This window comes from Lygodium microphyllum, chromosome 22 (genome assembly GCF_053477565.2).
Source record: "Lygodium microphyllum isolate KBCC chromosome 22, Lygodium_microphyllum_v1.1.10, whole genome shotgun sequence".
Classification (NCBI taxonomy): Eukaryota; Viridiplantae; Streptophyta; class Polypodiopsida; order Schizaeales; family Lygodiaceae; genus Lygodium; species Lygodium microphyllum.
This window is the reverse complement of record NC_141156.1, coordinates 47,355,443-47,427,531: the sequence shown is the minus strand read 5'-3', so window position 1 is coordinate 47,427,531 and position 72,089 is coordinate 47,355,443. Positions and strand designations below refer to the sequence as shown.

At 41.2% G+C, this 72,089-nt stretch overlaps 1 protein-coding gene across 5 annotated transcripts; it reads left to right on the top strand.

Annotated features, from left to right (window-relative positions):
- Window positions 1–18,221: 18,221 nt before the first annotated feature.
- Window positions 18,222–48,202, top strand: UCP3 (Mitochondrial substrate carrier family protein). Of its 5 annotated transcripts, none has more exons than XM_087662961.1 (4): window positions 18,223–18,412; window positions 18,684–18,936; window positions 46,814–47,251; window positions 47,380–48,201. In XM_087662961.1, the coding sequence occupies exons 3-4, from the start codon at window positions 46,880–46,882 to the stop codon at window positions 47,923–47,925; spliced, it is 918 nt and encodes a 305-aa protein (XP_087519087.1). In that variant the 5' UTR covers window positions 18,223–18,412; window positions 18,684–18,936; window positions 46,814–46,879; the 3' UTR covers window positions 47,926–48,201. The 5 variants fall into 5 exon arrangements, with proteins under 5 accessions (XP_087519089.1, XP_087519090.1, XP_087519087.1 ...); XM_087662962.1 differs by having other exon boundaries at window positions 18,223–18,478; XM_087662963.1 differs by lacking the exon at window positions 18,684–18,936 and having other exon boundaries at window positions 18,222–18,412; window positions 47,380–48,202.
- Window positions 48,203–72,089: the final 23,887 nt, after the last annotated feature.

The following is a 72,089-nucleotide window of genomic DNA, read 5'->3' as shown; positions in this document are numbered from 1 at the left end:
CAGATCATCCTTGAACTCTCAAAGGTTACATGAAAGGATCATTGGCTTGATGGCTTTACGGATCACATTTGAGGCTCCAAGGGTAGAGATAGTGTCTGTAGTGGATGAGCTAATTGCTTGTGGCAAAGGGACACCCCAAACACGTGGCTAAAGCCATTAAGAAGTTACCTCTTTGAAGCAACTAATGTACTTGAAAATGATTGTGTTATACATAGTATAGTTCTACATTAGTGTTTAGCTCAAAAGTTGTTTGATGTAAGATAAAACAATATATTAATGTAATTTTATTTTCACATAATGTGTTTGAAAGTATGGTGTCTCAATCTTGTTCCTATTCAATTCATGTAGACGATTACAACTATGTGATGCTATTTGATAAATTGTAGTTACGAATGTCTATAATGTCAAATTGGTAGTAGAATCTAGCCTAAGATATGTGATTCGGTAGAAATTCGTATTTGAAGTTAATGTTTGCCACTCAAATCACTTTCCAAGGCTTGCGCAGGACTGTTGATGGGTTGCAAGGGTGTTAGGAGTAGCACAAGTAGAAAACCCCACCATGGTGCATGGAATATGCATACATCATCGCTTGCTCTACGTACCATGGTGGGCTTTCAATGCCATTTGCTTGTTCCATGCACCATGATAGGGTTTTTTTCTTATGGTGCTCTTAACACCCCTTTAACCCACTAGCAAACCTATTTAACCATTTTGGGTGTAATAATAACTTTGATCAAGGTGTAAAAAAAATATTTGCTCATATGCAACATTGTAGTGATTATCTTGGGTACCGTATGACAAGCATCAAGAACATAGGATCCACATAGTGATTATCATGGTTCCATACGACAAGCATTGAGAACATTTGATCGACATAAGAAAAAACAAATAAATTATTGAAAACATTCCAAAAAAGATGCTAAAGTACATGGACAAACAAATATAACTCCATTTCATTGATGTAGAAATGGATGGCTCCACAAAAGCATTACAAAGTTGGCTTGATTGCAAAAATTTACAACTATAGGGACTTTAGTCCCATTTCCCTCTAATCCTCCTAGCTAAATATAAATCTTTATGAGTGGATCATGCAAAGGTATGCATCCTTAAACAAGCTTACTAATAAGTAAGCCTCTACTGTGTGTTGCACAGATTGTAGCACCACTGTTTACACTTGTTTGTCATCTCCATAGCTCTATAGTAATTCTTTTACTATTTGAGAAAACAATTCTTTGTGGATCAACAACTCTATGCTCTTCTAGTACTTCCTGATCTCTCTTAGGGTTTTCCGATCTCTCTTAGGGTTTTCCGTTGGTAGTTCTTCCTCCATTACCCTAGCACTCATGCCATGGGAGGTTATCTTTGGTCCCATTGGCAAGATTGCGGCCCTTGTGTGGCCATTGGGATGGGTTGTGGTTGTGGTGCAAGAAGGGGACGGGGTTATTGCATAGGAGGGGGGCCTTCAATGGTGAGTATCTCTCCCATGAGGCCTTTGCCTAGGCCATGGTGTGGCCTTTCTTCTCCTTCCTACAATTAAAGTACGTTTGCTTGGTTGAGGACCCGTGCTCCTCAACTCGTTGCGGCTCATCTCACACTCCTCATCTCCACCTTGAGCAGATGTCACATACATTTCATTCTCGGTAGAGGTGTCCTTATCACCATCCTCCTACTACATGGTCTTCTCTATACTTGATAGGTGACCTTGGCCAGAGGTAGAAGATGAACCTCTTTGGCACAATACATTTGGGAATTTTTGTTTGTGCCATAGTGGGTGCTTTGACTTTTGCCCAAGAAGCTGATGGAAACGCATGGTTTGCTTCGTATGAGCCATTTCTTTGGAGAAAGAAAATTCAAAGGCCTAGAGATGAATAAGAGTGAAGTAAAAAAAATAACCTTTGTACTTTCTATTTAAAGGGTAAGCTAGTTAAGGGGGGCTTCACACAGGGAGGGGATTACATGGTTTAGATACAAGATCATTTGAAGCCTTGGGATCTATGTTGTATGTGTATTTGCTACATTACTCATCCCCATCTTTGACTATTGTGAGCTCGTATTTCATTTCTAATTGATTGTGTTAGAGTAGTGTCCCTCATATTTTCTAATGTGATTGAATGATCAAAAGGTGCATCTATAAAACCAATCGAACATCTTAATGAAGTAGCTCATTTGATGACCTCCTCCATGACAAGAATTTATTAAAATATGCACCATGAGCATGGTAATGCCACTTCTCCATGTTGTGTGTGCTCTATATCTGATTACTATTCTAGTTTTGAGTTTCAACTTTAGTGCTTGTTTCTAGAATTTCTTTGTTATGAAACAAAATCCATCATAGCCAAGGAATTTAATAAAAGAGTCATTGATAGAAAGGGTGGATTTGTGTTGTTAATGTAAGAACTAGATGTTAACCATGTATGAATCAATAGATTGGAAAACCAAAGAAAAATAAATATAAGAAAGAAAAGCTAATCTTGCATAATAGTACATCTAATTTTCAATTTTGAATCCTTTTCAGTGTAAGACACTTTATTAAGGGATATGCTTTAAGAATTGTTGGATGATTCCACAGAATTTGCTCAATTCTTGCCTAATTGTGGTAGAAAAGATGAAATATTTGGAAAGTGCTCCTCTGTAGTTGCACCTTTATTGGTGGTTTTCAATCTTGTTTACATCATCTTGAGCTTTGGTGTTTGTAAGACCATTTCTTCTCTTGTATCTTTGTTTTGTTTATAAGACTAGTCATGTTTAAGCACTCTTCTAGCAATAGCAAGATGCTAAAATTTATGGCAAACACAATTAGGCAATGGCTTGGCATGGACATTTTCTTGAAGCAATAAAAATCCCTACATAGATGGATAAATGTGATCCTAATGTATCCTAGTAGTTGAATTGTATTTTCCCATAGTTTGTAAGAAGCAAAGGGAATGAACCTTTACAATTGTGGCTACACACACCTAGAATAGTGATATAATGTGAAACCAATGATCTGTAGAAACAACCTAAAATCAACAACAAGATCAACAAAAACACTCATAAAATGAGAAAAATAAAAGTATTTGTATAAGTGAATTGTCACATGAAAATCTCTGTCAAAGATAGAGTTTGGCCTTTCTCATCTTAAGGCACTACCAAAAAATCACATGCAATTTACAAACTTGTGCTTTTATGAATTACTAAAGAAATAGGAGAAGGTGGTGATGGATGGGGCATCCATTCGTTTCTTATCTTTAGAAGAGCTATAAAATGGTACTTAAAGAGCAAGGTCTAAATTTTTGTCAAGATGATATCAAACAAAAATATGTGCATAAAATAGTTGTGCATAGGATTACTAAATACATGCAAGTTTTGGAGCTATCTCCAATCCATTTTATGACTTTTCTAGGAGGTCATAGGCATCTAATATACCTTTACGACCTCTATCTTTCTCAATGGAAGGGTTGAAGTTGGTAGCATAGCTTATGTATTTCATGGAACACTATAGGCTACTAGAAGAACTTGTAATAGGGCTTCTTCATGCCATGGACAACATCTACTAGGACATTGTGGTCAATATTTGTGAATAATACACATCAATAAGTGTATCATACATGCATGTATCTACCTTTTGCAAAGACGAGGCTGATCGAACATATGTAAAGTGGTTTTGTATTGCTATGAACGTAGATAAACTTTTCTCAAAACCAACGTGTTGTTAAGGTTGATCATCATATGTAGGGTTCTTCTCTATTGTTATGAATTTAGGTGAGATTTGATTAAAGGCATATGAATATTAAAAATCATGAATATTACTTGGAAGAATCCCCATTTTTTGGTTTGCAAAGGTGATGGATTGTAGGATTAGATGAGGGAAGGTTTGGGGTTTATGATGGGGATATTATTATAAGAATAGCAAAGGACTTGAGAGAGAAAAGGCCTATTATGGGGTAAGTGAATGAAAGGAAGATACACTAGCTCAATTCTACAATCGATGACTTCTTTAATGCTTAGGGGAAGACTAGGAATAGTTGCACATGTGCGTGCACACACTGCATGTGTGCATGCACTGGTGTACACAAAGGTGACCAAAAGATGAAGATAGTTGAGAATGAAGATTCTACAAGGAATAACAAGAAATGCCATGATACATTTTTAATATTTTTAACCATAAACCACATTTCTACTTTATAAAAAAGAAAATTATCATCCAAACAAGGTCACCATAGCATGGGGTAGGCCAAAGAATTGCACCATTGTTTTGGGGGGTTTCAAAAACATCCAACCTTTCATTACATTTGGACCAACCAATCATTTTAGAGAAAATCTATGAATGCCATTCACACACATTTGAACATTGTGTTGATATGGTTGCTTATATGTGTCCAAAACTAAACAATGTTTAGGTGGCTTATTTTCATCACCCAACACTTCCATTTCTCTCTCTCTCTCTCTCTCTCTCTCTCTCTCTCTCTCCATGTAATCTTCTTTGTCCTACTCTCGCTTTATGCAATCTTCTTTCCCCTCCTCCCCATCTCACAATCTAATTTAACTTTGCACCTTCGCATGGAGATTTGTGTTCCTTAACCTCTTCTTTGGGAGGTTATTTATGCAACTCATGCAACAATTTGATCATCCTTAAATCTATTAATCTTTGTGATGGTTTCTATCACTAATCAAGTCATCTTTATGATGGGTTTCATACCAGGTTTCATATTCCTTTCTCTATGTTTGCTAACAGCAATCATTTCCTCTCTTGCACACAATTATAATTTTTTACATGTACTTTGATCTAGACACTAATCTTGTCTTCTTTGGCCACAAAACCCCCTCATTGCCACAACAAAAATTTCTACAATCAAGGTATTAGGTAGTGTTAATAAACTTTTTTTGCCATATCACCCACCTGTGCCATAAATAAAAAAGGTATTAGTAGTGCCAATTAATCCAATTCTAGGTTCTACAACATCATCTTTTCTAATATGTTTGATTTTAATCTAGTATGACTCTAGCCTCTACAAAGTAGAAATATCAAATTTTATATGCATGAAGGAACATTTATTGTGTTTGTCTGTGCAAGTGTAGGACTATGTTGGGGGAATTTCTTACATTGTTTGAGCACTGCCACTATTGAACCTACTTTTGTAGTAGCATCTATTCAAGTAGCTTTCAAAATATATTCCAACTTTTAATTGTAATCTAAAAATTTGTTTTATGTCATGATTGATTTGTAGCATGTGGTGAGATTTCATTATTGCATCTAATGTGTTGTTCTTTGGGGTATAAATGTATATGATTATTTTATTTTTTGAGTTCCAAAAGCAAGAGCAAAGCAAGAACTATGGTAGATGGAGTAAGAGAGCAAGAGAGAGAGACATCGTATGTGGGAACTCCAATAGTCACAATGTGTGATTAGCCTCCCCTTATTCAAATGTCACAAAAAGAATAAGAAATGAAGTGATAGTGATAGGTGCTCGCCACCTGTAATGTATTAGTGTGCAGGTATTGTCAGTGTAATGAATACACATGCGATTAGGCAAAGGCACCTTTACCCCAACAACCTTCCACTTAAAGGCGAATGTACCCCTAGTGAGGAGAGATCGAGAAAAAAGTGACAAAATACAAATGTATATAATGTACAAAGGATGAGGAATAGACGCCATCTCATCCTATGCCTATCATCTTTCTAAGAAAAGAAAAATGCTGCACTAAGAGACTTTTAGTGAGCAGATCTAAAGGATTCTCATTAGTCGAGATCTTGACAAGCTCAACAAATTTATCCTCTACTACCTCCCTAATGAAGTGATAGTGCATCTCAATGTGCCTTGTCTTTGTATATGGAAGACTGAATTCCTAGCCATGTGAATGGTACTCATAGAATCCGAATGCAATTTAGGGACCACATCAGTAATACCAAGGTCTACAACTAGATGGCCTAACCATAGAGTCTCCTTGTAAGCCTAAGTGGCTGCAACATACTCTTCCTTTGTAGTAGATACACAGTAGATAGGGCTGTGCATTTCTACACCTTGGACATCCAAGAAACAACACCTCCAACAAAGGTAAAGACATAGCTATAGATGGACTTCCTACTATCTGCATGTCCTACATAATCAAAGTCAGTGTACTCTATGACTCCTATATCTTGGCCACCATAACATATGTACATATCTATAGTGCCCTTAAGGTGCCTCATGATACCCTTTACGACATCCACTGTCGCCCTAGGTGTAACCATATTGACTGCCACAACTCCCACTACAAATGTTATGTTAAGACAAGTAGCTATCATGGCATATATCAAACTGTCAGTTGCAGATGCATAAGGGATCTTGGCCATCTCAACCTTCTACTCATTATACTATGGACCGTCGGCCTACTAACCTTCACATAATGAGAAGATAAAGGATAGCCAATAGGTTTAACATGCCGTATATAAAACTACTACTAAAGAACCTTTTGGATTTAGTCCTTTTGTCACATGTAAAGGAGACCCTTAGAGTGATCACATGTGATGTGTATCCCAAGAATATGTGAGGCATGTCCCATGTCCTTTATCTCAAAGCTATTCTTGATTTGATTATTCAAGTCATCGAGCTCATCACGAGTGCTCTCCTAGCAATAAACATATCATTAACATAGAGTACCAAAAGCATAAGGCTGCCATCACAAGCCTTCTTCATGTATAAACATGGATCCATATCACTATGGGCATATCCCCGGGAATGCATGAAAGTGTTGAGCTTGTGATACCATTCACTAGGTGCTTGCTTAAGGCCATAAAGGCTCTTTCTCAACTTGCAAACCAAGTGTTCCCTGCCCTTTTCCTCAAAGTGCTTAAGCTGTTGCATATAAGTCTCATCACGTAAGTCCCTATGTAAAAAAGTCATCTTGACATCCATTTGACATAGATCGAGATTGAGCTGTGCAACTAAAGCCAAAACCAAGCATAGATTAGTTATCTTGATGACAAGAGAGAAGACTTCATCAAAGTCAACACCATGCTCTTGCTTAAAACCCCTAGCAACCAATCAAGTCTTATAGGCTAGCTTGGGGCATACAGGGTCACTCTTCAACTTGTATATCCACTTTCATAGCAAAGCACATTTTTCACCTGTCAAAGGAACCAAATCCCACATATGATTTTTCTATAGTGAGGCATATTCTAACTACATGGCCCTCTACATAGAGTGACTATCACATCTACACATGACCTCATCATGGGTAAGAGGCTCACCAACATTTATCACCATAACATAATACATAGAAGGCACAAGCTGATTAGGATGATGTCTATCTCTAGTAGACTATTGCAAAATAGGATGTGGGGCATGTACCTCTTGTCTAACATCATGGTCTTGGGCCACTAGAGCATCGGTTTTTGTGTAGTCTATCTAGTTGGCTGTACAATAATAGGAGGCTCCTGATGAAATATTACCCTGCGTACCTCAATGACCTACTCATGATGCTTATGCATTTTCTCCTAAAATAGAAAACAAAATCATGGTCACAAATGACCTTCCGAGGCTATGGATCCCATAGGTGATAGCCCATCTCACTTGCATCCTCATAACTAAGAAATATGCATTTTGTGGACTTAGGATCTAGCTTATTACACTTGTCCCTAGGTACATGCCAGAAACCCTCGCAACCAAAGACACACAAATGAGCATGTGATGAAGGTTTTAAAGACCATATCTCCTTTGCAACCTAATAGTCGAGGGCCCTGCATGGGGATCGATTAATTGAATGTATGGTAGTAGTAACTGCATTAACCCAAAATTGTTGTGGTAAGCATGCCTAACTCAGCATACTACAAACTTGCTCTTGAATTGTCCTATTCATGCACTCAGCCATACCATTCTAGGGTGGGGTGTATGGGATAGCTAACCAATGCTTAATACCTCTCTCATCACAAAATTGTTCAAAGGCTTTAGATATATACTCACCCCCATTTTCATATCATAGGCATTTCAACCTATACCCAACAACAAAAGCAATCCAACATTGAAAGGTAGAAAATACTTTCAAATTTTACTTTATCTAGTATGCTTAGACCTTATGTAAGTAATCATCAATGAAAGTAATGAAATACTTTGCACCACCTAATAACTTTCAGGGCATAGGTCCACAAATGTTGGAATGAAAAAGAGCCAAAGACTCACCCATGTGCATAATGCCAAACTTCTTATGCAAGTTACTGGTCTGCCTACCCTAAAGACAACAATCACAAAAATCAAAACACTTATAGTCAAGGGATGGAAGATAGTACAAATGGGTAAGAATTTCCATTCCCTTTAATGCCGTATGCCCAAGGTGACAATGCCATAATGATACATGTGATAGGGCAGCCACTACCAAAACATGGTCGGTAGACCCAAGTACAAGGAAAGAATAAAGAGTGCCAAACTTGGCACCTCGTGCCAAGACAAGATTCCCATGGGTAAGCTTCCATGAGGAATCACCAAAAGATACAATATAACTTGCATCATCCAACTGTCCAGACGAAAGCAGAGACAAGCCAAAACATGGTGTATATTATGCAAAGTAAACATATTGCCGAAAGGAAACTACAACTAGACATCTCCAATACCTACAATATCCAAGGCTAGGTCATTCTGATAGATATTGTCACGTTGCAATAGGAGTGGAATCACTCTCAATGATGGGTGACATGAAATGAAGACATCTCAATCCTCAATCAAGTAGTCAATACTGAGCATAGGTAGACAAGGTATTAGTCAATTGTGAAGCATCAAGAGAAGAAGCTATAAGTATGTAGTCATCATCAAAATGAGTCTATACAACATTAATCTCTTCAATCTTGACATTGGACTTGCTAGGGACAATGCTACAATTATCATTCTTTTCCTACACTTATTTTCCTTTTCTTTGCGCTATCATCATGCATTTTATGGCACTATAGTTGAATATGAATCTACTTTCCACAATAGTGATGATAAGCCAATACGAACTTACAACCACAAGACTTATTACAAGACTAAGAAATGAGACTTCTAAGAGTCTCTCCCATGGTGGTCATTACCGCTCCTAAAATTATTACCTCTGACTATCAAAGCATGAGAGGTGTGGCAAGCATCAATATTCTTTCTATTAACCTCTTCATTTAGGAGCACACCCTCTATATCTTACAGAATTTCAATCCATTTTTAGGCATATTTGAATGCATAGTAGTACAGAATGTGTCCCATGACTCAAACGATGTAAGCTGTAAGAATAAAGGAGGAAGACTATCTTTAAATTCAATGATAATTCAATTCCCTACAACGAAGACAAGTGGCTAAAAATAGAATGAAACTCATTTTAAGTGGGTGGACATAGAAGTCCCTCCTTCATATGAAGGTCAATGAGTTACTTCAGCCAATCGATTTGAGAAGCAGGGTTCTGCTTATCATATGGACATTATGAATCTTGTCCCATAACTCCCATGCAATTTGCCCATCAGAGATAACATTATAGTAGACCTTCTTAGAGAGTGACAAAATAATTGTACATTTACATAACTCATCCAATTCAACCCAATCCTCTGCATTAAAGCATTTAGGCTTTACACCTCATGTTTCAATGGCTTGATCTACAATTTCTGCACTAGAACCTACCATATTTGTGTCTTTCAATGGTTGTAAATTATACCACCAACTTCTTAATGTTAAAGATAGCACTATCATTCAGTCGATTAGCCATAATGTAAGAGATGAAAGCACAATCCAAGACAAAAAGACTGCTATAATGACAGCAAAACAACCCCAAAGGCATAGCCAAATCAAGGGCTAAGCAAGAGAAACTACCAAAATGGTGAGCTATCCACAAACTATAATCAAGTAACTGTCAAATCCAAGTGGTTGCCCTCAAATAGAATGCATAAAACTAAAATGATAGTTTGCTGTAATAAACTACAATAGTACAACAACCAACTATGAGCAACCAACAAAGAAAGACTAGGAACAACCATCATTAAAAGTTGTCACAACTACAATGTGTCACTAACCATACATGTGATAGCATAGACATCATGCACATAAGAGATCTCAAGGTAAAGAGAAGAGAATTGCCAAATGCGTAACCCACTGAGCAAAGCTCAATACATAAGCCAAAAGTAGATAAATATAATTGATAACACACTGATAGACATAAGTGCCAGGTCCAAAATAAGTGATCAAATCAACCCATTGTAGAATAACTATATCCAATACATATCAAGAGAGCATGTACATGAAGTAAGTGTCCCATTGTCTCAAAGACCCAAGCTTTACCAAGTAAGTACAAGTGTCTCCCACTAGAAGCAAATCTAGAATGCAAAGTGTGCAAGCAAATCTTAAGACATATACATCAAAGCATTTGAGAAGCCCAAAGACATCACAAATACATCCGAGAGCATAAGTGTCAAATGAAGCTTCAATACCTGTAAGTAAGTATGAAATCTTAAAGCAACTGACCAAAGCCTAAGTATATCAAATTGAGATACAATCCAATTTCCAAATCATGTCATAACCATATACAAGCTCATATATTAATGCTAGATATCACTATAGACATGTAATATACTCAAAATACCATGTAGGCACAATAGGCATTCAAAGCATGAATCTCACTATTGTATGCTTGCTATCCAAACTATTATAATAGCAATGAAGCTCTACAAAATTGAGCTAATTAAGCTCTAAACAATCCAAGTAACATCCCAAAAGCATAATCATACCATCCACGTACCAAAGTAGCATCCTTAAAGCATCAAACATGCATTACAGAATTTATTATTTGCTATCTAAACCAAACTTGTTCTATTCTGTATTGAATAGTGAACAAAAAATGTGAGGTGTCCACAGGTCTCAATCCATGGCACACCTTTTAGTAGTCCATCAGTAGGTTTTCCAAAAATGATGAGTCCGGCACTTCCTTGGAACATCATGGGGTATGTCACTTAGGCCCTACTGAGTCTACTTCGCAACAAGAGAGTTTCAGCTGAGAACCCACTAGGATCGACCTGAATTTTTGAGTTCCTAAAATCAGATGGGTCTCCTAGCAGCTAGCTAGCATCAGTAATTTTGAGTTTCCACTTTTACATGTTTGCTCGATCTGAAGCGGACTTGCCATTGCACTTGGTTCAAAGAGAATGGGAGACAGAGGGGAGTGCGATACGTCAACCCTCCTGTCCATAAGGCAAAATCCCATTCCGGCCTCCTAAAACAATGCAAGTCGGTTCTACCTAATGACTAGTTGGTCAATTTATTGTCTTTCTATTTCTATTGCAGATTTAGAAAAGCTCCCAGCTAACCGGGACCACCCTACCATTGGACGAACCTGTCGAGGGTTACGCCCACCCGCTTTCCTTTGATGATGGGATCATCTTTAGTTTTTTAATTACCTACATCACATTTATTGGAACATATACAACTAGCTTCCTTAATTAGTCCGTTAAATCACATATTCTTTCACATAATTTATCTCACAGACACGCATAAAATTCAAACAATCCTTAAATAAAGCAAAATTCTTTATTATATTAGAAGCTTATTACAATTTCCATCTTTTCGAACCTGCAGAAGATACACATAATTCCATGAGGGTATTCTACCCACCAACATTCCACCCTTGTAACTATTATTTAGGGTTCCAGGATCCCATCCTGGGTCATGAAGAGGCTCGTCAGATTCTAGGAACAATGTAGGATTTATAGCTAGAGCGCCCCCCCCCCCCCCCCCCCCCCCCCCCCCCTTGACACCCACATTTTCTACTACCGAGACTATCCCTACTGACAAACCTTTTGGTAATAGAGCCGGTCTAAGCCTCTCGAAGCAATAACCATGACCCCCTTGGAGTAGGGTCTTGTCACTAGCTTGGGGGTAGCCTAGCATGATCCTTCCTTTTATTTTGTTTGTCAAAATTTCAATCAGAGATCTAGATTCATCAAGCAAACACAAACAGGCCTTTCAAACGTATATCAAATGATGCAATGACAGTCACACCATCGTGTAGCTCACAGCTTCACATAGCCAAGGTAGACCTTATCCTAAGGTAACCTTACATTCTAATGAGGATTCTCCTCACCATGAAGAAGTGTTGAGTACATCTCTTACAACATGTTAAGCAAGGCATGAATTTCCCATTTGGGCTATCTTACCCAACATAAGAAAAATTCCTTAAAGAAATATATTGTGCCAATAACTCAATGAGATGACTTTTAGGACTCTTAAATAGACATTCAGTTTTCATAACAAGCATTAGTCAATACTTAACCTTGTCGCATTTGACCATAACTATATCGAAGGCGCATAAAGACATATGTACAATAACCTTCAACAATTATTTCCAACATGATTCTACAATTTAGAATCTTAGTTAATCTAGCTGCAATTCATAGCAATTAATCGTTTATGCTTGTACTAGTATGCTTTCTAGATAAAGTTATCAATTCGTGTAAGTGAAAAATATGGAAGCTAATATTTTATGTAATTATTTTACGTGGCAAAATAATAACCTAGGAATGAATAACCTGGTTTGGTAGCATGACACCATTGGGAATTTCGTCTTTGCTCACGCTTGCTTTAGCCACACCCGATGTTCTGTTGTGGTAGTGGCAACTTCGGCAACCTCGAGCACTCCCATGTCTCTGGCAATATCTGTTGCTTGACCGATTGTGGTGGTTCCCATAGTCTTTCCACTTCATCGCTTTGGAGCCATTGTCCACAAGCGGTTTAAGAGATAGGAAAGGTAGAATAGATTCAAGATGAGAGAGTGTAAGAGAATATGGCTTAGTCGAAGGTCGAGACAAGGGAATTGAGCTAACTCCCTTCCTCACAGTCCCTCGAGGTAATTCCTCTCTCTCTCTCTCTCTCTCTCTCTCTCTCTCTCTCTCTCTCTCTCTCTCTCAAGCTCCTTCTCGTTGCCACTTGGAGGGGTGCCCCTCTATCTCTCTCTCGCAACCTCTCAGGGTCTCCTTGTGTCTCCCTAACTGCTCCCCATGCCTCTTACTTATAGTGAATTAGAGAATAAGTGTTGTGACGGAGAAGAAGAGCTCTTTGTGGAGGGGATCTTGGAAAAATCAATTATCTGATGTTCAAATCATAAATCTGATGGTTCCATTGGCTCCAAAAGGGGAGTTAAACCCTAAGACACTTGAATAGACATCTTTCAAATCACTCCTTCTTCTCCTTGTTTGAAGTGTTATTTTCTATCTATAGACTGCGATCACGACATGCATGATTTTGCCAATCCTTTCTTTTTCTTTAAATCTCCAAAACAGGTGGAAAAAAAAACCTTGCTTTTTTTACATGATATCCTATTTTAGAATATATCTTTTTAGGATATTTACAATAAATAATATCTAAAATGTACTACTCTTGTCTAAAAATCTAATATTTTTAGACCTTCCATACTATACACATTGACATTAATGACTAATATGGCTTATAACTCTCATTCACATGGTAACTTCCATGATGGGTGGCTAGATTCCTTATTAATTCAGAAAAAATATCAGGTTATGATCCTCGGTTTTATTTATTTATTTATTTTTAATGTTAGTTAATTATTAACGTTAGTTAATTGGTTTACTTTAGTTAGTAATCTTACTAACTTATTAATTGACTATTTAACTTTTGAACTAACCACCTAACTTTTATTGCATGGAAATATTGCATCCTTCTCCCCTTAGAGAAATCGAGATGTTCTCATCTCGAGAGAAACCGTGGGTATTATTGATGAAGAGCATCCTCATCTATCCATGTAGCATCTTCTTTAGCATAATCCTTCTATTGGACAAGGTATTCTCTAAGGGTTCTACTCCTCAATTTTTTCTCCCTTACATCAATTACTCTTTCAGGTTGTTGTAGCTCAAGGACTCTTTGGCTAGGTATTACAACTTGTTGATCATCAAGGATATGGTTAGGGTTAGCTACATATGCTTTCAATAAGCTAATATGAAATAAATTGTGGATTTTTATATTCTCAAGGAGTTGTATCTTGTAAGTGCTTGGTCCTAAGCACTTGAGAACCTTATAGGGTCCATAATATCTAGGACTTAGCTTCTTAAATTCTCCTAAAGATAAATAACTCTTCTTTGGATGGACACGGATGAAGACCATGTCTCCTTCTTTGAAAATTTGTTCTTGCCTTTTCAGATCAGCATATGCCTTTTGTTGGTCCTCAGGAGCTTGAATATCCTGTCTGATAATCTTGATTTGATCATCCATTTCTTCTAACATCTTTCTCGAAGCTTCTATCCTTAGAGTAGGATTGGAAAAATTAAGTGGTATACGAAAATCTTGACCATATAGTGCCTGAAATGGAGTCATTTGAATACTTTGATGATAGGAGGCATTATAAGCAAATTCCACTAAGGATACATATTGAATCCACCTTTTAGGTTCCTTGATGTAATATGTGTGTAGAACATCCTCAACTACTTGATTAACTTGTTCTATTTGCCCATCAATTTGTGGATGATAAGCGGCACTGAAACAAAGTTGGGTTCCAATGGCTTCAAATAAACTCCTCTAAAAGTGTGATGTGAAAAGAGAATCATGATCACTAATGATCCTTTTAGGTAACCCATGTAACCTAAAAATAAACTCTTCCAAAAGTGTGATGTGAAAAGAGAATCACGATCACTGATGATCCTTTTAGGTAACCCATGTAACCTAAAAATCTCTTTTACAAAAATTCTAACAATATTTGAAGCTTTGTAATTGGTTTTTGTTGGAATAAGATGAGCGATATTTGTTAGCATATCTACTATTACCATTATTAAGTTATATCCTCCTTGTACAGAAGATAACCCAACTACAAAGTCCATGCTAATAAATTCCCATTTCATATGGGGAATGTCAAGTGGCTGGAGTTTTCTTGGTAACTTGACATGTTCAGATTTTACCCTTTGGCAATTTAGATATTCAGTGACATGCTTAAGTACATCACCCTTGAGTTTTTGCTAATAATAGCTTTTCCTGATAACATTAAGGGTTTTTGTGTACCCCAGGTGTCTTGAAAAAGGAGAATAATGTGCTTTCCAAAGTATCCTTCTCTTGAGAGTCTGACTTGAAGGAATGCATAGTCTCATTTTGAAATAAACAAGTTCTTCGTCTTCATCTGTAGAGAGTTCTTGATACTTAGTCTTGAGTTTGGGATCTTGTTCCTTATCTTGAACTTCTCAAAACAATTGTTGATCGCCTGGATCCTTATTTGCTTCATCCTTGGTCAACTCGATGATAGGATTAGTTGGCATTGATACCGTTGAAGCTAGAGTTTCTACCCTAGATGGTTCTTCAGTGATAAGAGCATTAAGGAGGCTTTATGGCTAAGGGCATTTGCTACTACATTTTCTTTACTAGGTTTGAACTTAATTTCAAAGTCATATTCCTGTAGAATTTCAACCCACTGTCGTTGCCTCATATTAAGATCAGGCTAAGTAAAAATCCACTTAAGACTTTCATGATCTGTGACTAGGGAAAACTTATTTCCAAGCAAGTAATGTCTTTATAATTTGAGAACATGAATCATAGTTAACAACTCCAAGTTGTGTGAGTAGCATATCTCTTCTCATGGGTTTTCAATTTTCTTGAAGAGTAAGCTACAGGATGTCCTTCTTACATTAGTACGCATCCCAATCCAAGAGAGCTAGCATCTGTGATAACTTCAAATTCCTTGCTTAAGTCAGGTAGCCTTAAAATAGGAGCATTTACAAAACTATGCTTTAGTTGCTACAAGCTAGAGTGTTCAATTGGCATCTAATTAATGGCAACTTGCTTTTTGAGTAGGCCTGTAGTAAGAGGTGCTGCAATTTGGACATAGTTTCTTATGAATACCCTATACCATCCTATTACACCTAGAAAATTTCTCACTTCCTTGATAGTGGTTGGGGATGGCCAATCTTGAACATCTTTGACCTTGGCAAGATCAACTGATATACCTTCAGTAGACACTATGAATCCCAAGTACTTAATCTTCCTTTTGAAGAAGGCACACTTCTTCTTCTTTGCATACAAATAATGTGCTCTTGTTATAAGATCTGAGATACATACTCGACTTTAATATATACTTGAAAGATATATGACAAATATTATGCTGGCATAGAGAGAGAACATATGATAGAAAAGAAAGATGTAGATAGATAGAGAGAGAGAGAGAGAGAGAGAGAGAGAGAGAGAGAGAGAGAGAGAGATATTGACAACACACTAGGGACTGGAAGATGGTCCAGTCCCGCCCCTTATGGAGTTATATTATTGACAAGGAGCAAGCTCCTCCATTACATATAAAACAGTTCTTAACTTGTAGATCTTGGGAAGAATAAGATCACGGTTTCTTACATTGTATACAATCGGCTAACACTTGCACAACTTGGAAGTTGGCACGTTTTGATCCTTTTTGAGTCTCTCATTCTCTTCTACACAATATATGTAGGGTTTTTCTCTTGGAGCTTAATTTCAGCAGAGCTTCCATAGCACTTGCACATTCTCTTCTCCTCTTGGAGCTTGATTTCAACAGAGCTTCCGTAACACTTGCACCTTCTCTCCTTCTCTTGGAACTTGATTTCAACAGGGCTTCCGTAGCACTTGCACCTTTTCTCCTCCTCTTGGATGCATGCAAAGTGATGCTTCCTTCACCTCCTCCACACTCAAGGAGAGCCTCCTCTTTTATAGGCTTTTAAGAGTTTCACTTCTTGGAGAGAGACTTGAGTTGATCTTCATGCAAGATGTGGCTGTTCCAAGACCTACTTTGTAATACCAATTTCGAGATATCTCTCTGTGTGTTGCTCGGATGAAAAAATGTCAAGCATGAAAGTTGTAGATCTCGATGTTTTCAATAACTTAACATGAGCCATTTTTAGAGATCGTCTTTCTATTGCGAGATATTTAAAAAATGGATCTACCATGTCTTTAAAAAAAAAAGCTTCTCAAACTGTACTCTTAACTTGTGGTCCATGCAACCACCTTAAGGAGAGTTCATTAAATTGCCTTGGGCCTCAACCTTAAGATTGAATTCCACACAAAAGCTTGTGTCATTTTAGACCTTAGAAAGAGAAAATGATTTCTCTCCTCACTTCGAGAGGATCATGTCTCTTATCTTTCTTAGTGAGAGAATTACCTCTCTTGTCTTTCTTAATGAAAGAAAAGACCTTAAACCTTGACTTGTAAGGGAGAGGATGACCCCAAATGAATACAATGCTCATTACACACAAGTAAACATTCCCAAGCGTCCCCGGATGTACACATAGATACATGTACACAATGCTAATGCACTCATCTTCTTAGAACTCAATCCATCTTCATTTATGTATAACTCCTTGGTTCTTGTGTACACTCTTACACTTGACATACACTTCTTTCCCCCTTCATAACTTATAGTGGCTATACCAAATATCCCCATCACAGTGCTCTCATCACCCCATTAAGTGATGCACTAGGAATATTGGCCTCTAAATGTTCTCATGGCCATGCTAGATCATTATCAACACTTAAAGAAAAGTGAGTCATTAATTTATTGACATAAATTTATTAGATAGAGAATGCGTAATAAGCAATCAATTTAGTGACATGGTCAAATATTACAAACAAGCTAGCGGCAACTTACTTTGACTTTGATAGAGATAACGATGCATGTGGTAAGAAATGGGGTCAAGTGTATGATGCATGCAAAGTTGATAGGTTGCACAAGTCTATCGCTAGCAATGATGCTCAATGAACTTGAAAATGGTAAGATATAATAGATGAGTGCATACATGGTTGAGCTCATGTACGTCTATACAATCATGCTCCAACAACAAGAGACAATGTGATATTCTAAGAGACAATTGCTATAGAAGGGAGTCCAAATGAAGGCCAACCTTTGCCATCTATCACCACAAGCAAGCCAACTTACAACAAAGAAAGTTGGACCAATAAGAGGGATGCACGATTTGATAAATTGATTTCTCAATTTGCTGACACAACATTGCTTGCTTGCCCACTTAAAGCATGCAAGTGAGGAGATAGATGAAGTTGAAGCATGGAGGGAGATACTTGAGAATAGAAGGCTTAAAATCTTAGAGAACTTGGGACTAGCAAAATCGAGTTGGAAACGCGAGGTTCTGGAGAGATTTATCATGCTATTCCAAACAATATTAATGGTCTTGTTGTCAAGGGGCTTAGACAGACAGCCTTTAAAAAATCTATATTTTTATTTTATGCATGAAAGCGTAAAGGAAATTATGGCCCTCACTTCACTATGGCAAGCAAAGAACTGCATGTTAGTAATAATATTAATAACTTGGCTAGGCCTTACGATTGGGAATCAGTTCTCCGGGACACACATTTTCAAGCTGGCGGTTCGGCTGAAAAACAGTCATAATGGAGGATTGTTGCTTGCCTTCGCGCATTTCTCAGGACTGACGACGATGCGAGCCTCCATGGCAGTCCGATTCCCCTCCTGAATGTCTCACATCGTACGTGCCAGATGATTCTGAACCTCTTACGTTTTGGCTTGTGCTTAATGCGACAGACAATTCCTGGTTGGTTAAATGAACATCTTGATGTACATTTGTCTGATCTTTTCATCATACTTGAAGCACTCTGCTTGTATTGAGCTTATTTATGAGATTTTGTGTAGTTAGTTCCATGATTGCTCATTTCCGGTTTCACTTATTTCAAGTTGCCCCTGTTAGTGGCTGCTTTATTACAGATTCCGTGCTAAGCCTTGTGCTTTTGCTTGTGCAGACTTCGCACTCATCTTCAGACAGTTTACAGCAGTATGGTTTCCATGTGCACTTGCAAAGGCTTGCCTCTAGCAAATCAATGTCCTCCAGAATCCTAGATCCTTGGAGTTGCAGTGTCAGATGGCTGAGAACACATGTTATAGGGTCTCGACAACTCCTTGTTGAGATCTATTGTGAACATCCCGCCAAGATTGGAGCAGATTAGTGTCGTTTGCCAGAAACAAGACATGGGACACCCTCTCCTCTTGGAACAGGTATGAGATATACAGTTCCAGATGGATGAGAACACATGTTACAGCCTCTGGAAAACTCCTGGATGAAATCTATTGGAACATTCAGCCTAGAATGGAGCAGATTAGTGTTGCTTGTCAAAAACAAGAAATCTGCTCACCTAATTCCTGGTAGAGGTCCCCAAAGAGTAGTTGGAGGTATTGCTAACCTGCTGCCCGTAACAAAACCAGCCTTCCTTCTTGAATAGAGTGGTTTATGACCTAATTGACCAGTAATTACAACAGATAGTAAATTCAAAGACAATGAAATAAACACTTCATGAACTAGCAATGGATAGCCAACAGCAGATTGACCCCAAAGTTGGCACTTCTTCTTGTGGTATTCTTTTAGATTTTATTCCTCAAATCTTGTGTTACACAACTGCAATTGAGCTCCAATTTTCGAGAGGACTTGGGCCATACCTTAGATTCAAGAGGATCGCTCTCCAAGAATTCCCTCTTCCTTTATCAATTGGCCAATCTCTCGACAAATTCAGGAATGTAGGGCTATCACAAATGACCAGCAGCATGAATTCCCAAATTGCCCCTTGATTTGATGCAAATTCAGGCATACATTGGATCTTCAACACTTGCATGCAGGTCCCTTCCAACCATAGACGAGCAATCCACTTTAGATGTGGTGTTCTCAGATTTGCAACAATCTTTCAATCGCAGGGCTGCAATTTGAGTACATAACTTCCCAAGATGGTGGAGAAACTCTAATCACATGTATTAGGTAGAGATAGCCACAAAAGGTATATGGGGATGCTTAAGGTGGCCCTTGGTGTCTCATGAAGAAAGATTGAAATTAGCTAGAATGTGAGTAGGGGTAGGCGAGCTCTCCTACTCAGCCTATTCCAATCCTTCACAAAAACTTGGTAATAGGGACTATCAAGTAGTGCTAGCCCTCTCGGTGCCAGGTGGCCTAGAGTTGAGATGAGTGCTTGTTGCATGGAAACCTTGTCGTTTGAATCTGTTAGCAATCATGTTTGTCATGTATGGTCATCTCTTGCTTGAAGAGTCCAAGAGTGATGATCACAAAATAGTATGCACAATAGGGTCTTGAGTCCTATAAATAGGGCTCGGTTGCCCTAAACCTAAAGTGTCCTTAGTGTATATACACTAAGTCACTTCATAGTGCTACTAGTGCCCATCTGGATGTCCAAGGATGTAACACTTTCCCCCTTATGAATGATTATTGTCCTCAGCAAAATAAATATATTGAGGGATGAAGTGGAAAAAATGACTCTTCAAGGAATATATTGATTCTCAAGTAGTCTCTGTCTTTGAGTGGTTTTTCAATTAACCAAATACTTGGGATAAACAGTCCAACGGGATCATTTACTGTGATGATTGATTCTAGTCCGAGTGGAATATATCAATAATGTTCTTGAGTTGTGGGACTTTCTCAATTAGAATAATGAGTTCTCATTGCCCTAGCCGTTCTTTTAAACGACTCACATGGAACATAGGGCGAACTTGGATCTTCATAGGTAAATCAAGATCGTAGGATACGTTACTTATCTTTTTGGTAATCTAGAAAGAACCATGATACCTTGAATATAATTTATAGCACTTGTTGATAGTTATTGAATTAGAGTTCTTTGGGACTTTAAGGTAAATCCACGTGCTCTCTTGGAGTTCTTGAGGAGTATGATATTGGTTAGCATAAAACATAGCACGATCTTGAGCCATCTTAATGCTTTTTCTCACAATGTCAACATCTCTTGCATTTCATGGAGAAAGTCAACCACACTGACTGCATATTGAATCCCTTGGGCTCAATGACAATCAATGGTTTTGGCTCATAGCCATACATAAGCATAAACATGCTGCAAACATTTGCCAAATGCTTAATACTATTATAAGCAAACTCAATCTAAGGAAGGTAATGCTCCCAACCAGATTGTCTATGGGAGATATTTATAGGAAGCATATTCTCCATAGTTTGATTCGTTCTCTCGGTTTGTCCATCAGTTTAGGATGCTCCGAGGACAACAAGGATAATCTGGTTTCCAATTTTCGGAAAATCATTTGCTAGAGATAGCAAGTAAACTTAGGATCTCAATCATTAGCTATTTTATCAGGCGAACTATAGAGTATGTAAAGATGCTCAATAAAGAGACAAACGAACTTGTGGCTTTTCATAGTCATCTTTGTAGGAATGAATTGAGAGATTTTTGTCAATCAGTCGACCACAATCCAAATTGCATCATGACCTCGATTCATATGGGGTAATTCTACTATAAAAAATTCATAGAAATACTAATTCACTTTCTATCAGGAATTTGTAAAGGATATACTGTCGTTTGTTTGTGCCTTTTAGCTTTATTAAGCTGATATCACAGATACTCACGTACATAAGACTCAATGGAAGTCTTCATGTGTAGTGAATAAAAGTAGCGAGTAACTAAGGCCAAATTCTAGTGAATACTAGGGTGCCATGATTGGTGTGTCATGACATTTGTACAAAATTTTATTGTGGATATCTTGATTATCAAGCATACATACTTTGCCTTGTTTACAAAGTAATCCTTTGTGAATGGAATACTTTTTTGCCATCTTTCTCTTGTTAGCGATTATCAGGTCCTGGCCGTACAGGTACCACGTGGCAGTCTGGTCGGACTGACCAGTTGGCCAGCCACGTGGCAGTCCGACCTGTACAGTACCAGTTGGCTGCATTTAATGCAGCTGACCTGCCATTTCTGGGCGCATTCTTTTCGGCTATTTATAGCGGACATTCTGCACAGTCTTCCACACTTCTGATTACAGATCTCAGGCTGGAGATTCGTGCAGATTACACGCTGGAGATCGTGCAGACTGCAGCGTACTTCGAGGTGGACAATAGGTTGCATCGTTGAGGTGGAGATACGTAGTCCCGTGCACTGCGCCCGTGTATATATCTGCATATCTTTGTATACAGCACACTTTATATAGCAGATCTTCATCTTCCATTGTCTCTTTCTCTCTCTCTCTTCTCTTTGTGTTCACTCTCTCTCTTAGTCTTGGTCCCACGCTTCCGCATTGCTGCACTCTGACATGGTATCAGAGCAGTGAAGTAGGGCTAACTGAGTGAAGAACCTACCTGAAGAGGAGATTCCATTGCGATACAAGGCTGCGTTTCCAGCATTTGAGGGCGAGTGGGAGGGCTGCGCATCGGAACAAGGCCGAAGCGAGCGTGGGCACGTGGTAAAGTAGTCCAGTTGGTGGATTTGCTGCTGTTTATTGCTGTTTGAAGAGGAGGAAGGCTGTGTTTTCAGCTTTCAAGTGCAGGTTTTACTTTTTCATCGCCTCCGGCGCGGGTGAAGAAGGTTCGGGACGCGGAAGAAAGAGCCCTAGTAAGCTGCGTTTTCACAGTCAGAGGGGGCTGCTTTTGTGTTTTTTCAGGCATTACAGGTGAAGATGTCTACAGAGATTGACTTGGAGTTCCAGACGATCATGGATCGGAAGGTGCCTGTCTTACCGGCTCTTCCCGCAGATCAAAAGCTTGATGGCGACAATCACCGCATTTGGCGCGTGATGATGTTGGCCATCCTTGAGTCTTACGATTTGGCGGAGCTTGTACAGGAGGAGATTGACCGGCCCTCGGTGAGAGACGAGTCCAAACTCTCTTCCGATGCTTGTGCGGAGTTGGCCAAGGCCCAGTCTCACTGGGACAAATTGAATGCCCGGATTCGTTTTTTCTTTTTTTGTCTTGTACTACAGCCATGATAGCCCACATCGAGCACTTGATGGTGGCTCGGGAGATATGGCTGGAGCTTGATCAGATGTATAACCGGATGACCCTTATGAAGCAGGTTTCTTTGGAGACGTAGATGCGGACTTTGTCCGTGAACAAGTCTTCTTCGTTGCGGGAGCACATCAACAAGCTTAGACAGCTTCAGATACAGGTTCAGAATGTGGGGAAGCCGATTTCCTCCGAAGACATGGCGATCACACTCCTGTCCCAGTTGCCGCCACGATTCGGTACTTTCTACTCCGCCCTTATTGCTTCGGGACGTGAGTCTACTCTTCGGTGGGAAGAGCTGGTTCCTATGGTCTTGGACGAAGAGGAACAATTAAAGGGACAACCTGCTTCCAAATCGGAAGTTTTGACAGGTCAAGCCTCTCAGAAGAAGGGAAAGGACCAAATGAAGAAGAGGAGGACAACAAGTCAAAGAAGGACAAGGATAAAGAATCCACATGCCATATTTGTGGTAAGACCGGCCATTGGAAGAAGGATTGCCCTGACAAAGACAAGAAGGACACCAACAAGGACACGAAGGATTCTGGAGCGGTGGCTGCACCCTCATTAGCTGCGTTTCTTCATCTAGCAGTCATTGAGGACTCTACACTGAAGGCTTCTGATGCTACGATGATAGCTCCCTAGGCTCGAGAGTGGATCGTTGACAGTGGTGCCTCCCGGCACATGACTCCTTCATCAGTTGGTGTTGCCCAGTTGCGACCTTCGCGTGGGTAGATTCTTGTCAGAGATAGCTCTTCGGTGTCTATTGCAGGACGGGGTGAGATGCAGCTTATTCTAGATGGATGTGGTGGTACTCATACCTCAGAGGTCTTGCATGTGCCAGGTTTAGGATATCATCTACTTTCGGTTCATAAGATTTGTTCACTTGGACTTTTGGTTGAGTTTGACAGTGATTCGATGCGAGTCCTTGATCGTGGGTCAAGGAAGGTTCTCTCATCAGGATATGAGGAGAACGACATCTACAAATTGACGTCTTCTATCACTCTACCTACTCTTCTTCTTACCTCTCAGACACAGTTAGAGCTATGGCATGCTCGGTTTGGTCATCTCAACTATGATTATCTTCGGAGGGCGTCATGTGGACAGCTTGTTCGAGGGTTGCTGGACATAGTGGTGAGCCAACAGCCATGCATCTCCTGCATTCGTGGGAAACAGCATAGGGATGCGATTCCCAACAAAGCTTCGCAGCGGTCTACTTCCGCGATGGAGCTTGTATCTACGGATCTTTGTGGCCCTATGCGGAACGAGTCCTTGAAAGGGAGCTCGTACTTCATATTGATCGTAGATGACTACAGCAGGATGACTTGGGCCTATTTCTTGGCATTGAAGTCGGAGGCTTTCTCCCACTTCAAGGATTGGCTTCTCTTTGAGGAGAACCGATCGGGCCGGCGATTGAAGACCTTGTGATCCGACAAGGGTGGTGAATTTATTTCTAATGAGTTTGCTCCTTTGTGTGTAGATAAAGGTATTCACCAGGAGTTTGCTAACACCAACACTTCTCAAGAAAATGGCATTCTTGAACGGAAGAACCGAAGTGTGATCGAGATGGCGTGCACCATGATGGAGCACCGACAGACACCTCAGTTTCTGTGGACCGAGGTTGTGGCTACTGCAGTCCATTTTCTTAACCGATCCCCCACTTCGGCTGTTGATGGGATGACACCTTTTGAGGCTTACTTTGGGACTAAGCCCGATGTTTCTTATTTCAGTGTTTTTGGGTGTGATGCCTATGTTCACATTTCCAAGACTCACCGTGATAAATTTGAAGCGGCTTCCCGAAGACAGGTATTTGTTGGCTACAACTCTCAGTCTCAAGGCTATCGTTTGTATGATCCCGTCAAGCGGGATGTGTATACCAGTTGAGATGTGTGGTTCGTGGAGGTTCCAGCCATAGCAGCGGGTGAGGAGCATCCCGTTCTTGGAGATCCAGGGGAGAGTTGGGCTCTTGAGACAGTTCCTTTGGAGCCAGCGTCCTTTGATTCTGATTCTGTTTCCGATACAGAGTCTATTGTTCCACCGGTCACCCCCGAGGAGTTACCATCGGTGGATATCCCAGACTCTTTAGCTGATGGAGAGAGACGAGGAGAGGTCCGGCCTCCTCCTCGTTGGGCCCGTGACACACTTCGAGATTCAAGGATCGAGGGGGTCCCTGAGGAGTGGGGACTGCAGGATGGTCCGCGGTGGTTATGGAGGCACCAGGCACATTCTACGGAGCTTGTTTGCTTTAACTATTGTTTCATGAAGGATCGAGAGCCTACCTCCGTGAAGGAGGCTTTACAGTCTGCACCATGGAAGAAAGCTATGTAAGTCGAGTTGGAGGCTATTGAGAGGAATGGCACTTGGTACCTTGTGCCTCGCCCCTCTCATAAGAAGGTGATTGGCGTCAAATGGGTCTTCAAGACCAAGTACCTTAGCGATGGTTCTTTGGACAAGCACAAGGCTCGCCTTGTTGCTAAAGGTTTTGCACAGCGCCCAGGGATTGATTGCCATGATACTTTTACCCCCACTGCTCGTATGGCGACTATTTGAGCTATTCTTGCCTTGGTTGGCCATAGGAGATGGCCTGTCTACCAGTTGGATGTGAAGTCAGCCTTCCTCAATGGTGATTTGAAGGAGGAGATCTATGTCGAGCAGCCTCCTGGCTTTGGATCTTCAGATGGGCAAGTCTACAGGTTAAAAAAGGCCTTGTATGGCCTCAAGCAGGCTCCGCGTGCATGGAACGAGAAGATTGACTCGTTCCTTTAGTCACAGTTGGGATATCGGCGCTCCCAGGCCGATCCGTAGCTTTATGTACACACTTCCGAGGCTGGTTGTGTGCTTTTTGTGTTGTATGTTGACGATTTGATTGTCACAGGTGATCATGCACAAAAGGTCAAAGAGACGAAGGCAGCTTTACATTAGGCGTTCGAGATGACGGACTTGGGTCTACTCCACTCTTCTTGGGCCATGAGATTTATCAGTCTCAGAAGGGGATTTTCATCTCTCAGCAGAGATATGTACAGGAGCTCTTGGTTTCTTTTGCGATGGAGGATTGTCAGACCATTTCTACTCCTATGGATCCGAACTGGAAGGCCACCTCCCATTCAGATTCTCCCTTGGCGGATGCTCCCCGCTACCGTCAGTTGATTGGATCATTGATTTGGCTCCTCAACACTCGTGTTGATCTTTGTTTTGCTGTTGGTCTCTTGGCGGGGTTCATGAGTGAACCTCAGATGGTGCATTGGCAGGCTGCTCAGAGGATACTTCGGTATTTGAGAGGGACATCTGACTTAGGGATTCATTATCCAGCAGGCACAGGTGGTTCAGATCTTGTACTTGCAGGTTGGAGCGACTCGGATTGGGCTGGCGATGTGGACCACAGGCGGTCTACTACAGGCTACTGTTTTACCTTGGGTGCAGGTGTTATCTCGTGGAGTAGCAAGAAGCAGTCCACGGTAGCCCTTTCGTCTATAGAGGTGGAGTATCGGGCCGCGTCTTCCACCACATGTGAGGCTGTGTGGCTTCGGAGATTGTTGGAGGAGCTTGGCTGCCCCCAGACTCGTCCTACTTTGCTGCAATGCGACAATGAGAGTTGCATTGCCTTGGCACGGAATCCTGTTTTCCATGCTCGGACGAAGCACATAGAGATCCAGTACCACTTCATCAAGGAGAAGCTTCTAGATGAGACCATCGCTGTGGAGTACAGCAAGATGGAGGACAATCTTGCAGATTTGTTTACGAAGGCGATTCCCCAGGCTCTACTTCGGAGACATGCCAGATCCCTCAAGCTTTTGTCCCGTCTAGGCTCTGAGAGGGGGTGTTAGCGATTATTAGGTCCTGGCCGTACAAGCGCCACGTGGCAGTCTAGTCCGACATGTACAGTACCAGTCGGTTGCATTTAATGGAGCTGACCTGCCATTTCTGGGCGCATTCTTTTCGGCTATTTATAGCCAACATTCTGCACAGTCTTCCACACTTCTGATTACAGATCTCAGGTTGGAGATTCGTGCAGATTACAGGCTGGAGATCGTGCAGATTGCAGCATACTTTAAGGTGGACAGCAGGTTGCATCGTCGAGGTGGAGACACGCAATCCCGTGCACTGCGCCCGTGTACATATCTGCATATCTTTGTATACAGCACACTTTATATAGCAGATCTTCATCTTCCACTGTCTCTTTCTCTCTCTCTCTTCTCTCTGCGTTCACTCTCTCAGTCTTGGTCCCACGCTTCCGCATCGCTGCACTCTGACATCTCTCAGTAGTTAACTTTTGAACATCCAAACCGCCAAAGCTTCTTGAGCTACTAGGTTCCTCTTGAACCAATTGCCAAATCTTATCAACATGAAGATCATTTTGGCAACACCCTTTGAGAGAAAGATAGAAATAAATCGAAATTTTGGAGAAGAACAAAGCATTAACTTCGGGAATTTGGCTAAGGGTATCGGCAAACACATTTACTTGTCTTTTGATAATGGATTTCAAAGTCAAATTCCTACATAAGAAGCGTCCATCTTGCCTTATGGCCATGGAGATCGAGTTGATCACTAAGATATTTCAGTGAATCGTGGTCAATCCAAATAATGAATCAAACACCGTATAAATAAGGATACCACTCTTAAGGGCATGAATAACTGCCAATAGTTCCTTCTCTTGAGTGATGTAATGTGTTTGGGCATCCATAAGCTTAGGGCTCTCAAATGTGACAGGTCGGCCATCCTATTAAAAAACAGTGTCTATAGCATAATCACTTGCATCCATATGAACCTCAAAAGGTTTATTTGGATTGATAATTATCATTTGTTGATGCAACACTAATGAGATGTTTCTATGTTTAAAAACATTGATCGAGCTCACAAGTCCAAACAACTAGCAGACTAGCGCGCTTTTTCTTTCTTCGGATATCCTTAAGCAAACATGTTAAGGGCTCAACAACATGATCATAGTTCTCAATGAACTTTTGAAAGAACCCAGTAAAACCCAAAAAAGATTTTACTTGTCTTATGGTCCTTAGAATAGGCCAATCGAGTATTATTCGAACCTTTTTGGGATTAATGTGCCATTAATTGAGATAACATGTCCAAGATATAAGAGCTCCATGCAAAAAAAATCGCACTTTTATAGTTTTGCAAACAATTGCTCTCATCTTAAGAGATGTAAGACAATACACAAGTGATTCACATGCTCCTCCAACAACTTACTATAAATAAGTATGTCATCAAGGAAAACGACTATCCACTTTCCGAGATACGAGTGAAATAAGTTATTCATTATTTGCTAAAAAGTTATGGAAGCATTTATTAATCCAAACGGCAAGACAAACAATTGATAGTGTTTATACCGCATCCAAAACATAGTTTTTAGAATATCCTCCGAAACTATCCATATTTGATGATAACTAGATCTAAGATCAATCTTCGTGAAATATCCACACCATAAAGTTGATCTATAAGGTCATCCATCCGAAGTAATGAATACTCGTTCTTGATGGTTATCTTATTGGGACATTTGTAATCAATACAGAAGCACATCATGCCATCCTTTTTTTTTTAGCAAGGATAGGTGGACCCCATAGAGATTTACTAGGTTTAATAAAACCCTTACCTAGGTAATGTGAAGTTGTCTAGCGATCTCATTCTCCTCTTTCGAGCAAAACCTATAGGGTTGCTGAGAGAGGGAATGACTATTGGGCTATTGAGAAACCACATCATTTTGTATAGTTTCCTTTCTTCATTTCCACTTTTGGTTTTTAGTTTCCAACCCCAAAAAAGGCTTTCTAGGGTCTTCAAAGAGTATTGGAGCGCTGTACGAGAGACTTTAGTAGGCGAGACTTCAGATTGTTCATGCCCATATATATGGCATCTCCCATTCATTCTTGACCACATCCCACATCTTTCACTCACTTTGTGAGACTGTCATCTCTCTCTCCTTCCACCATCTCCTTCCCTGTTGCCATGCATCAATCTCCAGCTTCCTTGGGCTGCGTTCATGGTGGCAATGGCTTCTTTATCTCCAATTGGCGACCATCCTTTCATCGTGGCGACAACATCTTGAGGATGGATCTCTTGCATTTGACATCTTCTATCCTTCTCCTTTAGCTAGCGTCCACCACCATCACCAAGTGTCAGATTTTCAGCCCCTATCCTCTGCATTTGCTAATCAGGAGGCCGTATCCATTTGCATTTGCTACATATGGTATCTTCTGCACAATTGGTGTGACCTTTATCTTCACCAAACATTAGCATTTGGATTATTCTCTCCTACGTTTGACAACTCACACTCTCCAGACATTTGCATTTTGGTTCTTGGCTACTTTCCAACTATTAGGCATAACTCTTCTAGTTGGTGTTTCCATCTTCAAAGACTGGCTACATTTGCATTTTCAGTTTCTAGCTCTTCCGTCTTCCTCAATGTCACTTCCTAGCAGTTGGTGTCACTCTTCAGGCTTGCGTTTGCAAATCCAGAGGCTCCTCATTCTTCGATGGCAGTCTCCCTGCTCTAGGTATCACTACTCATCATCCTTGCGTTGCAGATTCAAAGGCTCCTCTTGTTGAGATATCGAGCTCCACTCGTGATATGGCAGGGTGACCGTTGTGCATTTATGTCACCGACTTGCCAGTTGCAGATGCGGTTGGTACACCGCCCATGAATAATAGCTAGATGACAGCTATCCTTATCTACTCTAGTTCGTGGCTCAGTTAGTATGCCACCTTAGTTAGTTGAGTTTGGTTTGAGACCCATATATAGGATTCTTCTATTTCTATGTACTTGAGTTCTTTTTGGCTTACACAACTAAGAAGAGGAAAACAGTTTTCAGCCTCCACCCTTGTGTGTATTCCCCCATTGTGCAAGCAAGAAAGCTACAAGTGAGACTCCTTCCTTCTCTCCACAATCTTGACACGGTATCAGAGCCTTGTTCGTGGTAAGGAGCTCAAGAAAGCAAGCCAAGTTCGCGGTGTTCTGGTAAGAGGACCAGTGTTGCTTTCATTTTTCTGTTTTGGGAGCAAGTCTCTGCAGATAGCACAGCCGGAAAGTGCAAGAGTGCATTGTCTCAGATTGAGACGCCCTTCGCGGTGTAGCAAGAGGGCAGTATATGCTGCGGGAGAAGGCTTTAGCCCTTGGTTGCTCTGTTTTTTTTATTTGAGGCCATTTCGGGGCCTGTTTTGGAGGCGGAAGTTTTCTGCACGCACTCAAGAAAATGCCTTGTTTTATGCTGTGCGACCACTGTTCTACAGGTCGGTGAAAAGTTATCATAGAAATTGCATCGTATACTTGTGTGCAGAGACATTGGGAGTTACAGAATCATCCTTGTTTCTTGTTTATGCAAAATCGTCACTAGGAAGTGACTGTGTGGTCAAATACCACTTTTGCCAGTTTTGCAGATTTGCCCTTGTGAGGGTGAAGCTGTGTTTTTTGCAGTGACAGAATTTTTTGCAGTGTTTTGTAATGGCGTCTGATTCTTTTTCACAGATTGTAACTGAAAAGCTTGACAAGAACAACTTCCAAGTATGGAAGTTTAGAATGACGAATTTCCTTATGGGAAAAGGATATTGGGAATTTGTTGCAGGAAATGAAGAAAAACCAGTTCTTCTTGATGTTTTCAATCAACAGCAAATGCAGGCATTTAAAGCATGGTATGAGAGAGCCAGGAAAGTTATGTACTGGCTGTTTATCAATATTTCAGACTCTATGATTGTGCATATTCAGGATGCAAGTACGCCAAAGGAGGCATGGGATACTTTGTCAAAAATGTATAGCACAAATACGCAAGCGAGGAAAATGCAGCTCAAGCAAGAGTTGCATAATGTGCAAAGAGAAAGTATGAGCATCAATGACTACCGCATGAATGTGAAGAAGATTGTAGATGCACTTGCTTCCATTGGGTCGCCGGTGGAAGATGATTTAGTTTCTATGACCTTGAATGGTCTAGAAAAGGATTATGCACAGTTTCGGACATCCATTTCAGTTCGTGAAAGATTTCCTGATTTTGAGGAGTTGATTGCTCTTCTAATTTCTGAGGAGCAGAGAAATGGCGGTGCATCTTCTTCAGGAGGAACTTCAAAAGAAATTGTCTTTTACTCAAATGCTGGAAGAGGTAGAGGCAGAGGTAAAGGAGGCCGATCTAGAGGCCGTGGTAGAAATCAGAATATGCAGCAGACTCAAGAAAACCAGTCCTATGGAGGAGGACGTGGTAACTCTAGAGGCAGGGGAAGCCAAAGAGGTCGTGGTGGATGGCAAAGAGGCCAAAATGCAAATAGCAATGTTGAATGCTACTACTTTGGTAAAATGGGTTATATGGCTAAAGATTGCTATAAAAACCAGAATGACATCATGAATGGGAAATTGCAACAAGGAAATTATGCATCTTCTAGTAGACAAAGTGATGACAGAAATGAGCATTTGTTTATGGTGCAGCACATGAACAATTCTGTGACAAGTGCAGAAGAAAGCAACGAAGTGTGATATGTTGACTCAAGTGCATCAAACCACATGACAGGTCATGCAGAATGGATGCAGGATGCAAGAAAAATGGAAAAACCAGGATTTGTGGAGACTGGTGATGATACTGCACATCCTATTGTACAGATTGGAAAAATTACTTTGTCTATGCAGGATGGGAAAAAGAAATACCTGTCAGATGTATTTCATGTCCCAAATATCACCAAGAATTTGGTTTCTGTTGGTCAAATGGTTGAGCAGGGCTTGCAGGTCAGATTTAATCCTCATGGATGCTTTGTTGAGGATATGAAAAATAAAGGTCGCTTGATAGCAAAAGGAAAGAAGAAGGACAGAATGTTTACATTGGATGTAGACATGCTTGAATTGAGTGCAGGCACATGGGACCGGTGTAGTTGCAGATATTGATATCTGGCATAAATGCATTGGTCATGTTAATGTACAGCGACTTAAATCAATGCAGGTCCAAAATATTATTGCAGGATTGCCTAAATTCAAGGTTGTAGAAATGCATAAGGTATGTGAAGCCTGTCAGTTTGGAAAACAGGCAAGGAAACCATTTCCTAGACATGTTCAAGAGAGTAAGAAGCCATTGAAATTAATCCACTCTGATGTGTGGACTACTAAAGCTGCATCTCTTGGAGGCTGTCATTATTTTGTCACTTTTATTGATGACTATAGTAGAAAAGTTTGGGTGTATTTTATGAAAAAGAAAAGTGAAGTTTTTGGGCATTTCAAAACTCTTAAAGCTATGGTTGAAAAAGAAACAGGCCTGCAAATAAAATGCCTAAGGTCAGATGGAGGGGGAGAGTACCTCTCAAATGAGTTTGCAAGGTTCCTGCAGGAGCATGGCATAAAGCAGCAATATTCATGCAGTCATACCCCACAACAAAATGGAATTACAGAAAGGAAAAACATGCATATTGGAGAGGTATCTCGTGCCATGCTCAATGAAAAAGACCTGCCAGATTTTTATTGGGCTGAGGCAGTTGCTACAGCAGTCTACATAATGAACATGACTTCCACTGCAGCAATACATGGGATGACTCCAGAGGAGAGGTATACTGGTAGGAAACCAAATATTTCTCATTTGAAAATTTTTGGTTGCATTGCCTATGTTCATGTGTCAGATAAGCTGAGATTCAAATTGGATCCAAAAGCTGAGAAGTGCATCTTTATTGGTTACTCTTTGCAGCAGAAAGAGTATAGATGCTATTACCCTTCTACTCGTAAGTTTACAGTGAGCAGAGATGTTTTTGATGAGATGAGTAGTTGGTATAAACCAGTAAATGTGATTGATAATGTAGATGCACAAAATGGTAATTCTGCACAGAATTCACAGCAGCAGTCATAAGATATTAGTGGACCTGGAGCGTTCTCTAGCAGTGGTTCACATTCTTTGCCATGGACAGCAGGCAGATTGAGATCAGGAGAATCTTCTCAAAGCAATGCAGATAGTGGTATGCAGGTATCACGAAAAGGAAAAGAGAAGGTAGATCAGCCCATGTTTGATGTGAATGCAGGTCACTTTTATGTGGATGGAGAATCCAGTGGCTCAGAACAGAGCATTGATGATGAGTTGGGTATTCCTTCTATTGTTACACGTGGAGTAAGGAAGACCAGAGATGTTTTGAGAGCGCCTGGGAGTTAGTCTACTTTGCGTAGGTCTACCAGAGCTAGGTATCCTGTGAATTGGCTGAAATATGACATTGCTGCACTCAATTCAGGCATGTCTGCATCCAACGTAAACATTCTGCCATTCTTATTTCCTTTTGCTATCAAGCGACCTTTATTTTTCATATCCTCAACAAAGCATCCATGAGAATTAAATCTGACCTGCAAGCCCTGCTCAACCATTTGACCAACAGAAACCAGGTTCTTGGTGATATTCGGGACATGAAATACATCCGACAGGTATTTCTTTTTCCCATCCTGCATAGACAAAGGAATATTTCCAATCTGCACAATAGGATGTGCAGTATCATCACTAGTCTCCCCAAATCTTGGTTTTTCCATTTTCCTTACATCATGCATCCATTCTGCATCACCTGTCATGTGGTTTGATGCACCTGAGTCAACATACCACACATTGTTGCTTTCTTTTGCACTTGTCACAGAATTGGTCATGTGGTGCACCATAAACAAATGCTCATTTATGTCATCACCCTGTCTACTAGAAGATGCATAATTCCCTTGTTGCAATTTTCCATTCATGATGTCATTCTGCTTTTTATAGCAGTCTTTAGCCATATGACCCATTTTACCACAGTAGTAGTATTCAACATTGTTGTTTGGATTTTGGCCTCTTTGCCATTCACCACGACCTCTTTGGCTTCCCCTACCTCTAGAGTTACCACGTCCTCCTCCATAGGACTGGTTTCCTTGAGTTTGCTGCATATTCTGATTTCTACCACGGCCTTCAGATCGGCCTCCTCTACCTCTGTCTCTATCTCTTTTAGCATTTGAGTAGAAGACAGCTTCTTTTAAAGTTCCTCCTGAAGAAGATGCACCACCATTTCTCTGCTCCTCAAAAATTAAAAGAGCAATCAACTCCTCAAAATTAGGAAATCTTTCACGGACGGAAATCGATGTTCAGAACTGTGCATAATCCTTTCCTAGACCATTCAAGGTCACAGAAACTAAATCATCATCTTCCACTGGTGACCCAATGAAAGCAAGTGCATCTGCAATCTTCTTCACCTTCATGTGGTAGTCATTGATGCTCATACTTTCAGCCATTCACTATGCATATATAGTCAAAGTGATACAGGAACCAAAACCCACTTCTTTTGAGCAAGCCATGGGAAAAGAAAAATGGGAGAAAGCCATGGATGAAGAAATGGATGCCTTGGAAGCAAATGCTACATGGGAGTTGGTATCTTTGCCTAAAGATAAGAATGCAATTGGCTGTAAGTGGGTTTATAAGGTGAAGCACAACGCAGATGGTTCTGTAAACAGATACAAGGCAAGATTAGTAGTCAAGGGTTATGCACAAATATATGGCATTGACTATGAAGAAACATTCAGTCCGGTTGCAAGGATGGCAACTGTAAGAGCAATCATTGCTATGGCTGCATCAAAGGGATGGTCTTTACATCAGATGGATGTAAAGAATGCCTTCTTGCATGGTGATTTGCAAGAAGAGGTCTATATGGAGCAGCCACCAGGTTGTGTGCATGTTGTTCATCCTGAGTTTGTTTGTAGGTTGAAGAAAGCCTTGTATCGCTTGAAGCAAGCACCTAGAGCATGGTCTGACAAGATAGGACAGTATCTTGTCACTATTGGCTTTTAGATTTCCAAGGCAGATTTCTCACTTTATGTGAGAAAAACAGAGAAAGGTATTATGCTGCTTGTCATTTATGTTGATGATTTGATTATCACAGGTGATAGTGATGAAGATATCCTTCATGTGAAAATGCTATTGAAGCAAAAGTTTGAGATGAAGGATTTGGGAGAGCTGCGTTATTTCTTGGGCATTGAGGTGATTAGATCACCAAGTGGAATATGGCTCTTGCAGAGGCAGTATAGATTGGACATGCTGTCCAAATATGGGATGACAGGCTATAAGCCTATTTCAGTCTCTTTGGAGCAGAATGTGAAGTTGAGCGTAGATGCAGGTGAGCTTCTCGAAGACACTACTATGTACAGATGCATAGTAGGAAGTTTGATTTATATGACTATTACCAGGCCAGATTTGAGCTATGCTGTTGGATTGGTAAGTTAGTTTATGCAGGCTCCAAGGAAACCACATTTGGATGCGGCTAGACGCATACTTAGATATGTGAAGTCCACATTGCAGTATGGACTATTTTATAAGACTGGGGTTCAGATACAGTTGCATGGATACACTGATGCTGATTGGGCTGGTAGTATTTCTGATAGACGATCTACCAGTGGGTATGTGTTCTCTTTTGGGAGTGCTGCAGTCACTTGGAGCAGCAAGAAACAGTCTACAGTTGCCTTGTCGAGCACAGAGGCTGAGTACAGGGGTGCAGCAATGGCTGCATGTGAGGTAGCTTAGTTGCATAAGCTACTTTATGATATGCATCAGCCTACAGATGGGCCAGTTGTCATTTATTGTGACAACATGAGTAGTATACACTTGGCAAATAACCCAGTCTATCATGCTAGAACAAAGCACATTGAGGTGCATTATCACTTTGTGCGGGAGAGGGTTTTACTAGGTCTTATTGATCTAGTTTATGTCAGCATAGAGGATCAGGTAGCTTACATATTTACGAAGGCATTGGGCGCAGAGAAGCTGCGCAAGTTCAGAGACTTGCTTGGTGTGCAGGAATTGGGATTGAGCTCGAGGGGGAGTGTTGAGATATCGAGCTCCACTCGTGATATGCCAGGGTGACCGTTGTGCATTTATGTCACCAACTTGTCAGTTGCAGATGCGGTTGGTACACCGCCCATGAATAATAGCTAGATGACAACTATCCTTATCTACTCTAGTTCGTGGCTCAGTTAGTATGCCACCTTAGTTAGTTGAGTTTGGTTTGAGACCCATATATAGGGTTCTTCTATTTCTATGTACTTCAGTTCTTTTTGGCTTACACAACTAAGAAGAGGAAAATTGTTTTCAGCCTCCACCCTTGTGTGTATTCCCCCATTGTGCAAGTAAGAAAGCTACAAGTGAGACTCCTTCCTTCTCTCCACAATCTTGACACCTCTTCGACGGCAATCTCCCTACTTTGGGCGACACCTCTTCATCTCTATGTTTGCAGACTCGGAGGCTTCTTTGGTAGTCTCCTTGCTCCAGGCCATCCTTCGCGCTACGGTACCCTTGTATATCAGATTCACTTCATTATTTCATTTCATTCATGTGAGTTTCTCTTCTCTTCTCTTCTCTTCTCAGTGTTTGTCGTATACACTCTGTGTTCCTCCTTGCAAACCCTACTATCTCTCTGGTTGCTCAATTGTTTCTTGACATGGGCAAAGTCTTGATCCATATATATGGCACCTCCCATTCATTCTTGACCACACCCCATTTCTTTCACTCACTTTGTGAGACCGTTATCTCTCTCTCCTTCCATTGTCTCTATCCCTGTTGCCATGCATCGATCTCCAGCTTCCTTGGGCTGCGTTCATGGTGGCAGTGGCTTCTTTCTCTCCAATTGGCGACCATCCTTTCATCATGGCAACAACATCTTGAGGATGGATCTCTTGCATTTGATATCTTCTATCCTCCTCCTTTAGCTGGCGTCCACCACCATCACCAAGTGTCGGATTTTCAGCCCCTATCCTTTGCATTTGCTAATCAAGAGGCTGTATCCATTTGCATTTGCTACATTTGGTATCTTCTACACAATTGGTGACCTTCATCTTCACCAAACGGTAGCACATAGTTGCCTCCGTACTACGTACGGTACTATCCGTATGGTATCGTACGGTATGTATCCGTATGAATTTGTATGTTTTTTTGGGCCTATTTGGGCCACCTGGTCTGCGCGTCCTCGATGTTGCGTCCCGCGTTCCCTGCACCCCTACCTTTACTCCTACATGTTTCGCCTGCCTACGTGGCACTTTTTGGGGGGGGGGGTGGGAAGCCTTGGATACCTCATCCCACCCCCTTTTCCAGCCATGCACTCCCCCCCTAGCCCTCTTTGGATTCCTTCCAGCTGACAGCCCTCTCTTTGACCGTTGACCCCTCTTTGACTATTTGAACTTTGATTCTTCTCTCATCTATAAAAGGTGCACTTATCCTCCATGCTTTCACACCAATTCAGTAAGCACTTACCATTCTCATCTTCCTCTCTTGGATCTTGATTCTTGAATGGACTTGTGATTTGTCATTCTCGAATCTCACCTCCCATCCCCTCTTTCTTGCATCCTATCGAAGCATTTGCCATTCTCAAGAGTCAAATCTCATCTCCCATCCCCTCTATCCCGCACCCTATCAAAGCATTTGCAATTCTCATCTCCCATCCCCTCTCTCTCACTCTTGCTCTTTCAACTTTACCCCAACCCTCGGGCCTCTCAAGTCTCCCTCCCTTTCAACTTTCAAGACTCAAGTTCCAAGAGTCAAGACTCAAGCATCTCTCTCTCTCTCTCGGGCTTCTTTATACGTCATCGGCACCATGACTGGTGAGAAGCACGAGGCCTTCAATGTGCATGTGATCTATGTGGAGAGGGACACAAAGAAGTCCAACTCCCACCATTGGACATGCAAGTATTGCGGGAAGCGCTATACAAGTAGTGCAACTCGGCTTCTTCAACATCTTTCCAAGATGGGGGACCAAGTTGCTCCATGCAAGGAGATACCTCAAAACATCGCGGAGGAGATTCTTGCCAAGATGAGAGGGGGATCCACAAGAGGAGGAGGAAGTGGCTTATCGACACCAACTCCTATGCCTACTAACAAGGAAGCATAAAATGTGGGCGTATCTTCAAACGATGTGGGAGAGGCCTCTACTGTTGGTGGTGGGGACTCCACATCCGCATTCGGCTCCGGTAAAAGACAGAGTGGAGACTAATGCGGTGTCGGAGAGACAATCCTCTCTCTCTTAAGCTCCTGGTCATGTGCGTGTATCGGTTGCCTTTCTTAGAAATCTTGCATTCAATGTCCTAAAGCAAGAGCAATGGAAGAAGATGATAAAAGCCATTGCCAATGTAGGTCCATGTGAAGGATGGACAGGTGTTACATACAATGACATGAGAACGAAAAAGATTGATGAAGAGAAGGAGAGGATTGATAGAGCTTTTGATCCTATTCGGGCCGCATGGATAAAATATGGTTGCTCCATTCTCACTGCGGATGGAGTGATCGTAAGAAACGGGGCATCATCAACATACTTGTCTCATGTCCACTCGGCACTTACTTTTTGCAGACTGTAAATACCGGCAAGAGGGGGAGGAAAACGACGGGCGCATTCATCTACCGCCACATTCGACAAGCTACCATTGCAGTATACATTGCAATTTTCCTTTTAAATTTGTTTCACTTTCTTTCATTGTGATAATATCATGAATCATAATTGAAATTTGATTTATGCATAACTATCTATCTCCCTACTCTAATAATTAATTTCTCTCTAGTATCTATGATCTATCTCGATTTTCTCTTTCTTCCTGGGTTGCAAGATCCCCAACCCCCAGGCCCCATCTCTCTTCATTCTTAAATCTTGAAAGTTGAAAGTTGAAACTTGAAACTTGAAAGGGTCAAGTTTCAACTCTCTCTGGACTCTCTCTCTCTTTAACCTCCAATTTCCAAGTATTGTTAGTAATACGTATGCTTACTTGTAATTTGTAAATTGTGACTGTAGGTGGGCCCCTCAAATGTGGTGCAAGTTATTACCGACAATGCATCGAATTGTCGGCACATGGGTCATTTGCTTGAGGCCGAGTTCCCTACGATTGTGTGGACTCCATGTGCAAGTCATTGTTTGGACTTGCTCATGGAGGACATTGGGTGTTGAGAAACCCTTCACTCTTCACCCGCAGTTTGCGTTTTGCGTTTTTGCGTTTACGGTTTGCATTTAGGATTTGTAGCCCCAAAAAGGGGCGCCATCCTAGATTGAGTGTGCCTATTTATAGGCCACTCTCTCATTCATTCCTTACGGTTGATTCATTCAGTCCGTCACCTCTTCTCTCTAGCCTCTCCACTACCCTCACACCCCTTCAGGAGGACATTGCGGTTCGTAGTTCATGGTTGTCTTCATTATCTTCCTTGTGCTACGGCACCCTTGTTCCCTTGTATCACATTCACTCCATGATTCAGATCTTCATCATTCCATTCATCAAAGTTTCTTCTCTCTTCTCTTTTCTTCTCCATGTTTGCCGAGATTACTCCGTGTTTCTCCCCGCAAACCCTACTGTCTTGTTGGAACGTCATCTTTTGACATGGTATCAAAGCTGGTCACCAAAACGCAGCAATCTGGAGGTTGGAAACTGGTAAATGCAGCAGTGTACCACCGATTGGAGGCTGAAAACTGTGCATAGTCCGCTGTAAACAGCAGGCTAAAATGGTGTTTGAGAGTGTGGAGCAGTCACCAACAGTTGAGAGCTGTCGGCCGATAGCAATGGACAGGTTGAAGATAATGTGATTGCAGTCGATGATGGCTGGACAACAGATGGAGGCGGGCCGTAGGTTGGAAACTAGGCGCCAACAGCAGCAAAGGGTGTGTGGATTGGTGTAACCTGCAAACAAGGATGATGGCTGAACGGGGTCAGCCTGTCTATTTATAGATGTGGAAGGGCGCCCCAAAAATTAGGGTTTCCATTAAACTCTCTCGAACCGCTCCTCGTTTTAGGGTTTGCATTGAACTCTCTCAAACCGCTCTGCGTTTTAGGGTTTTACTCTAAAAGAGCATTTTTAGTGTGTTTTGGGGCTGTTTAAGAGGCTAATCAGCAAGTAATGTATATTTTAGCTCAACACCCCCTCTCAGGCCCAAAACTGAGCTGAAAGGTTAGGCCAACCATTGTGATGTTTATGTACCCCAAGGCGTCCCACCCCAAAGTAGCCATGGCATTGGACAAAGGGTGCACGTCAGCTGCCCAGTGGCCTACCAAGACTATAGAGGCGATTGTTATCTTACCAAGGGAATCCAAGTAGTCACCCCAGAGAGGACACGGCATCGGACAAAGGGTGCACGTCGGCTGCCCAGTGGCCTACCAAGCCCTACAAAGGCGGATGGAACTACATGGTTTTTTTTTGTTTTTTTGTTTTTTTGAATAAGTGAAGTAAATTTGATGGGATGCGGCCGATTGAGTAAAAGTGACCCAGAAGACGGGAGTAGGGAGGGTACACCCAACACATCACAAAACAGTACAAGCTAACCCATCCACTCAGGGTGTCGATGACGAGGAAAAATAGGTGATGAGGTATCCATGTGATGAAGAAGGACGGTGGTGTGGCAACAACAGTCGCCGGTGGAAACAGCTTAGGATCCGCGCAAGTGGTGCTCTAGACAATGAGATGCAAAGTATTACTTGCACGGATCCTAGGCTGTTTCCACCGGCGGCTGTTGTTGCCATACCACCATTCTTCTTCATCACATGGATACCTCATCACCTATTTTTCCTCGTCATCGACACCCTGAGTGGATGGGTTAGCTTGTACTGTTTGGTGATGTGTTGGGTGTACCCTCCCTACTCCCGTCTTTTGGGTCACTTTTACTCAATCGGCCGCATCCCATCAAATTTACTTCACTTATTTAAAAAAAATAAAATAATGTAGTTCCATTCGCCTTTGTAGGGCTTGATAGGCCACTGGGCAGCTGATGTGCATCCTTTGTCCGATGCCCTGTTCTCTTTGGGGTGCCTACTTGGATTCCCTTGATAAGATAATCATCACCTCTGTAGTCTTGGTAGGCCACTGGACAGCCGACATGCACCCTTTGTCTGATGCCTTGGTTGCTTTGGGGTGGGACGCCTTGGGGTATATAAACATCACAATTGTTGGCCTAACCTTTCAGCTCAGTTTTGGGCCTGAGAGGAGGTGTTGAGCTATAATATGCATTACTTGCTGATTAGCCTCTTAAACAGCCCCAAAACACATTAAAAATGCTCTTTTAGAGTAAAACCCTAAAACGGGGAGTGGTTCGAGAGAGTTTAGTGATTGTTTGATACTGTCTCCTCGTTAGTTTACTCCTTCGAGAGACAATGGCTACTCGACTCCTCCTCTTCCTTGGCTATCCAGTCCGCTCCATTGAGAGACAACGACTGTTGCCCACCTCTTGCTCATTCTGAGCCCCACCTTTCCCCACCCTCGACTACTGAGTTTCGAGAGGCTATCTTTGGGAGCTTTTCGACACCCGAGATACCTTCTTCAGCACGACCGGCGGCACTTCCTTCGTCATTAGACATTTCGAAGTACGTGATCCATGAGTTTTTTGATTTCCTCTCTACTTCAGAGGGGGATTCAGAGGGGAATGTTATTTCTTTGCTCTTAGAGGGAGCATCTACTTCTTTTCGACTTCAGCGGGGGCCCCTCCATCTCCCACCTCAGAGGGAGAACCTACTCCGCATGAAGTTCTTTACCCATCCTCTACTTTCTTGGGGTGGCTGTCTTCGACCGGTCATCTCTTCTACTGCTACCCAAGATCTTTAGGTACCATCTAGATTAGGACCTCGGAGGTTCAGCCACAACTTGGTGACGAGGCCTTCGTATTCCTTCCAGCATGGATGCATGGAGCTAGTGGCTTCTCTCCCGAGGTTGAGTTTCGGATTCTCCCATTCACTCTGTCTACTGTTCTTTACTACAGGTTCCCTTTCCGGTGGAAATCTTGGATCTTAGGGATCGTCTGCATCTTCTTCCTCCTCTTCTCTTCTTGTCTTGGTTACTTGGTTAGCATGGAGCCACCTCTCTCGAGATCGAGTACAGGCATATCCTTATGGTTCTCGGCACCACACAAAGTCTAACATTCCTCCTATGTATTGCATGTTTTCATCATCTTTGTACTAGGGCGCTTGGGCAAGTGAACAATTTTTCCACAAGGGACATTGTTCAAGTGGCACCTGTTGCATAAGCATTCTTCAGCATGTAGCATTGCATCTCCACCTCACTCTTCTCTTGTTTCTCTTTTTGGGCTTAAGAGGGGGTGTTGAGAAACCCTTCACCCTTCACCCACAATTTGCGTTTTTGCATTTTTGCTTTTTGTGTTTAGGGTTTGCAGCCCCAAAAAGGGGCACTATCCTAGATTGACTATGCCTATTTATAGGCCACTCTCTCATTCATTCCTTACGGCTGATTCATTCAGTCCGTCACGTCTTCTCTCCAACCTCTCCACTACCCTCACACCCCTTTAGGAGGACATTGAGGTTTGTGGTTCGTGGCTATCTTCATCATCTTCCTTGTGCTACGATGCCCTTGTTCCCTTGTATCACATTCACTCCATGATTCAGATCTTCATCATTCCATTCGTTAGAGCTTCGTCTCTCTTCTATTCTCTTCTCCATGTTTACCGAGTTCACTCCGTGTTCCTCCCCGCAAAACCTATTGTCTCGCTGGTACGTGATCTTTTGACATTGGGAAGCTCAAGTAGGTGAAGAGGGTGGCCCGCAAGCTACATCAATTGTGACATTCTTCACGGTAAAGGTAAAGGTGCTTGCGATGTATCGTGAGCATAGCACACTAGAGTTGAAGAAGCCTTCTTTAACACGCTTTGCTTACATGTGGTTATTGCTAGAGCACCTTTATGAGGTACAGTCCGCACCAAATAGTGGTGTTCACTCTATGGAATGAGTGGGATAAGCATGAGATAGAGGAGGCTAAAGCCATGCAGCGCTTGTGCCTTGGTGAGCAGTTTTGGCAAAAAGTTCGTGTTGTTGTCATTGTCGTGACTCCCTTTTATAGTGTGTTATATATGAGTGATTGCGAGGGGTCTACCATGGGCCTTCTCGTTCACTTCTTTAGAGCGGCATTGGTGGAGGCATGTGCTTGTACAATGATCATAGAGACATAGCGTGCACGTGTTTTAGAGATAGCAGAGAGGAGATGGGCGTGGATGCATAAGCCCATCCATGGTTTTGCCACATTGGTACATTTGGCCAACAAGTCACCGGCGGTCATGGATGATAGAGAGTTCCGTCCGGATCAGCTTGCTTATTTGACTCGTGTGGTCCCTATGGATGGCCACAATGTAGTGTCGGAGGAGCTAGGATGCTACGCAGATCAAAGAGGGCATCGGAGAGAGTCACTTGTGAAGCCTTTATTTTGGTGGCAAAACTTTGGATACGCATTGGAGACCCTTCAACCCTTAGCCATGAGGGTCCTTGCCCAAGATTGCTCTTCAGGTGCATGTGAGAGAAACTGGTTCGTAATCGGCTTAGCACACGATAGTTAGAGCGGTTAGTCTATTGCTGCACTAACTTACGCTTGATGAGGGCTATAATGAGCATGGGTAGTCCGAAGCAGATACAATTGAAACACTTAACCATAACATTTAAAATTTGTTATTTTAACTTTTGAACTTTGAACTTTGAAGTTTACACTTAACAATTTAGACTTTAGCATTTACAATGATCAATCTTACGTGCATCATTGCATTGTGTAGGTAAATGTTGATACATTCAAGTTGACAGGCGACACTCTTCCGAGTATACATAACGAGGTGGATGAGGAGGAGATGATTTTTGCAGAGCTCTATAGAGAGCTTATAGCAGCAAATACTTGTGACACTCGCAGTCAACGTGCTCGTAGGCGAGGGGTTTAAGTAGGTGGTAGCAGGGGCATGGTCATTTGACGCCCTCCATCATCGAGGAGGGGTGGTTCGAGTGGCTTGCAAACATATGTAAGGCGGGGCTCTAGTAGCTCACATCCTATGCCTCATGATAAGATCCCCCCCTTGCCTACGCAGCCACCACCTAAGGAGCCATCATTTGGTTATAATGGTAACCTCATCAATGAGGATGAGTATGAGTGTGTCTCATCATCGGATGTTGAGGAGTCATCTTTAGACTCTCTTGATGAGTACTCAGATGGTTCTGATGATGACGATGATGATGATAGTAATGCCTCATCATAGATTCATAGGTCTTTTTTTTGGTATCAAATATACTAGACTTTAGTTGTATTGCGTGTTTTGCGCAGCCCATGTGACCGCGATGGTCACCCTCATGTATTTATCTTATTCTGTAACGAAATGACTATTTTCACTTTAAACATGTATTCTATGATCTATCATTTAATGATTTATGGTTTTTTGTTATTTAAGAAATCATCTTTTTTTTTTTCATACTAATATTGTATCGTACTTTATAAAATCATTAAGGTACCATTTAGTACCATATTTTATTGTACCGTACCATATCGTATCTTTCGTACCTGACAACTATGCGTTAGCATTTGGGTTATTCTCTCCTACGGTTGGTAACTCACACCTTCCAGACATTTGCATTTTGGTTCTTGGCTACTTTCCAACCATTAGGCATCACTCTTCCAGTCGGTGTTTCCACCTTCAAAGATTGGCTACATTTGCGTTTTCAGTTTCTAGCTCTTCCGTCTTCCTCAATGTCGCTCCCCAGCAGTTGGCGTCACTCTTCAGGTGTGCGTTTGCAGATTTAGAGGCTCCTCATTCTTCAATGGCAGTCTCTCTGCTCTAGGTATCACTACTCATCATCCCTGCGTTGCAGATTCAAAGGCTCCTCTTTGACGGCAATCTCCCTACTCTAGGCGACACCTCTTCATCCCTATGTTTGCAGACTCGGAGGCTTCTTTGGTAGTCTCCCTGGTCCAAGGCATCCTTCGTGCTACTGTACCCTTGTATCAGATTCACTCATTTCCATTTGTGCACCACCCATTCCATAGGTTCTATCCCATTCCCCACTGTCTCCTCTGGTGGTTTCCTTGTACCCCTATCTCTTTCAGAGAAGCATCATATTGGAGATGTGGTTGTGGATTTCTTCGTACTTTTTGCTCCAGAGGGGTATTCCCAAGATCATGAGGAGATTCTTGAAGGATGGCAATTTTCTATGGGCCTTTCCTTCATGTGGGAGTCTCTTTCCTTTGTCATCGAGCCGTCAACCTTACCGCTTGCATGCCCATCCCAAGGCCCTTGTCCTTGTTGTTCTTTCTTGTCAGGTTACAGCACTGTCAATGGCTCCTTGCCATCGTCTCTTAGTTGGGTCAAAGGCATGGCTTACCCATTCTTGACTAGACATCTTTGGAGTGATCCATTGGAGGCTTTGCCACTCTCATGGGCCTATGGTGACCTTCCATTGGATCGGGATTTCATTTGAAAAGGGAGTCATACTCCTTGGCTGGCATTTATCATTGATGGACTTCATCCATAGTGGCACCGATCAGTTCTATCTTCTTTGACCTTCTGTCACATCCAAGATCTAAGAGGGGTTTTAGCAATCATGTGTGTCATATATGATCATCTCTTGACTATGGGCCTTGGTCTGAGACAAGGACATTTGGAGCTTTAATAGTGCATTTGTCCATCCTTTCTTTTGTCCTAGACACTCCAGGTGGGTCTTCCATTTCATTTCTAGCAGCCTGTCCCCTGTGTTTTGGGAAGGCACATTTGCCACATGGTAGATTGGACACACAGACTGCAGGCAAGTAGATGTGGGTGGCCACATTTTGACCCTTGTACCATTTTTGACTGGTCCAACTTGCATTAATGCAGATTAGCCAGCTCGTTGGCTAGTTTTGGCAATGGTTGGCTATAAATAGCCTCTCCCCCTCACTCCACCATATCATCAGTTCATTCAGCCAGCCCTCCTCATCTTTTGGTCTCATCTTCTTGCCTTGGTTTGGCACCCACACTGACCTGCCAAGCTATGTGTTTGGGCCAACTATTGCAGCCTTGTATCATTCAGTCTTTTGTCAGTTCTGTTCCTTCATTCTATTGTGTACCTCATCTCCTTTTGTTCCTTCATTCTATTGTGTTTCTCTAGGCTCCTCTCGGCTCCGGAAGAATTTAATTTGCTTTTAAGAATAGTTAGCTCTTGGCGAAGTGATATCACCTCCAAGCATGCCATCTCCACTTGCATCACAAGCTTTTGTACAAAGCCTCCATGGTTGCAAAAGAATCCCTATAACCTGCTGCAGAGAAGCAGCAAAAAATTTGGTATCCTCTAACTCCAATTGCTCCCACATGTCACTAGGTTCTAAATGTATGGCTAAACACAAAGCATAAGAGAACCCAATGGTGGAAACAATCGTCAAATCTTATATTACAACATTACTAGGAAATCATACAAGGTATAGCTTTGAGAGCCCAAGCTGTGCATTATCCAGTACACTCCCGCACTCCGTGTCTGCAGAGCATGTCCTCGCACATTCCAGGATAGAGTCTCAATCAGTCACTATCAGTCTTCATTTGATTTTCTTGCAGCGATGAACACTTCAGTCCACATTCCTCAAATCTCTTGCTTGCACTGGCACTGTCCCAACCTTGCGATCTTGCGTATGACTTGCCAAGAGAAGATCTTGAATAGCTCCAGCCCATGATCTTGCTGAAAATAAGAAAAGACTCAATATTGGTGATATTGATGTTTCAACGGAGGACCAAGAGTTGCTTTAAAAAGCCGGAAACTCTCAAAATAAATTACAAAGCAGGCCAACTTTGAAATAATTGTAAAGTCCTCCAAATCACAAGACTTTGATCAATTACATTTCTGTGGTCTAGGAACATTTCTAACAATGTTCAGACTGATGCCAAAAAGCATATGTTTTGCCAAGGAAATTGCTGCCACGTCTCCGGTGCACTACAGGGCTCTTCTAGTTCTAGTACCATGTAAGTTTTAAGTAAAGCACACAATCAGAAGCAAGAGCCTGTAAGGAGCTTTGTTTATCTTGTCATTCACTTTCAACGGTCAAAAGTATCCATTTGACAATTTTGGAAAGAGTAAGAGCCCCTGTTTCCTGCTACTTTTGTTGAATTTGTCTTTGATGCAGTAATTGAGGAGGAATCACTTATCTTGATTCTATGAGCTTTTCTTGTGGATGGATGCACTTAATGTAAATGGTGTCACATTCTTGTCTACTTGCATCCAGTTAGGAAGGAGGTGGGTTGTAGTGTTATCTGCTCATATTATGCTTAAATATCAACCAGGACTGACTATGGATTCTTTGTTAGTTGGTTTCTAGCAGTCTCCTTTGAAATTTTCCTAAATTATGTTCAAAAGTCATGTTTCTGTTTTCTAATACGTTTCAATGCACTTGAAGGTTACAAAGTAAGGATAGTATTCTGTATGTTGTAAGCATGCCATTTCTCCGTTTTCCTCAGAATTGGCATACAGCGCGCTGGTATATTACCAAATGAAGTGACCTTTGTTCAGCACTCAAAAAAACAATGGCATCATCTGCAACAGAGCAGCATTTGGGCCTGCGCCTGGTTCTGACATGCATATCAGCGATTGTGGCAGAGTCTGTGACCTTTCCAATTGATATTACAAAGACTAGGTTACAACTGCAAGGAGAGAGAGGATTTGGACAGGGTAGCATGGCAAGGGGAGCACTCGGAACTGCTTTTGGAATTGCTCAGGAGGAAGGTATTGGGGGTTTATATAGAGGCCTATCACCTGCTTTGTTGAGGCATGCTTTCTACACAAGCACTCGGATTATTACCTATGAGCAGTTGAGGCATACATACTCTAAAGATGAGAGAAACTCATCTCTTCCCAGACAAGCGCTTCTCGGTGGTGTATCTGGAATCATTGCGCAGGTCTTTGTGCCAGAATATCTCAATTCGAGGCAAACTTTCTTAAAATTACTGATATTAGCTCCGTAGCTTATACACTCAAATAGATTAGGTGATGTTCTGCTAGCTCAAGCCTGCCCCATATTGTGCAGGTCATTGCTAGCCCTGCAGATTTGGTTAAAGTTAGAATGCAATCAGATGGCCGGCTTGTAAGTCTTGGGTTTCAGCCTCGCTATAATGGGATTTACGATGCATTCTGTAAAATTGTACGACAAGATGGTTTCCTGGGTCTTTGGAGAGGAGTTGTTCCAAATGCCCAGCGTGCTTTTTTGGTGAACATGGGGGAGCTCTCCTGTTATGACCAATCCAAGCAGTTGTTGATACACAATAATATCTGTAATGATAATGTCTATGCCCACACATTGGCTTCTATGATGTCAGGTTTATGTGCAACTACACTCAGTTGCCCAGCAGATGTTGTCAAGACAAGAATTATGAATCAAGCTTCTCAGGCAAAACATGGGGAACCTGCATACAGAAACTCGATTGATTGCCTACTGAAAACAGTCAGAACTGAGGGTTTTATGGCACTTTGGAAAGGGTTCTTCCCAACATGGGCAAGGCTTGGACCATGGCAGTTGATGTTTTGGGTATCCTATGAGCAGTTGCGGCGGTGTGCAGGACTAGCATCATTTTAATCCAGGGTCTACAATGTGTGAACATTTCAAATCAGAGATATGCATGTGCACACAACTATGCTCAAAACTCACTCTTTGTATTGAAAAGTGCAGACTTGCCAAGTTACATACCAAAACCCATGGAAAATCTCATAACGTACACCATTTCTGTGTACATTTGAATTGATGAGTCACTCATTAATGCAACTAAAATCATTTTACTTGAGGTTTAAAAAGAGACTAAGAGTCTAAATAGTGTTTTGCTTATAGACCATCATACACTTTCTATGATTGTGTAACTTCTTAGCTCTCTTAAGGATGATGTTTTTGTGAATGGGCATCCTCATACTTTGTGAACTTATTCACTTGCAAAATACTAGCTTGGTATGTGTGTTATATTTGAAGAGGTAAAATTTGTGATGCCTTCTGGATTTATATATCTCTAGAACTCTCATCTGGTATACTTTTGTGGAAAGTTAATTGCTATGTATATAAACCATGAAAGGGCCACTAGATACAATGACTAGTTCTCCATAGTGCATTGCTTGAGATCCATGCAAAAGGTAAAGCAATGACAAAGGTTGGTAAAGTGATAAAAAATGGATGCTTGAAATGTTTGGCACTAAACTTGTTTTGTCGAGCGACATGGCTTGATGATATAGACGCTTGGATTGGAAATCATTAGGAATAGACTGTTGGGCCAACTTCATCAGAGAAGCAGCTACTGTTCAGCTACCAATTTATGCATGTGTTGGTACAAATTTCCATTCAGACTCCAAGGGTTATATGTAAGCAAGTGGCATCCAAGTTCTCTGGTTCCTTGTCTATGCTTTGTGGGTGCTTATGACTTTTGTTGGTGGATTTGGAGAATTTGTTGTGAATATGGTCTTGGAAGCGTTGGAGTGTTGAGGAGTTAAAAATGGATGTGAAGTCGGTAACCTGTTTTAATTAGACGTAGAAAAGAGGCTTCATTCTGTACAGACTTTAAAGCATTCACAAGTTGTTTGTGATATGTCCTCACATGCGCTTGATTTTCTTGTGTAACTATGAAGTCAAAGTGTAATTTTCCAAGGTCCTTTCTGATCCCAACATAGACACAATTACACCACCATGGTGCAAGATCAAACACCATGCATCGCATGTGCAATACCACCTTGGATTGAACCGCATACTATCTATAAGAACAATAAGTTAGAACTTCACATGCAAACTCTAGGCAGGTATGAAAGGTAGATAAAACCAGTAAGTTAGAATTTAACATGCAAACTCTAGGTAGGTATGAAAGGTAGATAGAACTAATAAGTTAGGACTTAACATGCAAACTCTAGGTAGGTATGAAAGGTAGATTAAACTAATTTTTTGACTAACAAGGTTAAATCTTAATAAGGAAAACCTTGAGAAATGCAGAAGATAAGTAATGTTATGGAACAATATTGTTGAATAGACCAAGTTTTGCATTGATCAAGCCCTTGTATTTGGAGTATGGAATAGCTTGACCAAGATAGAGGGTAGCCAAAGTCTTGATGAGTTATTTGTGAAAATATCTAGTAGTCTTTTTAATTAATGCTAAAAGTGAGTTTGTGACCTCAGTAAACCATATAGTCTTCCAACATATTTATTGAAGAAATAAGTAGCCGTGTAGTCCTATAAGAATATTCATTAAGGAAATAAAAAATGTGACTTGATTCATGTGTAATATATTGAAGGAAGCAATGGATGTTACCATCGCAATTAATATAAAGGAGTTGATGGCACTTCCTTTTCTACTCTCAAAACTCAAGTCTCACGTAATAGAGAGAATGTCAAAGCATATAGGTTGGTAAGTATCGGGACCAAAAATTGCCCGACAATGACTCTAGGGCTCTAGTCGGCCGGGCCTCCTAACCTCACCTTAAAAACCCCACGCCTCGCGGCCAGGAGCGTATAGACACTATAAATTTTTTTAATGAAAGAACGCATTTGTGGATAACATCTCTAGATCATAGTCCAACGTGATGCCCCTCCTGACTCCAAGCAATTGGAGTACCCAAACATAACGTGTAATGAAAGAGACCTAACTGTCCTAACTAAGGGGAAGGAGAGAGAGGACTGCAGGAGAAGAGGGAGAGGACAGAGAAAGGCAAGAAAAAGAGAGAGAAAGAGGGAAGATGAAGAAGAAGAGGAAGAAGAAGAAGCCATGGAAGCTTGAGAAGGTGAAAAGAGAGTTTCTTGATAATTTCTATGATGCCTCAAAATACCTTTATACACCTTATATACCATCAGTGTGACTGGTATATTCCCATGCCATGTTCCCGTGATCCCCGTTCATTACAAACCATCCCGTCTCATCAAGTTTTTGTCCTAAAAAACAAGGGATGTAGTCATGGACTGTAAAGGTGTGTTGTAGGAAATCAGCCATAACTTTGTGTGAGAAACTCCGAATGGGACAGTTGAGGTGTCTTACGGAGCCTATAAGATGTACTTTCAGCCCATGTGGGTGAGGCGGGGTTGCAATCAGGTCAGGACCAAAACTATTACAAAATAGAGGGTTGTCCAAGAATTACTAGTGTGCTGTCCCAGATGGTATGGCTGGAGAAAAACAGGCATAACTTCCACTAGGAAACTCTGATCGGGGCAAGTAAGGTATTGGCACGGAGCCCTCGAGGTGTACTCTTAGTCCATGTATAGAGGATGGGGCTGAAAATGGACTAGGACCAAAACTGGTGCAAAACAGGTGACTGTCTAGATGCAGATTGCAGGCCAAAACAAGTGTCATGGTTAAGTTCCAGCCAATACGGCCTCCTTGAGGTGTGGAAATTCATCCAAAATAGATGTTGGGCACCAACAGGCTTCCTCTATTGGCAGGCCTTGCCATTTGATCAGGTATTCATGTATGGAATGGGTGCGGAGTTGCTTTTCACGTTGCCCAATGACCGCTTCAGGAATATACTGGATAAGGCCCTCCTCATCTATGGGTGGTAGCTCCTCTAAATGATATTTGGGAGTGCCAATGAAAGGTTTTAATTGGCTCACATGGAAGACATCATGGATCTTAGTAGTGGGAGGGAGTTGGAGACGGTAAGCCAAGTCCCCGACCTTCTTAATGATTTTGTAGGGCCCATAGTAACAGTGTGCCAACTTGTTGCAAGAACCGTCCTTTAGTGTAGCATAACGGGACTTGGGGACCTTGAGGAGTACCAATTCACCCTCTTGAAAGTCAAGGGGTCTTATTTTTGCATTAGCATGGAGCTTCATGTGCTCTTGAGCCCTTTTGAGGTTTACCTTGCATTGTTGAAGTAAAGCTTGCATGCGGTCCAACTCTTCTTTTCCAAGGGGGTCGAGCTTTTCATTGAAGATCACGGTAGGAAGGGGCACTCGATAACCATACAATGCTTCGAAGGGAGAGACTCCAATGCTCGAATGAGTGGAGTTGTTGTAAGAAAATTCAGCCAAGTGTAGCCATACATCCCAAGAATTCTGCACGTCATGACAAAAATGTCGCAAATAGGTTTCAAGCCACTTATTGACTCTCTCGGTCTGCCCATCCGTTTAGGGATGATAGGCTGTAGATGGAGCCAATTTGATCCCCATGGAGCTGAAAATTGTTTGCCAAAACTTACTCATAAATTTGGTGTCCCGGTCATGTACTATGACGTGGGGTAAGCCATGCAACTTAAAAACATGCTCCATAAACTAAGTGGCAACTTCAGATGTTGTAAACTGGGATTTTGTAGGGATGAAATGGGCTGCTTTAGTGAGTCGGTCAACTACCACATATATGCTATCCCAACCCTTCTTGGTTGTAGGTAAATCAGTGATGAAATCCATGGTAATGTGGGTCCATTTTCGTTCGGGGATAGGTAAGGGCTGTAACAATCCACTCGGTTTAAGAGTGCTATCTTTATTTTGTTGACAAGGCACACATCTAGACACAAAGTCTTTAACTTCCCACCATAGGCCTTTCCAATGGAAGCTTTTTGAAACTTGGTCATATGTTTTGAAGACCCCTAAGTGGCCAGCAATCAGTGAAGAATGCATCTCTTCAAGGATCCTTTGGGTGAAAGGAGAGGCATGGGGAATCACAATACGGCCATGGATCCAAATGAGGCTGTTGTGGAGCTGATATTGGGAGTTGTCATCCACGACACCTTGCTGTAATTTCTGGAAAAGAGGGCTGAATTCAGCATCAAGCAAGTATGTCTCTTGGAGTTCTTCAATCCAATCATGGTGGAGTTCAGTGATGGATGAAACCTTGCATGCCCACATGCGAGAGAGTGCATTAGCCACTACATTGTCCTTGCCACGGGTGTGGGTAATCTCAAAGTCATAGTTTTGTGGGGTAGCCACCCACCTACGTTGTTTGGGAGTGAGGTTGGGCTGAGTCAAGAAGTATTTGAGCATACGGTGGTCACTTTTCACCTTAAATCTACTGCCATACAAGTAGTGATACCACTTTTTGATAGCATGAATGACTGCCAACATCTCTTGATCATAGACATGCAACTTTCTCTCTTTATCATCCAATTTTTGGCTCTCAAATGCTATTATCCCATGTTCTTGCAGCACGACTGCACCAATACCCTGTCCACTAGCATCACATTAGATGGTAAAATCCTTTGAAAAGTCGGGGCATACGAGGATGGGGGCCGAGGTGAGCAAGTCTTTCAGCTGCTGAAAACTGCGGTCAACCAATTCATCCCATAGGAAAGCCTCTTTTTTCAGCCTGTCTGTTAACGAGGCTGCAAATGTGGCATAATGGCGTATAAATCTCCGATGAAAAGAGGAGAGGCCAAGAAAACCAGGCAAGGAGGTAGTGGTAGTGGGGGTGGGCCACTCCCAGACACATTGCACTTTCTTAGGATCAGCTTGGATGCCTTTTTCACTAACAATGTGTCCCAAGTACTCAACCTCTATTTGCATGAAGACACACTTGCTTTCTTTGGCAAATAGCCAGTGCCCTCTTAGTACATCAAAAATTTACCTGACATGCTTCAGATGCTCATGCGGTGACTTGTTGTAAATGAGTATATCATCAAAGAATACCAACACAAATTGGAAAAGCCATGGATGCAATATTTTGTTCATTAAGCTCTGAAATGTGGCGGGTGCATTAGTGAGCCCAAATGGCATGACAAGGAAATGGTACAAGCCACGGTCAGTCCAAAAGGCTGTTTTGACTTCATCACCCACCCTCATTCTGATTTGGTGGTAACCGGATCGCAAATCAATCTTGGTGAAGTAGCGTGCTCCCTTGAGTTCATCAAGAAAGTCATCAATTCGAGGGATGGGGTATCTATTTTTGACGGTGATCTTATTGAGATCACGGTAGTCAATGCACAACCGGAAGGATCCGTCCTTTTTCTTAACCAATAGAACCGGAGAGGCATAAGGGGAAGAGCTAGGCTCTATGAATCCCATTTTAGTGAGTTCCTTGACTTGCTTTGCTACTTCCTCTGTCTCACATTTAGAGAGTCGATATGGGGGTTTATTGATAGGCTTGGCATGGGGCTCCAAGTCAATCGGGTGATCCACCGATCTCTGAGAGGGAAGGGTAGTGGGGGGCTGAAATAGGTCCTCATATTCAGCCAAAAGTGCTTTTAGTGCTGCATTTTGCTTCCCCAAGGTGTGTTGGTTATCATTATCCTTATGCAAGTGCAAGACAAAGATTTGGGAGCATTTCTTGAATTCCTTTTTGAGTTGTCTTGCTGTTATAAGCTGAAAATTTGCAATTTCTTTGATTCCCTCCAAGTGTACAAGCTGCTCATGCATTACAAACTCCATATACAACTGAGAGAAGTCCATAGAGATTTTTCCCAACTGCTGAAGCCAATCACATCCCATGTTAACCCCAACACGAAGAAAGCAAAAGGAAATAAAAAAGACGCATGGCAAAGGCGAAAAAAAGGTAGCTCGAGTGAAGAAAGAAGAGGAGGAAAGGCCAAAGGCGCAAGGGCAACCTCAAAAGTCCAAGGCAAATGTCGAAGGGGAAAGACACATTTTAAAATGGAAAAGGCGCACCCTGAAATCTTGTAAAAGAGCGCCGGGCTCTCGCCCATGCAATTTGTAAATGTAGACAGGCAGTGGAAAGGAATCTAGGAAGATAGAAGGACAATGGGAAAAAGGGCCGGCCATGTAAAAAGGGGAAAAGGGGATGACCACCCAAAAGGGATTTAGGGTTTTGTATATAAAGTTGAAAAGTGAATGAGAAGCTCATTCTTGTGTGTGGCCAAAAGTAGCTCTCCTCTTCTTCTTCTTCTTCTTCTTCTTGCTTGCTTGAGCTTGTGCTTGAGAGAGGGAGTGTGAGTGTGTGAGGGAGTGAGTGTGTGAGGGTGAGGGACCAAGGAGGAGAAGCTCTCCATCTTCTCCTCTCTTCTTCTCTTCTCTTCTCTTCTCTTCTCTTCTCTTGCTCGCGGCAATGGAGCTTCGAGTGTGGAGCTTGAGGATGAGCTTGCTTGAAGCTTGCACTTGGATCGTGGAGCTACCGGAGTATGCGGGAGAGGAGGTAACTCGAACGGCATCAAGGTAAGCTCACTACACCCGTAAGGTAGGCATTGCGCATCGGCTATGTGAGAGGTAGCCATTAGTGCTCAGCTTGAAACGCTTGAAACAATAAGCGGTCCGAGGGTCTCGGCGGTTGAGTGAAAGTTCCCACATCCCAAAACAACATCCACGGGGCCCATATCAAGGGTAATTAAGTCCATCTTTGCTGTGTAATTTTCAGCCAGCATAAGAGACACTTGTGTGCATACATGGGAGCTCACTTCCTTATTTCTATTGGCCACTTGAACTCGAAGAGGTTGCTATAATTCAGTGGGAACACATGTCAAACGGCTAAGAGTCAATTTATTCACAAAACTGTGTGTGTTGCCACTATCTATGAGGACGTATACACTCTTGCCATCAATGTTACCATGTACTTGTAGGGTGTTTGGGCTCCTAGAGCTGGTCCATGCATCCATGGAGATCGAGCAAGCTGATACACAAGAAGGCTTTGCTGTAATCAACTTTTGCGGGCTGACTGTGTGGGACTGCTGCATGTCCCATAGTACCTCTGAGCACAACACTGAGTGTATCTCCCAAACCGTAAGGCGGAATGGGGAGGTTTTTAGTTCATATCGAAGCGGAGGATGCCCTCTTCGAATCAAGCTATAGAGCCGTGCTCAATCACACAAGAAGATTTTGCTATAATCAACTTTTGCGGGCTAACTATGTAGGACTAACTGTTTGCAATACCCTGGAAAGACTCCCTCAAGGAGCATACCTTATCCCAATGATGAGGGTCTTATCCCAAAAATCCAGGTCCTCAACGGTGGCTCTCAATGCCACATAGAGCCATATATCCTTTGCATCAATAGTTCATTGCTGAGACTATTTCCATAATTGCATACCCTGCCCTTCTTGCATGCATCCACCATACATTACCAAGTGGTTCATGACATTATCAATGCATGTAGGGGCTGTAGACTCAAATGATTAGGGCTCAGGCTATTCCATCAAATGTACCTGCACCTGTAATAATTCTTTGGGCTTCGGATCACCGGGAGGTGGGAAATTTTCCCCTCGGACCGGGTTGTGCACCCCTTTAGAGTCTTTGATAGCAAGGGGGGGTCACCCCTCTTTTGTCTTGCCACCTCACCTGGCATCGGGCTTTTCCTCACCCAGAATACACATGGCAGACATTTATTAATTAAACACCCAGCATGAGATGCATTTCAGGAATCAAAATTTTGGGCTTTTCATGAAGTGCATGGAATTGGAATGGGGAATAGGGATAGAGAGATACCGGCAGTGACTCACTGCCTACTCACCCTTATACAATGGATTTTTTTTTTCAATTCTTGGCTCAACCAATTCACAAGAAGCCAAATGGGTTATGGGTAAGCAAAAATATAATCTCAATGAAGCTTTAGCATGAGTAAAATCCATTCCAATGCCATGAGATCAAAGGGAAATGACTGGGATTAATATTCAGCATGCATACAATGTCTGGGACTCCTATTATCTACTTGGACTCATACATTCTCTCAAACAAGTGGATAGGATTCAACAAACGGCTTAAATGGACATAATGAGAGCCAAGAATCGGTTACCTTGAGTCTTTTGTAGAAGAAGGCATCCACTAATGCCACTTCAGTCCTTTATGAGAGCTCCACTTTGATCCCACATGCTCCATAGCTCCAAAATGGTTGTGCTCAGTCAAGAAAGGGTGAAGTCAGCTTGGGGAAGGATGGCTCAGGACCTTCCCATGAAGAGCTCTTGCTGAAATTGAAGCTCTACTCCCATAGCCATGGCTGTCGACAAGTGTATGTCTTCAAATGTTGCTTCTAATCTTCTTCCCATGCTTCTTGATGGTTGAAATCTTGAGCTAGGCTTGAAGAGGGACTCCCGGGGACCAAGAAAAGACCAAAATCTTCAAGATTTTTGAGCTTGATGCCAAGGTTCCATGGTTGCCATGGACTGCACCAGATCAGGGTTTCTTGAAGTGGAAAGGGGAGTCCAAGAGTTGAGGAAGAAGCCTTCAATGCTACCCAAGAGACTTGGCAAGAGGCAGGAGTGAGATCGGGGAGGAGAGGAGGGCTGGGGGGCTGTCCAGCAGGCAAGAAAGCAGCCCATTTTTTGCGCCACAAATTTCGGGGCTGCTCTTGGAGGGGTTGGGGATGACCACCCAGCTCAGCCCTGCTTGATCAGTGGCTCCTGAGCTTCAGAAGATGAAGGGGCAAGGCTGATGCTTCATGGAAGAAGGGGGAGAGCAAGATTTGGGGCTGGTTTCCTCCATGGGAGCTTGCAGGCAGCTTGTGGAAGGAGGAGAGAGAAGGTTTTCTTGAAAAGTAACTGACCTTTTGGCCTTCTCTAACTGTGCTACCCTCCTTTTTGCCCAAAACCCTACAGAAACTTGCATGAAAATTAGTGACGACTTGTCAAATTTGTCTGCTTGCCTACAGATGTGTCCATGGTTCTTGGGAAAGCTCCAAGAAAGGCTGCCATAGTCTTCAAGAGGGCTGACAGCCTGCCTGAGTACTCCTGTGTACCTGTGAGAGAGATGTAACTGGAGTTTTCTAACTGTGGGAACTATGAGAGCCCTAAATCTATGGGAAAGGAGAAGGATCAAGGACAAAGCTTTGATACCACTTGTAATAAAGAGACGTAACTGTCCTAACTAAGGGGAAGGAGAGAGAGAGAAGGACTGCAGGAGAAGAGGGAGAGGAGAGAGAAAGGCAAGAAGAAGAGAGAGAAAGAGGGAAGAGGAAGAAGAAAAGGAAGAAGAAGAAGAAGCCATGGAAGCTTGAGAAGGTGAAAAGAGAGTTTCTTGATAATTTTTGTGAAGCCTCGAAATACCCTTTTACACCTTATATACCGTCAGTGTGACTGGTATGTTCCTATGCTACGTTCCCATGATCCCCGTTCATTACATAATGGTGGCCAGCACCTTGTGACACAAACCAAGGGAGCACCCCCTCAACTTATTATTGTGGCTCCACTGTGGCTCTCTTACACCATGGGGATTAGCCTCAGGATGCGTCATTTCAACATAATGCACATGCGCAACATAGTCCTCTCTTTATGGTATTCGTTCGAGCAATCATATAATCCTTTCCACATCAATCCCCAAAGAAAACGATAACACTAGACCTACAACTTAGGAAACCTCGTACTTAACGTGGATCAATCGCTCGAAAAAAAGTGCCATGCATCAAGGAGATATTTCTCTTAATACCATGTATGAAAATGTGAATGCAAAGTGAATGCAATAGAGTGCATAAATAAGAAACTCATAAATCAATTAGCGTGGATATGCACAAACAATTCTTTTCATGACTTCACTCTAACATAGTGCGTCCTTGCTAAGGCAACACTGAGATAATTCGTGTTACTTCTCTTTCTTTAAAGACTTAAAATAATTGAATCATATATATTAAGATATGCACAAAATCAGGATTCCACATGCTACTTAACTTTCCACAACCCTTCCCCCTTGTCGTTTATGATTTTGCATTTAATGGTAGATGCAAAGAGTATTTTTATGCGTTTTTCTTTTTGACAAAAGCAATAAACACGCACTTTGACATAAAGAATGGGAATAAGGCGAGGCTCAACCTTATGCCCTAGCCCCACCATACATTCTCATGGACACATTCATAATTTTTAGTAAATTCTCCATGCGAAATATTTGTCTTCTTTTTTTCCATTTTTTAGTTTATCTTATTATTTATTTATTTATTTTCTGATGTTCAAACATGTAGAGCTTGTATAAATCAAGAACTAGCATTGTATCCCATATGACCACATATAAACACTATAGGAACCATGAAAACTCATAAAACCCTCAAAATTTTCAAGATCTCGCATCGAAGGTTTTCTCTATTTTCATTTTAATTATACGAATAGCAAGAATCAACTGATAATTCTAAATTTTCAAGCAATGAAAATCATATTCAATCATTTTAAACCATTTCTCATAATATGCCCGAAAAATTTATCATGAAACGTCAAAATCAAGCACATGTGATTAATTTCAAACGAATCCACACACATTTCAAAGTAGAGAAGCTGTTGGCACTCTTTTATGGCCACTGATGCATCCTCAACCTTCAATCTATGGTCCATAACACTTCAGCATCATCACACAATTAAAATATTTCATCTTAGCCCATCCCTCTCTCACATAGAATAGACCATGGGAACAAGGTGTAGAGAGGAGAGAGAAAGACTGAAATCAGGGAATTTCATTCATCGCATCATTTCTCGTGTGCATATAGTCAAAACGGAGAGCCTTCCGCATAGATCGAACCTGTGCCTTCTATCTCTAATGATTTTTTTCGACACGAAGAGGCATATTGTTGGAATCGAAGGGGTGCAAAAAAATGAGTCCCCCTTCACGCTAATTTTCATGATTATGTAAAGCCTAATAAGGCTTAACTATTAACTAGTTCAATTTTTGCACATTCACACTTCCCAACAAGCGGTTCCGACATTGTTGGTGAGGTAAACAGACTTTGAATTCTGCGATCTGATTGGACAGCTAGCTTTGTGGCATCAAAATCTATCAATCTGGTCTCAATCATGCACTTTTCAGCTCTGAGATCCAATAGCCGCTTCATAGTGCCATATTTTGTGATCATTAAATGGGGGGTCAAATGACCTCTGACTGACGAATGGAGACTTGCATTGGATTTTCTCGGCATAGAAATGCATGTAGGAAAACTGTAGCTCATTGATTCGCTCTCAATTCATTTTCCATGAAAATTTACTCTTTTGCATCTCCCCTGACCACTTTTAAGCTCTAAATCAACTCCCAAAATTTGCTCTTATCATTGGTAGCCACGAGATAGGGCAACTCTACCCATTGAATCCATGAACTAACCTGCACATAAATAAACCATAAAGAGTATCAAGTTGCTTTAAAGAAAAATACACAACCAAACACAAACAGAGCTCTCACCCTATCCCTTGACAAAATCAAGGCATGAAGATCCACACGGGATAGGCTAAGTACAGTCTGACAAAGATCCAAAGATAGTTGCTAACCAACTGCTCCAACACAAATCAACTAAAAAGAACTATAAAGAAAAGTCATCCTAAGTGGTGGTTTGACATGCCTAACTGACCTAGGACAATTGGATCAAGAACTCCTACTAGGCAAGAACTTCTATAGCTTGGTCTTTTATTTTTAGATTCTTTTGATTTATCATTTGGCTATATTTCAAGTCTTGATACTCTGGTGTGTAAAAATGAGGGAGCTAAGTGTATTGTGACATAAGGAGAACAGGGCATCGACCTTAGGTCTTGTCTCAATAAGAACCTACCAAGCTCTCGCAAGGCGACAATAAATCATTTTCTTTCGCTCACTTTTAATTTCGCTCCAACCATACTTATTTTATTTTTCAGCTAAATATCATCCCCAAGAAGATAAGGCATCGGCGGGTTTGACTCATCCCCACCACCAGGAACCTACCAAGCCTTTGTAAGGCAATGAGCATCTACTCTTGGAAAATTTCTTTCTTTTCTTTACTTTTTCTTTCATTCAGGGTTAGAACCTCTTTTTATACACCTCTATATACTATATTCTTCATATATATTCATCGTTTCTTCTCCTTATTTCATTTGGCAAGCTTCTCTGTCTGCCTCACTACTAACAGAAACTCCTAGAAACAACTACCTAGTAGGCTAGTGAGACAAGGTCACTAAGGACTACTCTGAAAAACTACAGGAGGTAGACAATTGTTCAGACCTCCCTAGACACCTAACCTAATCTTGGGACTTCATGCCTTGACTTGCCGATCTATAAAAGAAGAAAAAATTCCATACACACACACACATATATATATATAGTACAAAGGGAAAAAACTCGTAAAGGAAGGACATCACCTGGACTTGGCTACAAGAAGCTTATGTGCAGCAAGAGACTTGCTCCAAGTACTCCATTGAATTTGTTTAGTATAGCACTAACAAGAAACCATTAATTGCACCTGCACCAAACAAGCAAATACATGGCCCTCTTGGCCTCTTAAATCGTAATCCAATTCTTAATAACATGACCTTCTATCGTATAACACCTACAATAGATTTGAGTATCATCTTATAAAATCAACTGGTGCACTACACTACAAAATAAACGGCTCTCTTGGCCTTAAAAAAATATAACTATAAAGCACACCATATAGCATCTCATTATTGACAACAAACCCTTGACCTCCACATAAATGATATTGAAATAGAATATTAGACCAAGGGATGGGCCGCTTAGGACCTATGCTAAATGCATCAAATTATTAACTAGGCCCGCATAAATAGTAAGGGGTGTCTGACAAATATGTCATTTAACGATCCTATGCATCCATGAAAGGATAGGAAAATGGTCAATTGCAACCTGACTCATCACCCATACTAACCATTGACAGCCATAACAAGACGTGTCAGCAAGTAATCTCCACAGTAGTTCTGGGCTAATAAGATCGAGCAATTCTAATAACCCCTCAGGACCACAATTGAGAAATACGTCCTATAATAATAGACTAGCTTTGAGGTGTAGTAAACTCACCTACTAACCAAGTTCCTGTGTTGTAGTCTAATGCTTTAAGGGTTGTACTTGGTTTGAAAAAGATAGAGAAGAAGAGCATGTAGTAGAGCTTTGTCTTATCAATTCCCTCACTCTCTCATAAACTCCAAACTCAACCTCTTACCAAATGGGAAGAAGATAAGAGAAGCAAGAGATAGAGGTGAGCTTCACTTTCCCTAGTTCCTCAATCATGTGTGCACACATACACACACTATCTCTCCCCCTCACTCTCAAGCAATGGTTGCATAAGATGGAAGACAAGAAGTAAGAAGAGTTGTAGCTCAAAGATTACACATACATGAATAGTATGCTTCATTCACTTTTCGCCATTTATACATGAAAATTAGATTTAGAGTTTCTACCAAGTTGGACACCCTACCCACTCTTGTGGCTCATGATTGGTCCCTACCCACTTTTGTGACTCGTGACTACTAGTGCTCTTGATTAATGCTTCCACCTTATGATTGTAATGTTGTCCTATTCGAGAAGTGGCAGAGTTGTCTTGACGAGGAAGTTGAAGAATGCTCCTAAGTATGTTCTTTGGTACTTTAGAAGATGGTGGATGAAGTAATGGTTGGTGACACAACTTGTAATTGGTTGTGATGTTGATGTTGGTGTTACACTTGACTAAAGGTCCTATTATCCAACATGAATAGGCATGGAAAATGGATTGTAGATTGCAGAAAGTAGGAGATTTAGTGTTGAAGTAGAGGTGATGGCTTAGGAATCTCCACAAACATTTATGCCTATAAAGTAAAAACATCTAATGCATTCACTTCCTAGGGAAAGAGTTATTCTTTTGTTTTCATGTACATATATGCTATTGGATTGGCTCGAGCTCCAAGGAAGCCTAAAGTATTTTCCCACACTTGAGAACCCAAGTCATGTATAGGTTATGGTGCAATTAATATGTGTGTACATGTGCTTACATAGACTAATACTTAGCTAGAAGACAACTCCATTTTGGTTCTTCTTAGCGATGATGGTCAATGAAGCAAGGAAACTTGGGTTCCAAGTTATGAAGATGGGGAAATTTTTTATTATTGGAGGAAAGGGGATTCTTGAACGAAGATCGTGGGGAAATACTAGAAGGAGAATGGACAAACTATGAGCCCAATCCAAGTAGTTATTGGTTGGAGAGCATGGTCTTGAAGTGGTACCTCTTGGAACGAGTCTCTTGTTGAGATGGCAAGCTCAACACGTGTGGATATTGATGATGGACCGCCTGGCTAGATGAGTCCGCACGTCTACTCTTAGCATGTTGGTGGTCATTATGATACTCACATGGCCACTAACTTGTCACTTATTAAATTTAGTTTGTTACACCTACCTACATCTGGCAAAGATATAGAGCCAGTCGATTAGTGTAGTCGGTTATGCACTATTTGACTTAGAATACCACTTTCCTTTATGTTTTATCTTATCTATACTTTGTGTACATTGTATAGTGTATGGAAGAAGAAGAAAAAACTAGCAAGAAAACGTTTTGGCCTCCATCTCTCTTCTTGTGTTCTTGAGTGAGCTTCCTCTTATGTATACACTGTGTGTTTGGCACAGTAGCTCAAGCACATCCCCCCATCACATGATTCTTGACATGGTATCAGAGCCGCGCCACTAAGAGAGGCTGATTTTGAAGGCTAAAGTGAAGGAGAAGAAGCAAGATTTGAGCAAGCAAGCAACGGGTAAGAAGCTCTCCCATTCTTCCACTCTCTCTCTTGGATCGTGCATGTGGAGGCACCGGAAGTAGGTTCGAGCAAAAATCTCAGATTGCTGTGAGATTTGGTGTGCATAACCTTACCCCATTTTAGAGCCGCAAGGTTGCAGATAGCATTTTCAAGGTACACTGTGATTTCAGCTGTATTGACCGAAAGTGGGTGCGCAGGTTATAGATTGCAAATTTGTAATTTTTGAGGTGTTTGTTTGAAGCAAACATAAGGTTTATCTGCAAACAAGTTGCAAACTACATGTACTATTGAGCAATCAGTGAAAAAGGTTGCTTGGTGTATTGCTATGCATGTGTTGTGAAAGATTGTAGAAGACTAGCTTGCTGTGTTGTATCCTTGTTTGTGATAATGGCATAGAACAGTGGAAATCCCATTATTGAGAAGCTCGACAAGAACAAATACCATTCATGGAATTTTTGTGTGACAAACTTCCTCATTGGAAAGGGCATTTATGAGTTTGTTTCAAGTGAAGAAAAGGATCCAGAGCTCGGTATCTCTCTGTGAGTTAAAAGCATGGAAAGAGTGGAATGAAAAAGACAAAAAGGTGATGTATTGGCTATCTGCAGTCATTGATAATACTATGCTGGGACATATCAGGAATGCAGAAACTTCACATGCAGCTTGGACAATTTTTGAGAGCATGTTTTTAGTAAATACAAAGGCATGAAAGATTCAACTCAAGCAAGAGTTGAATGCCTTAAAGAAAGGGAAAATGTCTGTCAATGAGTATGTGTTGAAGGTGAGGAGCATTGCAGATGCTTTAGCAGCGATTGATGCAATGCCGGATGATGATGATTTGGTTTCATCCACTCTGAGTGGCCTTAACAATGAGAAGGCATAGAAATCATTTGTTACTTCAGTATATGTACGGAAGCCATTTCCAGATTTTGATGAACTGATCTCTCCCATGATTACTGAAGAGATCGATATGCAGGGTGATTTGTCTAAAAGAAATGGTGAACAGGTTCAAGCATTTTACTCGAGTTCAGAAAGGGGACGTGGTAGATCCTCTTTGAGAGGCCATGTTATGGTATGTGCTGGCGATAACCAGCAAAATAGGTTCAATCAACAGTTTGGTGAAATGCAAGTTTCTGGAGGCAAATGAAACTTTAGAGGCAGGGGGAGCTCTAGAGGAAGAGGTGGATGGCAGAATAGAGGTTCTAGAAATTCTGCTATCGTTTGCCATTATTGTGGCAAAATAGGCCATATTGCAACCCATTGCTATGCAAAGAAGGATGATATTCGCAGTGGTAAATTGCAGCAAGGAAACTATGCATCATCTTCATGACAGAATGAAGACAAAAATGAGCATCTGTTTGTTATGCAGCATATGATGAATGCAATTACAAGAAAGGGGACACATGATGATGTATGGTATGTCAATTCAGGTGCATCTAATCATATGACCAGTCATGTTGAATGGTTTGGAGAGATGCAGGACTTACAAAACCCCGGTAATGTGTAGACGGGTGATGATTCATGCCACCCAATTTCACACATTGGAAAGGTTCCCTTGTCCTTGTATGATGGCCAGACAAAGAGTCTGACAGATGTATTACATGTGCCAAAAATTACAAAGAATCTAGTGTCGATTGGCCAAATGGTAGAGTAGGGGTTGTAGGTCCGATTCAATGCAAAATGTTGTTTTGTAGAAGACTTTGATGATAAGTGCAGGTTGGTCATACAAAAGGAATTAGAGATAGCCGAATGTTCACTTTAGATGCTGAAATTCCTACAATGGATACTGCTATGTATACTAAAGAAAAAGGAGTAGTTGCAGATATTGAAATATGGTATAAACATATTGGACATGCAAATGTGTAAAGGCTGAAATTAATGCAGTCTAGAGGATTGATTATAGGGTTGCCTTCTTTTAGAGTTGCAGAATTACATAAAGTCTATGAAGCATGCCAGTTTGGTAAGCAGGTGAGACAACCCTTCTCACATGATAGAGAAGTGAGCAGAAATATACTTGATGTAGTACATACAGATGTTTGGAAGCCTACACAGAATATATCTCTTGGTGGCAGCAAATACTTTGTCACATTTATTGATGAATGTTCAAGGAAGCTATGGGTATACTTCATGAAGGAAAAGAGTGATGTGTTTGAGCACTTCAAATCTTTTAAGGCAGCTGTTGAAACAGAAATAGACTTAAAAGTGAAGTGCTTGAGATTAGATGGAGGAGGACAGTACCTCTCTAATGAGTTCAGTGGCTTCTTAATGACTCATGGGATAAAGAGGCAATTTACTTGCAGGTATATCCCACAGCAAAATGGTGTTACAGAAAGAAAAAGCATGCATATTGCAGAAGTTGCATGGGCATTAATGGTTGAAAAGAATATGCCCAAACATTTTTGGTCTGAGGTTGTCCATACTGCTGTCTATATTATGAACAGAACTCCCACAGCTGCAGTTCATGGCATGACTCCTGAAGAATGCTTTACTGGCAAGAAGCCTGATGTATCGCACTTGAAGGTATTTGGTTGTGTTGCATACGTTCATGTGCCAGATGAGCTACGGAAGAAGCTTGATCCAAAGGCAGAAAAATGTGTTTTTATTGGATACTCTTTAGAGCAAAAAGAGTATCATTGTTATAACCCTGTCACAGGTGAGTTCAGAGTGAGCAAGGATGTTATCTTTGATGAGATGGGAAGTTGGTATGCACCTGCTGGTGATGTATTAGATGATGATAATGATCAAGACAGCTATGTACAAAAAGAAAAACAAGAATCATGGATTCTTAGTGGACCAGAAACATCATCTGGTACTATACCTACAGTGAGCCCTTGGTCTGGGAGACTAAGGAGTAGCCCCACATCTTCAGGTGGATCTATAAGTGTTGTAGGGAAGGACAAAGGAAAGAAGAAAGTGTTCGATGGTAATGATGCATCTACCAATCATTTGGGATTTGACAGAGATTCTAGTGGTTCAGAGAGTTTGGATGATGAGCTTGGTATTCCTTCAGTCAGGACACCAGGTGTACAAAGAGCTCATAGTAATGTAAAGGCTCCATTGAGTGATCCGGTGGCACGCAGATCTAGCAGGGTTAGATAACTTGTTAAAAGATTTGGTTTTGAAGGTTATACAGCTCACCATTATGCTTATATGGTGAAACTAGTTGAGGATGTTGAGCCCACTTGTTTTGAGGATGCTGTTGGTCATGCTCATTAGGATGCAGCAATGGATGAGGAGATGGCTGCATTAGAAGCCAATAAGACTTGGCATTTGGTACCCTTACCTAAGGGTTAGAAAGCTATTGGCTGTAAGTGGGTTTACAAAGTCAAGCATAATGCAGACGGTTCAGTTAGCAAGTATGGGGCTAGGTTGGTTGCAAAAGACTATGCTCAAACATATGGCATAGATTATGATGAGACATTCAGACTAGTTACTAGGATGGCAACTGTTAGGTGTGTGATTGCCTTGGCAGTAGCCAAAGGTTGGAGTCTGCAGCAAATGGATGTTAAGAATGCCTTCTTGCATGGTGAATTGCAAGAAGAAGTGTATATGGAGCAGCCAACAGGTTATGAGGTTTTAGAGCATCCCACATATGTGTGCAGGTTAAAGAAGGTGCTCTATGGGCTGAAGCAAGCACCTAGAGCATGATCTGACAAGATTGGAGAGTATCTTGTGAATATTGGATGTTTTATTTTTTATGCTAATCACTCACTTTATGTGAGAAAGGGAGATGCAGGTTTGGTCATCATAGTCATCTATGTGGATGACTTGATTATTACACAGGTGACAGTGACAATGAGATTGCTGAAGTTAAGGACTTCTTGAAGAAGAAGTTTGAGATGAAAGATTTGGGTGAGCTGAGATACTTTCTTGGTATTGAGGTGATTAGATGTGATGATGGTATATGGCTATCCCAAAGGCAGTATGGCTTGGATATGTTATCCAAGTATGGTATGACATCATGTAAGCCTCTTTCAGTACCACTGGAGAAAAATGTGAAGTTGAGTGCTGATGTTGGAGATGAGATAGAAGACCCTACTATGTTCCGAAGGATAGTAGGGAGTTTGATTTACATGACTATCACAAGGCCAGACTTGAGCTATGCTGTTGGTCTTGTCAGTCAGTTTATGCAGATGCCTAGAAAGCCTAAGTTTGGATGCAATTAGATATATATTGAGATATGTGAAGTCCACTTTACATTATGGACTTTTTTATGAGGCAGGTAAGGACGTACATGTCTTTGGATACACAGATGCAGATTGGGCTTCAAACAAAAGATCTACAAGTGGATTCACGTTTTCCCTTGGTAGTGCAGCAGTTACATGGAGCAGCAAAAAGCAACCTACAGTTGCTTTATCGAGTACAGAGGCTAAGTATAGAGGTGTTGCTATGGCAGCATGCGAGGCGGTATGGTTGCAAAAGTTATTAGGTGATTTGGATGTGGAGGGAGATGGTCCAGTTGTCATTCATTGTGACAACATGAGCAGCATACTGTTAGCTAGGAATTCAGTGTTCCATGCTAGAACAAAACATATTGAGGTGCACTATCACTTTGTGAGAGAGAAGGTACTTGCAGGAGAGATTGACTTGGTATATGTCAGCACACAGGATCAGATAGCTGACATTTTCACAAAGGCATTGAGTGCAAAAAATCTTCGAAAGTTCTGAAGCTTACTTGGAGTTACAGAGATAGATTTGAGCTTGAGGGGGAGTGTTGAGATGGCAAGCTCAACACATGTGGACATTGATGATGGACCGCCTGACTAGATGAGTCCGCACATCTACACTTAGCACGTTGGTGGTCATTATGATACTCACATGGCCACTAACTCGTCACTTATTATATTTAGTTTGTTACACCTACCTACAGCTGGCAAAGATATAGCGCCAATCACTTAGTGTAGTCGGTTATGCACTGTTTGACTTAGAATACCACTTTCCTTTATGTTTTATCTTATATATACTTTGTGTACATTGTATAGTGTGTGGAAGAAGAAGAACAAACCAGCAAGAAAACGTTTTGGCCTCCATCTCTCTTCTTGTGTTCTTGAGTGAGCTTCCTCTTGTATATACAGTGTGTGTTTGGCACAACAGCTCAAGCACATCCCCCCATCACGCGATTCTTGACATCTCTTTCTTACTAAACTACCTTTCCATCTTACTTAAATAGTTTGTTTTATTGGAATTGGGTTGAATGATGTGAAGAGAAGAAGTAAAAGTGACTCAAGGAGACATGTTAAACCATAGGGAGTCAAGAATCCCTAGGTGTATCCTGGCTTGATAGGCCATGACTAAATGTGAATAAATATTTAAAGCGAGGCTAAAGAGTTAGAGATAGATCTGCCCACCATGATAAGGCCATTAGGTATACCTGCCTTGAGGACCCTAAGTGCAATGTAGTACCCATGAGTGCATATTTCCTTCTTTCTTTTTTGAATAAATATAGTACATGAAACTAGGCTTGTAACCTCATATATATTGAATTAAAAATGTCAAACATTGGAAGACTAACTAAACACAATAAACTTGGCTTTTAGAATGGTTGGTGCATCCAAATGTGTACAATGAAGCTTGAGCCAGGACAATTAAGGCACAAGCCTTGTTGTTGATACAAATGCTATTGCAAAATAATTGTAATTAGTGGTGAAGACTTGAGTGCACAAACCTGCTAGTCTAATAGGGTAAAAGTACTAGCACTTTAGCAAGTCGATTCTATCCTTTGTCCCGATAGCAAAACCAAAATATTGGCCTCAATGCTAAATAGCAGGACATTGGATAGAAGTCTTATTGTTTTAAGAGCTTCAATCATCATGGGAAAATTGTCTCTCATCTAGTTGTTTCATACTCTAACACCAAACCAACCAACTATCCTTTCTCTCTATCCTAAGAAAGTAAATAATAAAAGACTAGATTTGAAGTATAGTGAACTCGCCTACTTACCTTTTTGTGTTATACTCCAAAGCTTGAAGACTTATCGTTGGTTCCACAATCCAAGCAATATGCTCCACAAGTAAATACCTCTAACTCCTTTGCATCCACATCAAAAACACCTCCTATTGTCCATAGAAGGAAATAGAGAATAAGAAGGAGATGTAGTAGAGCTTCACCTTGATGAATCTCTCACTATCTCACAAACTCTCCCTCACACACAACTCCAAATCAACCACTTACCAAATGGAAATAAGATAAAGAAAGCAAGGATGGAGATGAGCTTCTTTGGCTCATGGCTATTCCTTCTCTTGATTAATGTGTCCACCTTAGGCTGATTGCTAATATGAATAGAGTTCCATGGCTGAAACTCTCAGATCTATTGTAGGTCATCTAATCCATCTATGGATGATATTACAATTTGCAGCTCTCATAAAATATTACGAAAATAGCATAATCTCTCATGAAATAAATTACAAGTGCCTAAAATGGTAGTGAAACCCAACAAATAATTCTTCTTTCAAAAATAAATTTCAACACTTTAACTTTTTTTCTTTTGCTTTGACTTCAGCACTTTGACTTCGACTTTTCTACTTCCACTTTGGCTTTGCATTCTGCTTTTTGTGATTGAGATATATATATATATATATATATATGTATGTATGTATGTATATCCTTGCAATGTGCAACTCCTATCATTCTTAAACATTCACAAGGGATATTTCATATCAGAGTGCCATAGGGGGTTATGGAATCATTTGGCAAGTGAGATTTATTGGGTCTCTTGATATATAAGAGCCTTGGTTAGATTTGGGCTTTTGAAGAGCCTCATGTTCCACTCAAATGGAAAATTTACAATTCATCTTTGATTTTCATGTTACATTTCATCTTGGATGTTTTAGATGTTTTAGTAATAATAATGACCAAGCATTGTGTGTGAGACACTCTACACAACATAATTCTCAAATTTTCACCTTTAATATAGCTTTAACTTTTTTCTTTTCCTTTAACATGTCCTTTCTTTTCAAAAAGTATTTTTCAGTCCCTTGCATTTTTCTTTCAATCGTTATATATTTCCATCATAATACTAGAGCTTAAACCCTATGTTCACCATTTGAAGTTGAGAAATTGATGCACTTGGGAGTGTATTGTTTTGGACTTGCATTTCTCAATATAGAACTCTAGTCTCATAGTAATTATGTTTTCTAATCCAAATCATTTGGTGCTTCACAAGCCCCTATCACATGTCTTTTATAATTCATTTTTAATGTGTTGTGATAGCATATGTTTATGGTAGCAACCATGCTACATTTATGTGGGCTATAGCTTGCCATTGTTTATGCTTTTTCTCATTGATGAAGATGTTTGACAATCATTCAAACTTGTTTCTGGATCTAAGTGCTTGATAATGAGGCCTAAACTTCATTTTTTATTTGGAATACAATAATAAGATCTCAAGTTCTTTACAAAAGAGTTTGAAAGAGTTGATAACCATTTTTGTCAAAAATATAAACTAATTTTGGATGTGAGTAGTGTTTATGCTACCCGAGCATAGTCCAAGGCTTTAACACATGCATTCATCCAACTCAACCCACACTTGAACCAACTGAGATATGACCCCAAAGGGAAAATCTATCATTAGTCTTCTTGTGAAGTGTACCCCCCTCCCCTGAAATCCCCTTTGAAGGATATTACAACCTTCCAATTCTAGCTCTTTTTGAGATCAGCCCCAAGACAATGAGAGCATATAGCATTTTTGTAACAAATAATATAAGATTTATAAATTGGGGAGAAAATTAGGTTTACTATCAAATAAGGATCTACAAGAATGGAGTTCTCAAGTCCATTGAAGACAATTATGAGTTACAAATTATAGTGCACTCAAGGCAATGTTCCTCAAGGAATACTTCAATCACCTAAAAATTGATACTTATCCTATCCAATTCATCACCCTTGATGTCAAGCTACGCACACAATAAGAGGGACTTGGATGAAACTCCTATTGTTCTAGGAGCTTCAATTCTCTTGGTCTCAACTTCCTTACACATACTCTGCTCATATTCCATTCTTGAAACTATCTATTCTCCGTCCTCACTATCCCAAGTAAGAAAGTGAACATCCAAGATTTGGTAGTAGAATCACCTTCTTACCCTCGTGCATTGTAGTTTGAGGGCCCTTGAAGGCTTATCTAGTGGCCTCATGATCCAAATATGGCTCCCTTGATTTACTTCACCGCTCCATTGAGATCAATTAGCTACTTGAGTGTTCCAACAAAGAGAGGAAATATAAAGAAGAACTAGAGATATTCCAACCTCACCTCAACTCCACCTCTCACCCTCCAAAGTATGGAAGAAGAAGGGGAAGAATAGAAGAACGTAAAACAACTTAGAAGCTTCACCCCCAATTCCTCACTCACTCCCTCAATCCCACACTCTCACTCTCCCTCACTCTCAATGTGATGCACAAGAAGATAGGATGGAAACAAAGAGAAGAGAGCTCTCAAGTTTGCACACATGAGAATCCTCACTTCTATTCCCTTTTTGGCTTTTACATATGGATTTGGGATTTAGGGTTTCCTCCATAAGTTGGGTACCCTCTCCCACTATTTGACATCTTGACTGATTCCTCTCAATACATGTATTCTCACACCATAGGGCCTCTTGCATAATGCACTCTAGTGTCTAAACCCTTAGGACTAACCTAGACAACCCCCACCATGGTGTGCTGAAGTATAGTCATTAGTACATTATTCCATCTAAGGATCATGCACAATCCACAATACACCTAGGCATCTAGACAACACAATTTTGGTAGGAGAAATGCCACAAATGCAAATGGACTATGAAGCACACTTGATACACTTGGCCCTACATGGTGTCAAGATAGTCACAACTTTCAACAAAGGTAGCCTTTGCCAATTCTCAAGGGAAGAGCAAGAAACGTGTCCTTGAGTCAAGCGGACAAGGATAAAAATGAAGTCCTTAACAAATTGATCAAGGCATAAGCGGAAAATAGGAACCACTTAGTTGATATCCTTCTAGCACAAAAATGACAATTCTAGCTACTAAGAGCCACAAAAAAACTTTGATACTAGTTAAGAAAAATGGCCACATGGAAGGTACTATGTGCTCATGGGTAGTGTATGGGAAATTGATGCATCTGATTGCCAAAACCACTTGCACAATCACCTCTACTAATCATAGGCCCCAAAACAAGGAAGAGGAAAAGAAGATTGAAATAGAGATCAAGCTCAAGGGCCAAGACAACTAAAAGGACCAAACTACCCAAGCTAGAACCATGAAAAACCAAACCTTATCTTCTAATGAAAGACATAGAAATCATAGACGTGGGACCACTTGATCCAACTGCCAATTCCAAAGAGGAATCGGAGGTGTCTAAGGAGCCATCAATCCCGAAGGAGGAGATAGGACGGCATCTTCATGACCCTACTCAAACTAAAAAAGGAAGCCTAAAGAATGAGATAAAAATTCATTCAATATTGCCAAGCAATAGCCTATGATAGTTGTTAATACTTCTAA

What these genes read in the sequence shown, in the direction of transcription:
- UCP3 (XM_087662963.1), top strand. Translation starts at nt 46,880, where the DNA reads ATGGCATCATCTGCAACAGAGCAGCATTTGGGCCTGCGCCTGGTTCTG. An exon ending in TATCTGGAATCATTGCGCAG is followed by an intron (nt 47,252 to 47,379) that starts GTCTTTGTGCCA and finishes CATATTGTGCAG; the next exon opens with GTCATTGCTAGCCCTGCAGA.